This window comes from Bos taurus, chromosome X (assembly GCF_002263795.3).
Source record: "Bos taurus isolate L1 Dominette 01449 registration number 42190680 breed Hereford chromosome X, ARS-UCD2.0, whole genome shotgun sequence".
Taxonomy (NCBI): Eukaryota; Metazoa; Chordata; class Mammalia; order Artiodactyla; family Bovidae; genus Bos; species Bos taurus.
The window spans coordinates 106,622,198-106,694,286 of NC_037357.1; positions in this window are offsets into that span (position 1 = coordinate 106,622,198).

Below are 72,089 nucleotides of genomic sequence, written 5' to 3' on the forward strand. Positions count from 1 at the left end.
CGACTGATGCTGAAGCTGAAGCTCCAATTTGGCCACCTTATGTGAAGAGCCAACTCATTGGAAAAGATCCTGATGCTGAGAAAGATTGCAGACAAAAGGAGAAGGGGGGAACAGAAGATGAGATGGTTAGGTATAATCACTGACTCAATGGACATGAATTTGAGCAAACTTCAGGAGATAGTGGAGGACAGATGAACCTGGTGTGTTACAGTCTATTGGGTCTCAAAACATTGGATATGACTTAGAGATTGAACAACAAATAGTCCCTCAATAAAACTGAAACTCACTGATTTTACATATTGTGTGTGTTTTCAGTCAACAATTTACTGCTCCAAACAAAACACTTTAGCTTGTCCTCTCTTGCTTTTAGAAATACCCCATTAGCTGATGAAAAATCAAGTGTTTTCCCTACCATAATATAAACTTTATTTTCCTTCTGTTAGGTAGTTAGAATAGGAAAAAGGAGTCCAGAACGGCAGTGGCTAAAAGACAAGGAAGGGAAAAGCCCGCGAAAATAGAACAAAGGAAGGTCCGAGGAGCTGACTGAGTACCTTAGGTAGAACAAACAGCACTCCTGGCTAGCCCAATTTACATAGGGCAGGCCCAGAGGGAGGAGAAAAAACATAAAAAGAGGGGCCAAAGGGCTGGGGGCCACTCTCCCACTCTCGCGCTCTCACTCTCTTCCCTCTCTCTTCAATGCCCTCACGTTCCGAAGATGTATTTCCCTTTATTTTCTAAATAAAACTGAGCTGTACCACTGGTCTATCCGAGAGCTGGTCTGTCACTTCAAATTTTTGTTGTGACGAGACAGAACCGAGGAAATTACACACTCCCCCGACACTTCAACCATCTAAAGCAAATATCAGTATGCCCTTTTCTAATTAAGTAGAAAAGGAAATCATGTAAGTTCTTGTGACCTTTTCTGCTTAGTAAGTATTAGTTTTATCATATTTTGCAAAGAGGTATTTTCTTTCTTCCTGAAACTCCAATTTCTTTTCTATCCTCCTTTTATCCAATGAATATTATTAAATTTGTAGAATTCAAATAGATGAAATAGCCACATAAGGTATAGTTCTATATCTATCCTTTTCTTTTCCTTCTGGAGGATGCTGTTTCACTTTCTTCAAATACATACAACATACTGTTTTGGACTTCTCCTGGACCTCAACCACACACTTCCATAAACACTGTTACCTTTTTTTTTTTTTTTAATAAGAGCAACACTCTTTTTTTGTTCAGACTGAAATCTTAGAAATCAGATTTACTTATTACCTAAGCAATTATTTTCATCTACATTCTCACTGTGAATTATAATAATGGAAATTTATAACAAAGGGGGCAGCATTTGTCACCCCAAAATATGTCTCTTTGTCATAAGAATTATTTTATGTTGATTGTTTTTAAGAAACAGCAGGCATAGGGAAAGCTCTGGAACTGAATAGAAGTTATCCTTTTTAAAGGACATTTACATTTATAAGGGAAATCTCCATTTGTAAGGGTGTCTCCTTCTCTGTACCAGGAAGAGAAGAGGGAGTACAAATCTCTATAAACACTTATCAATGGAGAAGGCTACAGATTAAGTCTGCAAAAACACCTTACCCTTGTTTACTGTGGCAAATAGATGGGGAAACAGTGGAAACAGTGGCTGACTTTCTTTTTTGGGGGTCCAAAATCACTGCAGATGGTGACTGCAGCCATGAAATTAAAAGATGCTTACTCCTTGAAAGAAAAGTTATGAGCAACCTAGACAGCATATTAAAAAGCAGAGACATGGCTTTGTGAACAAAGGTCCATCTAGTCAAGGCTATGGTTTTTCCAGTGGTCATGTATGGATGTGAGAGTTGGACTATAAAGAAAGCTGAGTGCAGAAGAATTGATGTTTTGAACTGTGGTGTTGGAGAAGACTTTTGAGAGTCCCTTGGACTGCAAGGAGATCCAACCAGTCCAGCCTAAAGGAGATCAGTCCTGGGTGTTCACTGGAAGGACTGATGCTGAAGCTGAAACTCCAATACTTTGGCCACCTGATGCGAAGAGCTGACTCACTGGAAAAGACCCTGATGCTGGGAAAGATTGAGGGCAGGAGGAGAAGGGGACAACAGAGGATGAGATGGTTGGATGGCATCACCGACTCAAAGGACATGGGTTTGGGTAGACTCCTGCAGTTGGTGATGGATAGGGAGACCTGGCATGCTGTGGTTCCTTGGGTCACAAAGAGTCGGACACGACTGAGCAACTGAACTGAACTGAACTGTGCTTTTGTTACTAATGTCCCATAACTTCCCACCTCCCCCTCTCCCCAGCTTTTTTTTTCTTTAGCTAGAGATGTTATTGAAGGTGGTTTTATTTAAACAGCTTAGCCCGTATGGGAGAATTACTCCATTTTCCTGTGTATCTCCCATGTATACAGGAGGTATAAGTGAAAGTGAAAGTGTTAGTTGCTCAGTTGTGTTAGTCGATCAGTTATGTTTGACTCTTGTGATCCCATGGACTGTAGCCCACCCACCAGGCTCCTCTGTCCATGGAATTCTCCAGGCAAGAATACTAGAGTGGGTTGCCATGCCCTTCTCCAGAGGATCTTCCCAACCCAGGGATCAAACCCAGGTCTCCTGCATTGCAGGCAGATTCTTTACCATGTGAACCACCAGGGAAGCCCATACAAGATGTATATATGTTAATTAAGTTTGTTTGTCCTTCTCCTGTTAATGTTTTATTATTTGGGAGGCAGATCTCAGCCAAGAAGTAATGAAGAGTAAAGGGAAAATTATTTTTCTTTCCTCACAAAAATTACACAGTAAAATTCTGAAGCAGGATGCATATAAATCTAGTAAAACAAACCAAAGAAGAAACAAACCAGAGATTATGATGTTTCTATATTGCATTCTATAGTAATCCAGGAGTCAAAGCATTCAAACAGATCCCTATAAAGATATTTAATAAATGCTGTGAAATAAAAATCACATTTTATGGCAAGACAAGAAAAATTTAAACATAAAAATTTTTCTCTGCCCTTTGGACTTGTCAACTACAAATTGGCACTTGCCATCTACCTTTACAAGGATTAAGTCATGAGCTGCTGTACCTGTTAACCTTTAACACCCCCGAAAGGATTTCAGGGCAGAGACCAGGAATGTGGCACTCTGTGCTCTGGGAAAAACTGGCAGAACAATCTTCAGAGAGTTAAGATATTTTCAAAAGAAGATTTGATGAACCCAATTCTTGTATCTTCTCTTATCTAGGAAAGCACTAAAATCCTTTATGGTGATAGTTACTCTTCATGACTTGCAGAAACCTTCTGGAAACCTTGATTGCATGTATTCCCCCTTCACTAATATCACATATATACTGACCTTCCCCCTACCTCTTTGGAGCAGTTTCTCAGCACTATCTAAAATGCTGTCTCCCAGGGTACAGTCATCATTTTACCCCCAATAAAACTTAACTCGTGATTCTCATGTTGTAAATTTCTTTTTCAGTCAAGAACCTCCTCTCTCCCCTCTACTGTGCATTGTGTTATGCATTATGTGTTGACCAAACTTCTCTCATTGGCAGAAATACTTGCTCAATTATAAAAAGCAATATTCTCCTAGTATCAGCAAGACAACTCCTTACAGGATGACATTCATTCCTCTGTGATCTTGTAGGGGCCACAGTGTGGCTTAGATCTGGATTATGTAATCTGTCATTTAATGTACAACCCTGTCTCCAAAAACAAAAGTATATAACTGTGCCTGGAGTTCTGACAAGTGGAACAGTTCTCAGAGCTTTCTGAGATGCTGTTCCTGCGTTATAATCCTCAATTTGGCTAGAAAAAAGTATCCATTTCTTTCTTACATCGATCTATTAATTTTTCACCAACATAACTCACCTTCACATTATTGTTAATTTTGTCCACATCATGTCAACAATCCTTTATTAATTTTCCTGGGTGTGCTAACCAAAGGACATCATCTAGCATGTAGCCTGCCTCTCAATTCTGCCCTGTCACGGCCCTTTCTCTCCACCTTACTAGCAAAATAACCTTGCAGCCACTTTTGTCCTCTTAACATCAGCCAAAGGTTTTAGATTTTTGCCAGATAGGAATCATTAAAAAAAGAAATGACAGGACCCAGAGTCACCTCGTGCTAAAATCAAGACTTAATACCTAAGCTAATTGCAATCACAAACTTCCCCAGGAATGTGATCCTAAGTGGACAGTCGGGAATTTCCCAATCAGCACCAATGAGGTAACCCAATTAATAAGACCCCTTTTCCCCAGTAGAAGATGAGCTAATAAGAAATAATTTTGTTCTTGTTGTTTATGACTTGCCTTTAAATACCTCTCCCTTTCGGCAGCCCTTTGGAGTTTCCTGCCACTGGCTAGAGGAGATGCTGCCCAATTCATGAATTGTTCAATAAATTCAGTTCAGTTCAGTCACTCAGTCACGTCCAACTCTTTGCGACCCCATGGACTGCAACATGCCAGGCTTCCCTATCCATCACCAACTCCCAGAGCTTACTCAAACTCAAGTCCATCAAGTCAGTGATGTCATCCAACCATCTCATCCTCTGTTCATAAATCTTTTAAATTTATTCAGTTCAATATGTGAGTTTTTCCCCAAACATTTTTGGTGGCAGCATCAGGATCCTAAGTGAACTTCTGATGGCATTCAGGAATGACGAGAAACAGGCATGGTACCTGAGAACCCCTTCTGAATTCCCTGTTTTTCTTGCTGTTTCTGAGGGCTATAGGTAAGTTTCTCTTGATTCTAAGCTCTGCTCTCTTTGCATTGAGCCCCCAATCTAAATTAGCTTTCATTCCAGGGCTTGGTGAGTCAGCTTGAGCTGACCCAGGGTTCCACCTGGAAGCCAAGTGCCTTGACCTTCATTCAGTCTGCAGTTAATTAACCGCTTTCCCCACTGGAATCTCTTTCCCCACTTCCAGTCTGTAGTTCCTATTTACTGGTGTCTGCTGGTTTTATCCACGTTAGGAATTGCTGGTAGCATGTACAGCCTTCTACTGTCCAGAACGTGGTAACATTTCCTTAATTACTGCTGGTGTATTAAGGTGCACATACTTGTTTTTCTTGCTTTGTGTAGATAAAGGCTACCTAAAAGAGATTCCTTGGTGGCTCAAATGGTAAATGTATCTGCCTGCAATGTGGGAGACATAGGTTCTATCCCTGGGTTGGGAAGATCCCCTGGAGGAGGGCATGGCAACCCACTCCAATATTCTTGCCTGGAGAATCCCTAGGGACAGAGGAGCCTGGTGGGCTACAGTCCATGGAGTTACAAAGAGTCAGGCACAACTGAGTGACTAAGCAAAAGAGATGGGATCTTTCATTTCTAAAGAGTCAAGTGCACTACCTAGGGCATGCTTGCTTATTTTATATCTAAGAAGTACAGTCTCAGAAGCTGTAAATATCTACAAAAATAACAAAATATGACTGACAACAACCTAGAATTACAATGACCATGATGGAGAATGTTCCAATTAGACAAGTTCATTTCACAAGTATATTGGGAAATAAGGGTACTAAAAGTAAACAAACATGATGAGATATCTATTTTAACTGGCCTGCAGGAACCTCCAGAAGGCTTCAAAATTCCAAAAATCTTCACTGAAAGTTTCATTGCCAAAGGCTATTCAAAAAAATTAAAGGTAAAGACTTTGTTGTTGTTGTTTTAGTCGCTAAGTCACGTCCAACTCTTTGAGACCCCATGGACTGTAGCCCACCAGGCTCCTCTGTCTATGGGATCTTCCAGGCAAGAATACTGGAGTGGGTTGCATTTTCCTCCTCCAAGGGATCTTTCCTACCCAGGGATCAAACCTGAGTGTCCTGCATTGGCAGGGTATTCTTTACCACTGAGCCACAAAGGAAGCCTGAAGATAAAGGTATCTAAAACAAAAGACTGTGTGAGATGGACCCAGTCCCTACTAGTCCCCTCTTCTCTTTTATTTGAGTACTTGTTCTAGTCATCCTCTGTTTTAATCATCTTTCCATTCTGAAGAGACTACAAAACTATAAACAAGAATCTTCCTGGAACTGAACAGAACCCTGCATCCCCCCTCATCCCACCCAAGTACAAAACCAAGCAGTTAATAATTAGGAAAACAGAATCATGGACCCAGTGTCTGATGCACACTACTGAGCTGTTTTACAGATACTATATAACCTTCACCAGAGGAAAAAAAACAAATTGCATGATGACAAGACTGTAGCTATGACATAAGATGCTTCATCTTGAGCTATACTGAATCTATGGCTAGGATGATTCTAAGAACTGGCCTCAAGAGAACGGGATTAACATAATCACACATAATAATCTGTATCTTTATGGGCATCAAAATAATTGCCTGTGTTTGCAAGTAGATAACTAAAATTGTCAGCAAAGAGATGCTACAGACTCATGTTAACATATTCCACTGTAAGAATACAGTGCCCCATGTCAGCATGAGGAAGTTATAGAGGCTAGACCTTCATCCCTAATCCCATAGAAATGGAATGATGTCTGACAAGTGGGGATTTGGAAGCAGCTCTTGACAGGAAACCATTCTCAGCAGGAAGACCCTTTTTGTCATTTAGCAAAGCAATATTTTAACTTTCAAACTGGCACCCCATGCTCTCCTCATCTCCATTTCTAGCACACCTTTCAAATGTTTTAATCACACAATACCTTGCCTAACTTGTCGGTTCTTTCCATAGATCAAAGAAGTAGAAATGAAGAATAGTAATTAACAGATGACGGGATCTTTTCCCTAGACTTCCCCTTCAGTAATCTTGCAAACAAACTGTATGAAAAAGGTAACATCTAAAGAAAGATCGTGAGGTGTTGACAAGCCTGCACACAGTGGGGGATGGAGACATCTCTGACCCTTGCCCTCAATGATTAACTGAGATTACTCTTCCAATTCCCTTTTAAAAGTTTCATGGCCAAGCAGAATTTTCGGAGGTGGTTTTGGGGGATTCTGAGTTTACCATCTTCCCAGATTGCTGGCATTCTGATGAGAGGCACTGTTCCTTTCTACTATTTGTGAGTATAGATTCTGTAAGTTACAGGCAGTGGGACCCCCATTTGATAACATGGCAATTAATGGCCTTACCAACACCCCTGTATCTACCTCTCAAGGAGGGTCCGTGTATAGGCCCTTCCTCAAGTTTAGCAATGGTTAAATTATAATCAACAAAAACCCTGTATCTGCAGAGGGAATCCTGGGAAACAGGCAGAAACCAGAGAAAGGTGAGAATTTTTACCAGAGTCAGCTCTCCCTCATCTCTGTCTGTAGTGCCTATTTAGAGAAGAAAATAAAATTTCACAACATCTCCTCCTTTTCAAATCCAGAGCTGTTGCTTACTGATCCTTTCTTTCACAAGGATGCCTAGTGTCTTCTTGCTTTACATCCTTAGTACCTGGCTTGGCTTTCTGCTTGCCAGGGAGATGCATGCAGGCTGCGATTCCTCCTTTGGGTTATCTTCAGCAATGACTGTAGATCTTGGGAAGGTAACAGCTTTTGCACCTGCCTTGGGGACGCCATTTAAGTACAAGAAGTTTTTTAATATTGCCAGAAATATTCATTGCTTATCTAGGCTGAAACCTAACAGTATTCAAAAGGATTTAATAACTTTATAACCAGAAATTTAGCCAAACTGGAAGCTGATATTCATGGTCTGATAGCAAAAGACAATTTTTAGGCCAACTCCTCTAAGCTAAATGCAACCAGAGGGAAGCATTTCAACACAGGCGGATGGATGCATTAGTACTTTAACCTCCAGGCTACAACCCAATTTTTTGATGAATTGAGAGCAACTGTCTGGCACCCCACTCCAGTACTCTTGCCTGGAAAATCCCATGGATGGAGGAGTATAGCAGGCTGCAGTCCATGGGGTCGCTAAGAGTCGTGTCACTTTCCCTTTTCCCTTTCATGCATTGGATAAGGAAATGGCAACCCACTCCAGTGTTCTTGCCTGGAGAATCCCAGGGACGGAGGAGCCTGGTGGGCTGCCATCTGTGGGGTCGCACAGAGTCGGACACTGAAGCGACTTAGAAGCAGCAGCAGCAGCCCTTCTCTTACCAATTTTTGCAAAATTGAAAATATAGCTCTAGAGGACTGCAGGAAAAAGAAAAGGAGGGAGTGGATTTTTAAAAATACTAACTGCTACAGAAGCACCCTTGTCCCAAAATCTAGTTCTAGTTTAGGCAAAATTTGTAAATGAAAACTGTAAGATCTCTGTTTATGTTTGTCGATATGCTTATGTATATCTGTATATGTGTGTGTGTGTGCGTGCTGTAGATATATTTCCCTATCCCTGAATGGTACTGGTAAAATTAATGTGTAAAAGAGCTCTATTTAACTGATTTGAAGAAACAAGCATTTTTATAGACTTATTTTTCAAACTAACCCAAATACTTTTCAAGTTTACATGATCTGGGATAATCTTCAGCTATTTTAAATTTGTTGGTTTCATTAAAATAAGTCTGTCTTTAGAATTACCAACACTGAATATCATGCAAGTATATAACTTTTTATTTGACCTGGGATTATTAGTCAAACGAGTTCATATTACCACTTACAGACTTTGTTGGTCTGAAAAAATACTCTAGGATGATGACTGAATTTGTCTAATGTCTCATGAAGTTTTTGTTAGTGGACTAAACATAATTGTTGAAAATAATTAAATGGATGTGAGTTAAAGTTTCTACGTGAACTTTTAAAACAGCTTTCAAGTATCTTTTTGGAAACTTGAATATTGAAATTTTGCTAAGTTAAATTAAATGATGGATAGTCATTGAATGGGCTTCCTAGATGGCGGAGTGGTAAAGAATCCACCTACTAAGGCAGAAGATGCAAGAGATGTGGGTTTGATCTCTAGATCAGGTAGAACCCTGGAGAAGGAGATGGCAATCCACTCCAGTATTCTTGCCTGGGAAATCCCATAGTCAGAGGAGCCTGGGGAGCTAGTCCATGAGGTTGCAAAGAGTTGGACATGACTTATCAGTTAAACAACAACAAAGTCATTGAATAGGTACATCATTTCCAAATGAGATAAAATACTGAAACATTAATCACTGAACATAGGTTTATCTACTTTTTGCTTCCTTTTACAGATGAATTAAAGATATTTGGGTATATTAACAAGTATATTTATGCCTCACTAAGGCATGTTTCTAAAAATTATAAAAAAATACTTGTAAATCTGCCAATCCGTAGAATGCTAATGTAAAAGACAGTTCATAATTGGTTTCCTCTTAGTTTTTGTAAATAATCCAGATCTTCTCCAATATTTTGAATCATCAGGTTTCTCACTTTCATCAATAAAATGGATATGAAATGGCATCTTATTTTAGTACTGATCTGTGATTCCTTGTTTACACTCGTGACTGACCACTTTTACACAAATTTCCTCCTATGTGCTTCTTCCTCTGTGAAGTACCTGTTCATGTCTTTAGAAACTCCATTGGGTTATTTATCCTTTTCTTCATATAAGAAAAATTTACACTGAAAAAGTCAAAGACACTTCAAAGAAAGAGGAAAGCTCTTAAGGTCAAATAAAAATCTCAATTTCAGAGAATAAATAGCTTCTTCACCTTCAGTAGTTGATGGCCAAGTGATGGTATACTGGTCTGTGATTTACAGATTAATTCCAAACTAATTTAGAATGAGTTTTTTCCCCAAAGAATTTATTCTTTTTGGACATTCCTGGAAGAAATATTGAGTATTACAACCACTTTGGAAGACAGGTGACAATATCTTGCAAAGATGAATATTCATATATTCTAGGGACTAGCAATTTCTCTGCTAATCATATATCCCAAGGAAACTTCTGCACCCATACACCACCACCATCATGAGGTATAAACAGGAATGCCCACTGAAGCTCTCATAGTTGTAAAAATCTGAAAATACCTATCAGTAGGAAAATGGATAAATAGTAACACAGAAATCATTGGATAACAGCTGCATGCAATAAGGATGAATGTCAGCAGTATAATTTTGAATAAAAAAACTAATGCCATAAATGTCATGTTGCAAGATAATAGTTTGGTATAATAACTGATTTATCTGTCATTTCTGACAATTCCTTTTATTTGAACTGCACCATCCTTCCTCATTAAAACAAGACTAGGAGGCTGAGACATTCCATGTTCCTTGCCCCAGAGGAATGGCAACAGAGCCAAATGCTGAGGCAAGATTAAAATTGTTTCACTACTATCAATTAGGTTTTGAATATCAAAACAAATCTCTACAAGTTTCAAAAACTACATTTACTCTTAAACAATAGTTCGGAAAAAGAAGAAGAAACTTATCTAAAATATTATCAACCACAACAGAAATTTAACACCTAATGGTGACTAGCTAAAACCATCCTTTTTAAAGCAAGGAACAGAAAACCACATCCTTGATCACTACTATATTTCAATATCCTATTTTCAGTTCTGGGGAATGTAGAGAGAAAAAAGAAGCATAAGCATGGAAAGGAAGAAAGAAAATTGACTTTTCTGCATAAGATCCGACAGGCAGTACGCTGAGATGAAGCCTCCATCAGCCTGAAATCCTGAGTGACTTTACTGAGACAGCATCCCTGCCAATTCATATCGAACATTACGTGTGAATGAGAAATAAACTTTTGCTACTTTGAGTCCGAGATTTCAGGGGTTGTTTGTTTCTAATTTCTCCAAATTGATCAGGTGTTTTCAGTTCAACCTTTGCTGCTTTACAGCTAAGCTGGACAGAGGTACATTGGTTGTCTATAATCTTATATGACTGAAATAGTTTGCAGCATATATCTGAACATGAATAGAAAGCATGAGAAGACAAATTTTCCTGGACACTAAACAAAGTTAACTTAGTCTGCATAAGACAGAGAGTCAGAGAAGAGTACAGTAGTGTTAGACCATGTGGATCTCTTAGTTGGGAGGCAAGGGTTGAGATTTTCCTTCTTCCTTAGCAGGAGAGAGATGGTATGGTTAGAAAAGAGAGACTGGCTTAAAAGATTCAGAAAGTAGACAGCACTCAGAGGAGAAATGGCAACAGAAAGGATTTGGACTGATGCGTACCACACCCAGAATCTTCCTCATGGGATAGCATCTGTGAGTTTCCCAATAAGGGGCTGTAGAAGGACTGAGAGGTGGCAATGGTCTGTAACGGATCTTGTGACAGAGACAAAGAGGACACAGAGTTGGTGGATGAACTTATAGAGCCTAGAGACCATGGCAGGACTGCCAGGGACCAAAGATGAGTCAAGTCCCACCCCTACCTCCATCCCTGGAGGAAATCTACATGTAGATCTTCTGGCAATCCACATGTGGGAGTTTTTTTTTTTTTTAATGCCACTACTTTATATAAACCTTTGAATGCATTTGTCACCCCAAAAGAAAGGAAGGCAATGCAAAAACCTTTAGTTGTTCAAGTTAAATTTGACTGGACTAAGAATATTCTATCATGGTCATTACTGAATTGAATTTTTTGCCTTCAGGGTGAATGGGTACTCAAAATGAAGGCTGGGCATTTGGGAGTTGAATTTCTCAACATGGTCAATTTGAGATGCCTAATAAACCTCAAAGTAGATGAAGCTGGATATCAGTACAGAGGTTTAGGGTAGATACACACATTTGGGAGTTTTCAGATATATATAGGCATTTAAAGTTAGGGACCTGGGAGTTAGATCATATAGAGGGTAAACAGAGAAAGTAGAAATCTGAGAGGTGAACTCTGAGTCATCCCAACATTTAGAAATTAAGATGAGGTTGTTTTTCCAATGAGTGAGACAAAAACAGCAGCAAATGAAGTAGTGGAATAAAACACAACAGTGTGGTGTCCTGGCTACCAAATAAAGTTTCAAGGAGGCGGTGATGAGCAATGTCAAATACTACAAGAGGAAAGATGGCGACTGAATAACGGTCATTGGATTTGGCAATGTGGACATAATAGATGACCTTGCAAGTGTAGTTTTGTGAGTGCAGGAAATGAGAGAACTGTCTCCTTTGGTCTTGTTAGGATAAGATAATTGGTCTCTTTATGTGTTTTTTCTTTGGAAGTTTTGTTGATGACTTGGCAGAGAATATGTTCCTTGATGAGGAGGTTACTCATTCAAATATGTCTGCAAACACTGCATACTGCATCTCACTTGAGAGAGTACTGAAAAAAAATGAGAAAATTAAAAGACCTAAGAAATAAAGAGACCTGTTTATCTCTGTTTCACCTAGAAATTTCTAAAGTTACATCCCATAAAATTCATACATATGCGTGCATGTGTATAAGGCCCACAGTCTCTTAGCTGAAAACCTTTTGGTCAGATATAACTTAAAAATCAAAATATTTCAGATTTCAGAAAAACAAATAGACAGTGCATATTTTAGGTAATTCTGCCAACAAGGAATCAAACACATCGACTGTTTTGCTTTGTGGCAAATTATGCTCTGAGATAGAGATTATCTTTACTGACATTTTATTTAACACAAATTCACTATGGGAATCACAATAATTTCACAAGCCAACAGCATGTATGATAAAGTCTGTTAATGAGTCAATAAAGAAATAAAACTCCACAAAGGGAACCCTCCTACACTGTTGCTGGGAATGTAAATTGGTGCAGGTACTAAGGAAAACAGTATAGAGATTACTCAAAAAGTTAAAAATAGAGTTGTTATATGATCCAGCAATCCCACTCCTGGGTATATACCCAGACAAAACTACAATTTGAAAAGATACATACACCCTTATGTTCATAGCATCACAATTCACAAACAACCTAGATGTCCATCAATGATGGATGGATAAAGATGTGGCACATATATATAATGGGATATTATTCAGCCATAAAAATAATGAAATAATGCCATTTACGGTACATGTATGGACCCAGAGATGATCATATTAAATCAGTCAGAAAAAGACAAATATCATATGATATCACTTATATGTGTAAACTAAAATACGGCACAAATCAACACATCTACAAAACAAAAATAGACTCACAGATACAGAGAATAGCCTTGTGGTTGCTAAGGGGGAGAGGGGCAGGGAAGAAAGGATTGGGAGTTTGGGGTCAGCAGATGTGAACTACTATTCGCATGGATAAATAAGGTCCTGCTGTATAGCACAGTGGACTATGTTCAATATCCTGTGACAAATCATAATGGAAAAGACTATGAAAAATAAATAGTCCTCTAGTCCAATGACAGATTAATCACACATTGTCCCAGGAAAGGAGAGATGAAGGGAATAAAGTTCCAGTTTAGTTGGAGGTGTACATCTATGAGTCGGTACTTGAGAGAGACAGCTTTACCAACCAAGAGCTGACTTCCAGCAGCTAGGTGAAAACCGAAAAAAACCCTATTATTAGAGCATGTTGCTGGGAAATGGTGGCCCTGGTGTTGGCTGTTGGCAGGCAAGATGATTCTTTCCAGGGGCCACTGCATGGCTTTCACCACTGTCACTCAAAGACTCATCTTTACCATCACAGAAGCTAATGTCCCAACACTTGCAGAGAACTAGATTAGCAAAGGGTAGCTTTGCCCAGACTGAAACTCTCTATCCTCACAAACACTGATACTTATAGTCTAAATACCCAATCACTACTGTTGCTTCTTCTTGTTTCTACTAATAAGCAAAGGAGATAAAAGCAAAAATAAAGGAGATAAAAGCAAAAATAAACAAATGGGACCTGATTAAACTCCAAAGCTTTTGCACAGCAAAGGAAACCATCAGCAAAATGAAAAGACAATCTACCTAATGGGAGAAAATACTTGCAAATGATACGATCAATAAGGGGTTAACATCCGACATATATAAACAGCTCATCCAGTTCAACATGAAAAAAACAAACAACCTGATTAAAAACAGAAAGAAGAACTGAATAGACATTTTCCACAGAGGAAATACAGATGGCCAACAGGCACATGAAAAGATGCATGACATCATTAATCATCAGGCAAATGCAAATCAAAACCACAATGAAATATTGCCTCACACTTGTCAGAATCGCTATCATCAGAAAGCAAATAACAAATGTTGGAGAGAAAAGAAACTCTTATACTGTTGGTGGGAATATAAATTGGTGCTTTCACTGTGGAAAACAGTATGGAGGTTTCTCAAAAAGCTCAAAATAGAACTACCGTATTACTCAACAATTCTACTCCTGGGTATATATGCAAAACAAACAAACAAACACTATTGTGAAAAGATCCCTGCACCCCAGTGTTCACAGCAGCATTATTTACAATTGTCACAATACAGAAGCAACCTAAGAGTCCGTGTACAGATGAAGGGATAAGGAATGAAAAAGGAATGACAATTTGCCATTTGCAGAAACACGGATGAACTTGAATGGCATTACACTAAGTGAAATAAGTCAGAGAAAGACAAATACTGTATGACATCGCTTATATGTGGAATCTAAAAAACTGATGACTATAACAGAAAAGAAGCAAACTCCTACACATAGAACAAACTAGTGGTTACCAGTGGGGAGAGGAAGGGGGAGAGACAATATAGAGGTAGGGGATGAAAAGGTACAAATTATTAGATATAAATAGGCTATAATGATACATTGTACAGTGCAGGGAATATAGCCAATATACCCAATATTATAAATGGACTATAACCTTTAAATTTTGTGAATCACTATGTTGCATACCTCTAACTTACATAATATTGTATAGCAGCTATACTTCAACTGAAAAAAAGAAAATCTGACATCTGAAAATCTGACAGTTTCCTCAAAAGAAGAAGGTACAGAAATACCATATTAAAAAGTAAAATGATGCCAAATCACTTTGAGAAATGTTTTCACCAACCACATGCTGTATAGGTTAATTACGTGTTTCAAAGCTATGAATTGAATTATATCTGGAGGTGGGTATTGACTGATGAGTGAAAGCCTCTGAAAGGGCATTTGTATGGTTCCATTGTCACTGTTCTATATTGTTCTCTCCTCTCTCTGAGGCTGCAGCACATTTTGTCATTCTTTGAAGATGTGGCAGCTTCATGAAAACAATCTACTGAACTGTCTGAATCGCATCTTGTCTTTGCTAGAGAATATAAGAAAAGGAACAGACAGCTAAGAACCATTTGCAAGAGACATGCACTATATAAATTAGGTTGATAAAGTGATTAGCAGCTTGGGGGAAGAATAGCACACTTGTCAGCCTCCTTGGTTCTGCAGAATGCCAGTGGTATCCAGAATTGGTGCTGAGCAGGAAGATGAGGGGAGTGGGTGGAGGAAGAGAGAGATGGTTACTCTCCCTGAAGCCCTTAGGATACAGAAAAGGACTTTGGCTTGGCAAGAAATCCTCCCAATTAATTCTTTTTTAAATCCTTAGTCTCTTTTAGTCTTTAAACTCTTCATAGGTACATTCATACATTTTTCTTTGAGAAAAATGTTAGTTTGCTTCAACTTTTCTTGCTTATATTACAAGATGAACATTTTCATCCATGGGATTAAAGAACACAATTTTTAACACCTCTAAAATGTTTTTCATAATTATGTATACAAGTTATTTAATCAATCCTAATTATTAAAAAGTGTAGGTTGTTCCCAAATATTGTACTCTTAAAAAATACTGCCATCTTGAACTCCTTGCATGTACATATTAGTGAACATTTATTTCCTAAGAACGAATATCTTTGAGGCTTAAGGGTTCAAGATTACAAAACATTTTAGGGCTTTTGATTTAAATAGTAAAGTTACCATTCGTAAAATTGTTATAATTTGTTTCAGGCTGCCACTGTATGATTGGGTGCTTTCATCTCACCCTCAGCAACAGTATTTTTATTTGATTAAATAAAGGTGTAAAGAATATCTTGTTGAGTAGTAATTTATATTTTTTGGCTATTTGAATTACTTTACATTTACCAGAAACTCCATTTCTTTTCTTTTTTTTTTAAATTGAGGTATAACTGACATATAACATTATATATTGGTTTCAGGTATAACAACATAATGATTATGTTATCTTAGCAACTTTCAAATATGCAATACATTATTATGAACTATAGTTACCATACTGTATGTTACATCTTGAGGACTTATTTATAACTGCAAATTTGTACCGTTTTTACTTCCTTCACCCATTTTACCCACCCCCACCCCTCTTTGGCAACCACCCTAACTGATCCTTAACATTATTCTAGGAGATCACCTTCAAGGTTGTATTTTAGTAGGTGTTTACTAGAAAATTTCTATCATTCATTTTGGGTTTGCTTGAGAGTCAAGAATTTTAAACACAGAGGCTAGATCAAAAACCTTCAGACAACAGCTGTTGACAGCTTGTTTCCCCAGCTAATTGAGCTGTGTTGTGGGAAAACCTTGGTTTCTTGGAGCAGGAGATGTGGTTTAAAAACTCAGTCCCCAGTGTACTAGACCTGGTTAACTGGGACAAAATATCAGCTCTTGCTGAGACAGGCTTCTTGTCTATAAAGTGAGAGTGTTTCCCATACCTATCTCACAAAACTATGGAGAAATCCACAAAATAATATGAAAGAAAAGCATATGTACAAGGTAAAGCACCAGATACTCATTAAAATTTATTTTAAAATTTGCTGTAAAGCAGGACAAAGATTTGACCAGGACACAGACCTAAGGTTTCCAGAAAAAATGAGGAATTGTATTTAGACAGTAATAGTGTTTATTTGGTGCTTCTGTGGTGACTTAGTGTTAAAGTATCCCCTGCAATACAGGAACAGCAGAAGATGCGTGTTCAGTCCCTGGTTTGGGAAGATCCTCTGGAGGAGGAAACAGTAATCCATTCCAGTATTCTAATCTGGGAAATCCCATGCACAGAGTCTGGCGGACTACATCATGGGGTCACAAAGAGCTGGACACAACTGAGCAGCTAAGCAGGAGCACAGGTGCTTCTTTTGTAACTTTTATATCACCATTTCCTGTCCTCAAAGACAAATTAGTAACCTTATCCATGTACTATATTCATTCTCTTTGCTCACATTCTTTAATTCATACTCTTCTAGGTATTTCCTCCACCCTTGTGAAAACAGTACCTGACTTCTGTAACTCATTGTCTAGACATCTGAATGACTTTCTTTGGTTCTTGATTTTGTAATACAGTCAGTACAATGTAACTGATAGGATCTCAAAAAAAAAAAACAGTCTATTAATTATGATATGTTTTAACGTTAATACTTCTTATCTAGGGATGCATGTCCTCCCTGAGAATGCAACAGATACAAGATTCTAAATACTAGCCAGTGCTCATTCTGGCCAGGCCCAGCTCACCAGGGCTGGTGACACTGTTTCTACTTACATCATAGAACTTAGTTACATCTGTCATATATTTTGGAGAAGGCAATGGCACCCCACTCCAGTACTCTTGCCTGGAAAATCCCATGGATGGAGGAGCCTGGTAGGCTGCAGTCCATGGGGTCGCTAAGAGTCGGACACGACTGAGCGACTTCACTTTCACTTTTCACTTTCATGCACTGGAGAAGGAAATGGCAACCCACTCCAGTGTTCTTGCCTGGAGAATCCCAGGGATGGGAGAGCCTGATGGGCTGCCATCTATGGGGTCGCACAGAGTCGGACACAACTGAAGCGACTTAGCAGCAGCAGCAGCAGCAGTCATATATGTATGTGCTCATATTTAGGTAGTTTTGGCCAAGCTCTGAAGTTGTGGAAGCTCAACAGTGTGTCTTATTCTTTCTTTTTCTCCATTACACTAATTCAGCTTTCTTAAGGAAGGATGCGCCTGGAAATTTCCTAGAGAAATGGCCCCAAGACTAGATAGACCTATAAGGTATAGGAGTTGGAGTCATCTTACCAGGAGAAGTGAGAGAGCCCAGAGTACACCCGGAAGGTGACAGAGAGAGCCACCAGGATGTTAGAGGGGATGCAGGCCCTTCTCTGCATCTGACCATGAGGAAGAGCAGGAAGACAGCGTGTCTCATGACTGGCAATGTTATCCTTGATCCATTACTTCAGGTGGTGCCTGTCAGTCCCTTTACTGTGAAGGTACCTTTTCCCTTTTTATTAATATGTATCTTGCATGGAGATACTTTGAGACTAGGCAAACAACCCATTTCTGGTTGTACTTTTGTCCTCTAATTTTAGCATCCTATGATAGATAATTCCCTGGTGTTTGTCTACTTGAGATTTTTAATTTCCATCATTTGATTTATTAACTGAAAATCTACATGAAAGAGCTACCCCTCTCCCCTGTTTACCAGACATGGTTTGTTTTTTAAAAGGGTGAAAAATTGAACTGCATCAAAATATTAGTATTTTAGAAACTGGTCTTTCTATATCAAGTGTTTTGTAATAACTCACTCTCTTTGATTTCAACACAGTGACAGTATGTGTGTGTGTGTTGGGGGGAGATGTGGCGTACACATCTGCCTTACAAAGGCCCATTTGTTCCCTTGGTCATGACTGACAGAAGAAATTCATGTCACAGGTTTGACATATCCAAGGGGAGTACAACACAGCGATGCAACACAGTTGGGTGACATTACACAACACAGTGAGAGAAACAAGCCCAGTGTATCTTATCCCAACACAGTAAGCAAGTAAAACTAAAAAAAAAAAAAAAAAAAAGAAACAGCTTTTTTGGAAAAAAAAAAAAAATAATACAATAAATAAAATAAATCTATAAAATAGTAAATAAAAAACAAAATAACATGGAATAAAGTAAACTATGGGTTTTAAAAAAGTATTCTCTAATATCACTTTAATTTCATCTCCAAAGTAATGATTGACATTTAATCTAGGCTTTTCTTCCAAAAGTACCCATATTCCCAAAGTATGAATTCATTTCACAGAATCATACTCTAATTGTCTAGGCCAGGGAGTCTTAAATGACCTCCAAATTTCAAATGAATTACCTTTGCTTCATTAAAAAGAATAGCATTATGGGACTTGATATTTACCCTTGGTTTGTTTAAAAAAAAAACCAAAACTACACATTTTCTTTTGGTACAAATTACCTTAATATAAAGAAATTGCAATCTGAGCCAGAGAATTTTATCACCTATCCAAAAGGGCAGCAAAATTATATGATAATCTTTTCCTTGCCAAGATAACTGAGTACATTAAAAAATTCAGCTACTGTGTTATTTTTCCAAAGGCATTAGTCCTTCTCAAAGTATTTCTCCAGATGTTAAAACAACTAAGTGACTTGATCCATTCAGATAATTCTACTATCAAATGTGAAAACAAACCCAGCAAGTCTGATTAATGGCATCAATTTTTTCAAAGTGCTTTGAACTTGCTCTAATAGGTAAATACTTGGCTGCAGATACTGTAGACTGGCTACTCAAAAGCTTTTTATAATTCCTCTCCCTTGCCTTCCTCTACTAAAGAGACTGGTAAGCTCACTAAGTCACTGGTTCAGACACCCTTGTAGCCAAGGTAGCCAGATGAGACATAGTTCTAGTGGTTAGCAAGACGTATGTAAAGGCCTTCAGAAAAGGGAGGAAAGGAGGACTTTTCTGGTGGTCCAGTGGATGAGAGTCCAACTGCCAATGCAGGAGACCTGGGTTCGATCCCTTGGTCGGGAAGATCCCCTCGAGAAGGAAATGGCAATCCACTCCAGTATTCCTGCCTGGAAAATCCCATGGATGGAGGAGCCTGGCAGGCTACAGTCCATGGGGTCACAGAGTTGAACACGACTGAGTGACTTCACTTTCCTTCCTGTCCTTTTATATGTTTAAACCACTGTTTCCAGACTTTTTTTTAAAAAGAGAATTATATTCTTAGAGATACATATGTATAATGAATTTCCCAGAAATAGGATAAAAAATAAATAGATTCCACAGGAAATCTGGCTGTTCATAATAATGCTTTTAGACTTTGGGTTATGAGGGAAAAAGCCCCAATAATTCTTAATACAGAAAAATTATGCTGATGCTTTTTGGTTCTGATTTAGTTCCTCCAGGAAGGAAAAAAAAAAAAAAAAGTCAATACATCTAAATGCAAATTACAGAAATCACATTTCCCCTCAAATGTATCCCATAGGAGATAATACCCACTCTCAAGTATTTAAATTACCAGAAAACTTTTTCCATTCCCTCTTGGTACTTTCACCTAGGAGAAACTTGACTGGATGGATGGAAGAGAATTAAATTCCCTTACAAGCAGACAAAACCACAATTTAAATGCACTGAAAGATATGAAAGGAGGAGGGTGGCCAAGATCAAAGAATAGGAAGACCCTGAGCTAACTTCTTGCCAAGGGTGTACCATAATTATACCTCTTTTCACAATTGTTAATGAGAAAGATCAGAAACCTAAAAGATCTTCTACAACTAAAGATACAAAGAAGAAACCACAATGAGATGGGTAAGAGGGGTGGAGACATGATATAGTCAAGACCCATATTTCTGGGTGGGCAAACCACAAACAGGAGGATAATTACAAATGCGTAGGTTCTCCCCAAGAAGGAAGGGGTCTGAGCCCTATCTGGGCTCCCCAGTCCGGGGATCCTGAACCAGGAAGATGAGCCTCCAGAATGTTTGGCTTCGAAGGCCAGTGGGGCTTACTTTTGGGTGAGCCAGAGGGTTGTGGGAAATAGAAACTCCACTCTTAAATGGCACACACAGAATCTGCTCCAGGATTCAGAGCAGAAACAGTCATTTGAAAGGAGTCTGGGTCACACCCAACTGCAGACCCTCCTGGAGAGAAGGAGGTGATTGGAGCTCACTACTTAGGGACACAGACACAGGGGGCAGCCATTTGGGGAAGCTTGCAATACCACAAGGACACTGGCAAGTTTCATTTTGGAAATGTCTCTCTAGCTTATTAGTACTGGCACCAGATGCATCCACCAGCCTTTGGCACTGATACTGGGACACGTCAGGCCAAGCAACTAACTGGGGGGACAGAGCCCACCCACCAGCAGGTTGGCTGCATTAAGAACCCCCTGAGCCCTCAGGCACCTGAGGACACAGCCTTGTCAACCAGAGGACCCAGGACTCAGTCCCACATATCAGTGCACCAGCACCAACCTTAGGACCCCCCAGAGCCTTGGCCACGCCCACCTGACCGCAGACACACTGACTCTGGGACACCCAGGGCCCTTTGGTTAGAGACCACAGGACCTGGCTGCACCCACTGATGGGCCAGCAGTAGTCCCAGAACTGACCTCACCCACTAGTATGCAGGCACCAGCCCCAAGATCACCACAACCTCACAGCTGACTGTGTCGGGACCTAGCCCACTCATCAGCAAACCGGCACCAGCCCAGGGATTCCCTGAACTCTAGCCATGCTTATCTCCAGCTCCTGACCAGGTCATTCAGGAGCCCTAGTCTTGCAATCACTTAGCCTGGTGATTTGAAATGCTTTCCCAATGTAAACTGGTACGTAATAGGGCTCAATATGAAGTACAATCATACCTATTCTTGAACATTCACGTTTTGATCTATATTTCATCATCTCTATGCTTTTTATTTATAAGAGTCTGGTAGTTCATATCTGCACATAAACCAATTTTAATTTGACCAACTCAAACCAGGTTAAATCAGGAATTAAATAAATGCCTGTTTACTACTGATTTCAGTCAAGATTTTTGGTCTGAAAAAGCTAAAACCAACTTTGAGTCACTGAAGCAGGGAAAGAAGTTTTAGAAAGCATAGACTCAGCAAGAAGGATAAAGAATCAGGTTCAGAAACGGTAGGAACTGGTTGGAATAGGTAAGATCATATCACAGCAATAATAATCTTAAAATGCTGAGGCTGGTACAGACTGTGTTGCTACTAAGTACCCACTGTTACTACCTCAGGAGTCACCAGGCGCTTATAAATGGATTTCACCACTTCTGAGTACTCTCATATCCCCTGCCTCTACTTCCCAAACAAGAAAGGTATTCAGACACTGATTTTTTTTAAGTTTAAATAACTGTCCAATTAGTGATTCAATTAATTTTCAAATTTTTCCAACAAATACGATTCAAATTCAGATTGTTAAAGGCAAATATTTGTATATATATTATATTGTGCATATAAAATGTTTATTGCATATATTTGAGGAATGAAAGCAATCACAGGAAATAAGGATTGATTTCATAATCCTTTAATAACTTAGTAACATTTTATCAAGTAAATATTTCAGATTCTACAAAAAACATTTTGGCTACTTTAATATTATAGGGAAACTGAAAATGACCTTTGACTCAGACAACTGATTTAGAGAGGAACAGTATCTACCAGACGAATTTCTTAGATGTCTTCCTTTATTCTGTTTTAATTTTAACACTTTTAATTTAAATAAAATATTTTCTTATAGTTGACTAAACAATAATACCCCCAAGTGGGCAAGAGAGGAACACAGACTGTTGGCATTCTTGCTAGCAACAAGAACCAGTTCAAACTCTGTACACATTTGAAATGGAAATAAAATGGACTACATTGGTTAAAAATACACCAGTGGATGTTTTTGTAAGTATGTAGTTCGGAGAAGGAAATGGCAACCCACTCCAGTGTTCTTGCCTGGAGAATCCCAGGGACAGCAGAGCCTGGTGGGCTGCCATCTCTGGAGTCGTACAGAGTCGGACACGACTGAAGCGACTTAGCAGCAGCAGCAGCAGCAATAGGGGTAAGGCACTTCCATAATTACTGGAGGAAATGCAAATTTGAGAAAACTCTCAAAACTTCAAATGCACATATCTTTGGAATCAGCAATTTCACATTTAGGAATTTATTCTGAAGATATACTTGCATGCATTCATGGGAAATGGTACGTGTACAAGATTATTCCTACAGCATAGCTTGTAACAGCAATCTGGTTATGAAAGTGAAAGTGAAAGTTGCTCAATCGTGCCCTACTCTTTGCAACCCCATGGACTATACAGTCCATCCAATTCTCTGGGCCAGAATACTGGAGTGGGTAGCCAATTCTCTTCTCCAGGGGATCTTCCCAACCGAGGGATTGAACCAAGGTCTCCCATATTGCAAGCAGATTCTTTATCAGCTGAGCCATCAAGGAAGCCCAGGAATACTGGAGTGGGTAGCCTGTCCATTCTCTAGGGGATTTCCCTGACCCAGGAATCGAACAGGGGTCTCCTGTATTGCAGGCAGACTCTACCAGCTGAGCTACCAGGGAAGCCCAATCTGGTAATAAAAGTTCATAAATAAGGGACTGACTGTAAATGACGGCACATTAACAGAAGAAAATATTACTGAATAGAATGAACAAAGTCTGCGAAACTTTGTTTCTCAGAAACCATAACTTACTGCAACTGACTCAATTTCATTCCTTTTTATGGCCGCATTCAGTTCAGTTCAGTCACTCAGTCATGTCAGACTCTTTGCGACCTCATGGACTGCAGCACACCAGGCCTCCCTGTCCATCACCAACTCCCAGAGTTTACCCAGACTCATGTCCATTGAGTTGATGATGCCATCCAATCATCTCATCCTCTGTCATCCGCTTCTCCTCCTGTCCTCAATCTTTCCCAGCATCAGGGTCTTTTCAGATGAGTCAGTTCTTCGCATCAGGTGGCCAAAGTATTGGAATTTCAGCTTCAACATTAGTCCTTCCAATGAACACTCAGGACTGATCTCCCTTAGGATGGACTGGTTGGCTCTCCTTGCAGTCCAAGGGACCCTCAAAAGTCTTTTCCAACACCACAGTTCAAAAGCATCAATTCTTTGGTGCTCAGCTTTCTTTATAGTGCAACTCTCACATCTATACATGACTACTGCAAAAACTATAGCTTTGACTAGATGGACCTTGCTGACAAAGCCATGTCTCTGCTTTTTAATATGCTTTCTAGGTTGGTCATAACTTTTTTTCCAAGGAGTAAGTGTCTTTTAATTTCATGGCTGCAGTCACCATCTGCAGTGATTTGGAGCCCCCCAAAAATAATACTCCATTTTATATATGTACCACATGTTCTTTATCCATTCATCTGTCAATGGATGGCTACGCTGCTTCCATGTCCTGGCTATTGCAAATAGTGGTGCAGTGAACACTGGGATACATGTATTCCTGGCTTAGGAAGATCCCCTGGAGGACAGCGTGGCAACCCACTCCAGTATTCTTGCCTGGAGAATAGCAAGGACAGAGGAGCCTGGAGGGCTACAGTCCATGGGGTTGCAAAGAGTTGGACATGACTGAGTGACTCAGCACTGCACAGCACAGTGGGAATCTGCTGTATAGCATCTGTGATGACCTTGATGGGGGAACGGGGATGTGGGAGAGAGGCTCAAGAGGGAGTGGATGTACGTATGCATATGGTTGATTCACAGTGTTGTACAGCAGAAACTAAGACAACATTGTAAAGCAATTCTATTTCAAATAAAAAAAAGTTTCAAAAAAAAATAAATAAAGGAGACAATCTCCAATTTGGTTTAGATGAAAAAGGAAATATTCATAAAATAGATGGGTAATATATGGATATACTATATATGAGTCTATAAAGATACACATGTGTATCATATTGTGTGTGATATTTATTTTTATTTATTTACCCACCCACCCACCCTTCCATCCATTCATCCCCTGGTATAAGTCTAAGAATTTACAGCATTCTGCCTTTGATGACAGAGGATAATTTTAGAGTCATGTGACTAGGAACAGGGTAGAAGTAAAAACCTTGGTTATAAACTTATTTTTTAAGTTATAAGTAATTTGTAATCTGTTACCTATCTCACAAGAGAAATTAAAACATATATAAATTAGTGGAAAACTTCAAGTCTGACACGATGGAACAAGTTACTATTAATATCTCTTCACAAAATGCATACTCTACTGGAAGAGCTTAACATCAGTGCTTGCCTCGTGGCTGCAAACAATCCCCTTGGTTCTCTAATAGGTCCTATTTTCTATCCACTGGATATCGGCATTGTTGTCCACTGTTGCACTTAAATCTCGCTGACATCATCAACATCAGTATTAACATCAGCAATAGCTGGCAACAAAGCAAACATCTGGGAGTTTGTTTGGAGCAGCCCAGCTCAGGAAAAGAAGGCAGAGGAATTCCTTGTACAGGTCGAACTTTCTATCAAAGGGGGATGCAATATAATGAGGAATGAATGACACCTGGGGCAACATCGTTAGTCAGAGGAGTTATCAGATGGCCTCCCCAGATCCTCATGATCAGCTCTGACAGAAAAACACATATTGTGGAGGAAACACTGGTAAAAATGCTGCATGACCCTTGTCTCAATGTATTCAGGATATAACATGAAGCTAGAAAATATGAATGTTAACTCAGAAGTCATTGCAAGTGATGTGGGAGAAGACTCCACTTAGGTTATTAAGTAGATGGCAAAATGACCCATGTGACAATGACACAGAAAGGACTAACTTTAGGGGAGAAGACTGATGAAGGGATTACTTTAAAATATGTCTATCTCTTTTTTTATAAACTAATATGTCAAACTTCATAAAATGATTTACTTGTCCTAAATATACACTTTGTTGAATTACACTTTTTTTTTCTTGCTTTTCTGACCTGTTATCATAATAACATACATTCCATACCAATCCCATGGTCCACTGAATGAATATTGAAATTCTCTGCAAAGGAATGCTCATCAAAAATATTTGAAATATGAAATTCTGAAATCAAGTAATACCAAATGAAGTCCCTTTTTTTTTTGCCTGTGAATGAGTGACTTAGTTACTACCTTATCTCAGTTCAGTTCAGTTCAGTTGCTCAGTCACGTCCAATACTTAGCGACCCCATGGACTGCAGCATGCCAGGCTTCCCTGTCCATCATGAACTCCTGGAACTTACTCAAACTCATGTGTGAGTCAGTGATACTATCCAACCATCTCATCCTCTGTAGTCTTCTCCTCCTGCCCTCAATCTTTCCTAGCATCAGGGTCTTTTCCAATGAGTCAGTTCTTTGCATCAGGTGTCCCAAGTATTGGAGTTTCAGCTTCAGTATCTGTTCTTCCAAGGGATATTCAGGACTGATTGCCTTTAGGATGGACTGGTTTGAGCCCCTTTCAGCCCAAGGGACTCTCAAGAGTCTTCTCCAACACCACAGTTCAAAAGCATCCATTCTTTGGCGCTCAGCTTTCTTTATAGTCCAACTTTCACATCCATACATGACTACTGGAAAAACCAGAGCTTTGACTAGATGGACCTTTGTTGGCAAAGTAATGCCTCTGCTTTTTAATATGCTGTCTATGTTGGTCATAAACTTCCTTCCAAGGAGTAAGTATCTCTTAATTTCATGGCTGCAGTCACCATCTGCAGTGATTTTGGAGCCCCCAAAAAATAAGGCCTGTCACTGTTTCCACTGTTTCCCCTTCTATTTGCCATGAAGTGATGGGACCAGATGCCATGATCTTAGTTTTCTGAATATTGAGTTTTAAGCCAATTTTTCACTCTCCTCTTTCACTTTCCACAAGAGGCTCCTTACTTCTTCTTTGCTTTCTGCCATAAGGGTGGTATCATCTGCATATCTGAGGTTATTGATATTTCTCCTGGCAATCTTGATTCTAGCTTGTGCTTCATCCAGCCTGGCACTTTGCATGATGTACTCTTCATATAAGTTAAATAAACAGGTTGACAATATACAGCCTTGATGTACTCATTTCCTGATTTGGAAACCAGTCTGTTGTTCCACGTCTAGTTGTAACTGTTGCTTCTTGACCTTCATACAGATTTCTCAGGAGGCAGGTCAGGTGATCCGGTATTCCCACCTCTTTAAGAATTTTCCAGTTTGTTGTGATCCACACAGTTATAGGCTTTGGTGCAATCAATAAAGCAGAAGTAGATGTTTTTCTGGAACTCTTGCTTTTTCGAAGATCCAACGAATGTTGGCAATTTGACTACCTTATCTAAAATCTTGCAATACGGTTTTAGATTATTTAGTTTAAAAAAAGAAAAGAAATAAAACAAGAATAGAAAGAAAAATGGAGAACTTGAGATCAGAAAATCTATGGTGAATTAAAAATTATACTGACAAATAGAAAATATGGACAACAAAGTTTTAAGCATCTTGGGTCAAGAGCTTGTAACTATATTCACATAATAAAATTTGATCTTCAGCAAAAATAATCCGTTCACTATTGCAATGAGCTTACTATATCAGGGTTGTAGAAGTGGCATGTGCTATACCATGAAATCACATCTGAGTGACACCAAATATAATATCAAAAACTGACAATGGTTTCCCCTCTTTCTTCCTTTTCTCTTTTTTCCTTCTCTTCCTCCTTCATTTTTTCCCCCTTTTCTTCTTCCCTTTTACATTTCCACTCTGAAGTACAAGCTAGGCTAGTTTGTACACCATGATTTGTGCAAGTTGTTTTTGGCAAGCCTGAATTAACCACCAGTCCAATTCCAATTCATTTCAGTGGTGTTTTATCAAGCCTGGATATCCTGACACCCTCTAGGAATGTGTCTTGATGGACCAGTCCTCGATCAAACTTTGAATAGGAGAGGTATATACCTATGCAGCACATGAGTGCTCTAATGAGGCCATGTGTAGCATGCTATGGAATGATAAGAAAGGAGGCAATTGATTGCACATGGGGGAATCTGGGAGCCTTCCTCTAAAAGGTGATGTTTGATCTTGCAAGTAACAGTAAATAGGAATTTGCCAGACACACAAGATGGTGAGGCAGGGCATTTCATACAGAAGGGAACAAGAAGAAATACAGTCAGTCCAGTCAATAGCAACAGATTACTTGATTTTGAATTTTTTTTTTCTTTTAGGAAATATTTCTGGATGTGAATTTCTAAAGCTAGAGTCTAATGCTACTTTGGCCCTGCTGGTGTGAAGTGAGTTCATGTTGAGAGCACATTCAAATAATGCCAGCCTTGGCCTGAAAGGACATGAAAGTGCTGTTGATCATCTATCTTATAAAGTGGTCCACAGGGGGCTATTGATGCCAAGGTGGCCTAGACTCCCTCAAGGTGATCAAGGAAGGCCCTGAAAATGTTAGTGGATTATAATGACAAGATATTAGGGAAGCATCCTGAAAACAGGCATTCATAAATGGAATGTTCTAATTTGGGAGATTTCTCAAAAATCTGAAATGGCTTGCTCTCAGAATATCCAAAAGCTTATGCAGGACACTATTTGAGGCATTCAAATATTTCTCTGCACATCCAACAATATTGATGAAAACTATTTTAACCATTTCTGGAGTTTTCTTTGGGGATTAAGGAAGAGATACTGCTTGTATTTGTATTAGATGTTTTCTTTTCCTTAGATTATTGCCATCCCCATGGGAATATAATTCCCAGGGTGCATGTACTTGAGTTTATTTGCTGTATAAATCCATTTTTATATCCTTTTGGTTGTCTAAGCTGTATTTATCTATAAATACAGGTTGTGATTCTATTCACATAACAGGTGTAGAGGTATGTACATTGTAAAGAAAATGAATTTCTATATTTTATTTACATTATTGATCTGAAACTTGAAAACTGTAACTTAGAAATGACTTGATCCCAAATCACCTTCATGTGATGAGATTCAAATGCACTGAAGCTGTAGAATTTTATAGCTAAAGACATCTTAGAGATGATTTACTTCAGTTTCCTCATATTGAATATAGGAGACTTAAGTCAGATGAGTCCATTGCTTGCTCCTGATTCCTCAGTTAATGCAAATATCCTAGAATTAGAATATCAGTTTCCAGATTTCCAGCACTGCGTTCCTTCCTTTGCTTTACTGTGGATACTCCTATATGCCTACCTTTTCATTAAGTATAATCATAAAATTAGAGGCTTTGAGGGACCCTCAAGGATCACTTAGTGCCTTTGTTCTCTGAGTGGATAGAACTATTGTGTTCTGCCCAGATTTTAAGCTATTAATTTCTGGAGAAACCGACATATAGTAAATTAGAGTATTCTTCAAATGTCATCCTCAAATTCTCATCTTTCTCTTTAAATAAATGAAGTGAGTTTCATTCCTAAGTGGGATATTATTGTATCTTGGCACAAGCATTCTTTTGTATTACAGAAAAATGCAATGGAAAATGGCATATAATTTGTCAGCAACATATCCATTCTAAAATTTAAAAGAAGAAAGAAAACCCTCATTGCTATCTTTGAAAGAGCAGTCTCATTAAAAGATGCTTATGAATTGTCTCAGTTGCCAAGGATTCACTTAATCCTACTGAGTCATTATGTGGTACAAGTTTTCTTTTTTTTTCACCCTCCCTGGGATTTTTGCTGTGAAAATCAGCCTAGATATAATTCTGCAAAAAAAAAAAAAAAAACACCACCACCAACAAGAAAAGAAACTGGCTACTCAGTGAATTGGTGCCCTGATGTCGTCAGTTCCCAATATTCTGTAAGTCAGCTAACAAATATCAGGCTTCCCCAGTAGCTCAGCAGTAAAGAATCCGCCTCCCAATGCAGAAGACATGGGTTCGATCACTGGGTCGGGAAGATCCCTTGGAGGAGGAAATGGCAACCCACTCCAGTATTCTTGCCTGGGAAATCCCATGGACAGAGGAGCCTGGCGGGCTACAGTCCACAGGGTTGCAAAGAGTTGGACATGAATGAAGCACACAGCACGCATAACTGATAAAAGCACCAGAAGCAATTTTGCTCATAAAATCAGTCATTCACCAGGTAACCCCAAGGTCCACTGGAATTAAATTTGGTCTATTGTACATAGGCAGCACTGCTACATTATTCAAGGATCTACCAAGAGTTACTCCATATGGAATACTGTATAACAAATCACTTTTGCAAATTGGACCTTGCACTCTACTATCATGCTGTCTTGGGCCACCCTTCCTTACATCTTTGAGGGGTTTTACAAACAGAGTGCCTGGTCCCCATCCCTGCTCTGTCACATGCTAACTGGGCAACTTCGAATTCTCAGTTTCCTTATCTGTAAGATAGGAATAAGAATTCCTAGTTCATAAAGTTTTAATGAAGGTCAAATAAAATAATACTTGAAAAATACTTAAGAAAACTGTTCAGAGTATATGATGTGGAATTAGAAATGTTTCAGCACCGAATATTGATTTAGTTTGTTAGAACAAAACCATAAACTAATGATTTTGATAATATTTAATAAGAAAATGTTAGAGGAAATAATTGGTTTTGATACAAGTGCTTCTGGGAATGCAGAATACAGGGCCCTCTGTTAATACTTATTGAAAAGATAATAGAGAAGGGTGGCAAACATTTGCAAAACAATTATCATTAAAGCACAAGGTATAAACAGCATTAGACATGTGCCAATTCAATATACATGTTTTTATCTTGTCATTATAAAATTGACTTTTGGCCAAGTTTCTTGCAAATGGCAGAATCTCTCTTGTAACATTCTGTTTCCTTTTGCAGAGTTTTATTTTTATCCCTAGTATAATACAAGCTTTAACCTCAAGACTTTAATTACAAGGGGCTTCTCATACCTGTTTTCTATAGAAAATGTCATCTGTTGAGTATGTATGACAGAAAATTGAATTTACTCAACAAAATTGTAAAGTACAACTAGCCCTCTGATGTTTAGTTCAGTATCTATGTGTGTCCTTGGTAAATGTGGTAACACATCTACTACATAGGTGATGTAAATTTATTTGTCCATGAGAAAGCTTTCAAAGGTTAAATTTCTCCTTTGAGGGCCTGTTTGCAGAAAGACATCTATGATACTAACACATTCATCTCAACACAAAATAGAGATTCTTTTTTCTACCATGAATGGTAAGTATAAAGCCAACGTTGACTGTGGCCCAATTATACTGTCTTTACTTGCTCTTTCTCCTACCATTTGACACCTGCTCTACGGCTGACAGAATAACAAGAGCCGAGTCACCAGGGCTCAGAACTGAGTTAACATTCCTGCTGGAACCTGGGTTTTATCTTAATCCTTGTCCCTTCCTATAAATACTGAGTCTCCCACCCCACTTAGATTTGGGGGCCATATGTACTCTTGCTACTTCCTTACTAAGTGCTGGTGTCCTGAGCAGAAACCCAAGCTCACGGCTGGTGTCTGTCACCTGCTGAGAGTTCTCCGAGTTCCAATGTCTGCTAGGCTGTCTGCATCTCTAAACAAGATTTTCCCCAAGACTCCCTGGGCACTTGCTTATTGAAGAAATGACAACCAAACACCAGTTATTGTTAGATTGTGCCTTGATCACATCCCACAGTGAATAATAGTAAATGTAAAATCCTGCAGTTTGAATTAGGGATCTGGTGTGGCTTTTCCCTTTGAGTCTAAGGCTTATCCTAGGTAATGGCATCAAGACAGAGGCTGTCAGGTTAGTAACTGGTTAGCCCTGGGAACAGAAAGGTAAAGAGAATTTCAAGTGGAGAAGAAATTTCTACACTCTCTGTTTTTAACAATGTTGAACTTTATCTGAACCTTGTGCTCCTGGAAAACACTGATGGTTAAAGAAATCTCTCCCATTTATATTCAAGGAAATGGTTCACAACAGAGAAATACACATCCCCAAATGACTTAGAAAAGACTCACAACATTCCCTGACATTCCCTTTATTTCTCTAAGACAAGTACAGACTCAGACTTTCCAAATTCTCATTCTTCATCTCATAAAAGATTAACTAAACTGGGACTTCCTTGGTGGTTCAGTGGCTAAGACTCTGCACTCCCAATGCAGAGGGCCTGGGTTTGATCCCTGATCAGGGAACTAGATCCCATATGCTGCAGCTAAGACCCAGTGCAGCCAAATATATGAACATTAAAGAAAAAAAAAAAAAAAGGTGAGCTAAACTGATTTTTCCTACTAATTAGAACAAAATGGTTGTTAATGAGACTTGGGTTAAGCTTCTCTACTTTCCCAGATCCCTGAACTTTAACCCATCCTCAGCTTGAGCTAACATACAACCCCTTCCTGTGTACAGAATAGCTTCAAGGTAAAATATTCTCTGGTCCAATGCCCAATTTCCTTTTTCATGAAACTTCCCCACACCTCTTTATTTCTAGCCTTGTTTGTGTGTGTTCTAAGTTCCTTCAGTTGTGTCTGACTCTTTGCGACCTTATGGACTGTAGTCTGCCAGGCTCCTCTGTCCATGGAATTTCCCAGGCAAGAATACTGGAGTGGATTGCCATTTCCGATCCTGCAGGGGATCTTCCTACCCAGGGATCGAACTTGAGTCTCTTACATCTCCTGCACTGGCAGGCGGGTTCTTTATCAATAATGCCACCTGGGAAGCCCTTGGTTATTCATCATCATAAAAGAAAAACCCTGTGTGCCTAAGCCTTGAGAGGCTTTCAGAGCTCACGATGAATGCATTCTCCCTATTGCAATAGTCTATTCCTTCTTGCATGATCCCTTTCTTTATTCTACTGTATTCCAGATCAAGAAATTACCTTAGTATAGGTTTTTTTCATGAGACTCTTTATTGGTTTGCCTTTTGGAAGGGGAGGTGGGCATGAAGGGTGCATGGGGTGTGGTTGGAAAACCAAAGGAAGACAGAAGTAATGGAGGAAATTTGCAGGTTTGGTGTGTGTGTTTTCATAGACAATCCTCCACTTATGGGAATGAGAGGTGGAGAGACAGCAGAGTCAAAAGAAGGTATTCCAGAGATTGAGGTAGAAACTGGCTGTGGATCTCTTAGTTACAGATGGGGTTCTGCACTCAGATCTGTGACTGTCAGGGCAATCACACCCCTGGAGGTAGGGGCTGCCTGCAAACACATCCCCTTCTCATCATTCCTTCCCTGGAGAGCTCAAGTGTAAATCTTCTCCAGGCTGACTTGCTGGGCAAAAATATTTCCTATCAAATCAGCAGTAGCCAGAGGAGAGAAAAGGAAATGAATCTTAGAAGAAGCTGATGAAGGAAATTTCAGCAAAGGTCAGAGGTGTACCTAAGGACTGTTTTTTTTTTAAAAATTCCAGTGACTCTTGGAATTTAGAGTAGTATTATTTTGAAATTAAGTTTTATCTGTTCCTTTTCACCTGCTGGGGAGAATCTTATCTGAATAGATCATTTTCTATCAGCACTATAATCACATTCTATTCTCATCTTTCCTTTGACTATGTTCACATTGTAAAGACTTGACTTCGACAGTGCACTGACAGTGCCCCAGGCACTATACGTGTGTCCTACACAATCTTCACAGTAAATGAAGCATCAGGGAGACATGATTATTTCCTTTTACAGATGAGGAAACTGAGACTCAGAAAAGTTAATTGCAGGAGATTCTGGAGCTAGAAGGCAATACGGCAGAAACTTAACCTTCCAGGTAATTATACCTGACTCAAAATATCTTTCTCTTTCTGTTATACCATAATGCTTCACCATATATCTAAATATATTCTCATCTTCAGTTTACACGAAAGATCTAATTTTTGTTGTTTTTTTGCTCCTTCTCCATATCTACATAAATATTAGTAGTTTAAAGCCATGTGTTACTTAACCATTTTAGGAAGACTATTCACATACTGTCTTTCACTAGTATTTCTTACCAGCTCAGTGAAAGAGCGGAGAAGGCAATGGCACCCCACTCCAGTACTCTTGCCTGGCAAATCCCATGGATGGAGGGGCCTGGTGGGCTGAAGTCCATGGGGTCTCAAAGAGTCGGACACAACTGCGTGACTTCACTTTCACTTTTCACTTTCATGCATTGGAGAAGGAAATGGCAACCCACTCCAGTGTTCTTGCCTGGAGAATCCCAGGGACGGGGGAGCCTGGTGGGCTGCCGTCTATGGGGTCGCACAGAGTCGGACACGACTGAAGTGACTTAGCAGCAGCAGCAGTGAAATAGACCAAGTCATATTATTTTCTCCATTATAGATTATTTGAAATTCAAATTGAATAAGAAACTTTTCTAAAGTGAAAGAGCACCTAAAATGGCAGCATCTAGACCTGTATTACCTGGGAAGATGGTAAAACTATTGTCATTTTTTAAATTTATGCTTTAATTTTTTTTAACTTGAGGGTAACTGATTTACAATATTGTGGTTTCTGCCATACATCACATGAATCATCCACAGGTATACATATATCCCCTCCCTCCTGAACCCCACTCCCATCTCCCACCCCCATCCCACCACCCTAGGTCATCAAAGAACACTGAGTTGAGCTCCCTGTGTCACACAGCAAATTCCCTTTTGGTATCTATTTTACATATGGTAATGATGCCAAAGAATGCTCAAACTACCGCACAATTGCACTCATCTCACACGCTAGCAAAGTAATGCTCAAAATTCTCCAAGCCAGACTTCAGCAATACATGAACTGTGAACTAACAGATGTTCAAGCTGATTTTAGAAAAGGCAAAGGAACCAGAGATCAAATTGCCAACATCTACTGGATCATCGAAAAAGCAAGAGAATTCCAGAAAAACATCTATTTCTGTTTTGTTGACTATGCCAAAGCCTTTGACCGTGTGGGTCACAATAAACTGTGGAAAATTCTGAAAGAGATGGGAATACCAGACCACCTAACCTGCCTTTTGAGAAATCTGTATGCAGGTCAGGAAGCAACAGTAAGAACTGGACATGGAACAACAAACTGGTTCCAAATAGGAAAAGGAGTACCTCAAGGCTGTATATTGTCACCCTGTTTATTTAACGTATATGCACAGTACATCATGAGAAACATTGGGCTGGATAAGCACAAGCTGGAAGCAAGACTGCTGGGAGAAATATCAATAACCTCAGATATGCAGATGACACCACCCTTATGGCAGAAAGTGAAGAGGAACTAAAGAGCCTCTTGATGAAAGTGAAAGAGGAGAGTGAAAAAGCTGGCATAAAGCTCAACATTCAGAAAACTAAGATCATGGCATCCGGTCCCATCACTTCATGGCAAATAGATGAGAAACAGTGGCTGACTTTCTTTTTGGGGGCTCCAAAATCACTGCAGATGGTGATTGCAGCCATGAAATTAAAATATGCTTGCTTCTTGGAAGAAAAGTTATGATCAACCTAGACAGCATATTAAAAAGCAGAGACATTACTTTGCCAACAAAGGTCCGTCTAGTCAAGGCTATTGTTTTTCCAGTGGTCATGTATGGATGTGAGAGTTGGATTATAAAGAAAGCTGAGAGCCAAAGAATTGAGGCTTTTGAATTGTGGTATTGGAGAAGACTCTTGAGAGTCTCTTGGACTGCAAAGAGATCCAACCAGTCCATCCTATTGGAGATCAGTCCTGGGTGTTCATTGGAAGGACTGATGTTGAAGCTGAAACTCCAATACTTTGGCCACCTGATGTGAAGAGCTGACTCACTTGAAAAGACCCTGATGCTGGGAAAGATTGAGGGCAGGAGGAGAAGGGGACAACAGAGGATGAGATGGTTGGATGGCATCACCGACTCAATGCACATGAGTTTAACAAGCTCCAGGAGATGGTGATGGACAGGGAAACCTGGCGTGCTGCAGTCCATGGGGTCACAAAGAGTTGGACAGGACTGAGCAACTGAACAACTGGGAAGAGAGCCATTACCAGCAATAACTTTTTACATAAGAAAGGCTTTTCTACAAGGCAGGGCAAACATTTGTTTGCCAAATACTTGCTCTTCCCACCTTCCTATGAAGTGTCTTCTTCCCCTTTGAAGCCCTAGACCCCTACCCTCCTCTCCTAAGCTTGAAAAGAAGTGAAAATGAAAATCTCTCAGTCATGTCCAACTCTTTGGGACCCCACGGACTATACAGTCCATGGAATTCTCCAGGCCAGAATACTGGAGTGGGTAGCCTTTCCCTTCTCCAGGGGATCTTTCCAACCCAGTGATGGAACCCAGGTTTCCCACATTGCAGGCAGATTCTTTACCAGCTGAGCCACAAGGGAAGCCCCTCTCCTAAGTTTAGGATGGCATACAGGCCTCAATGACCTGATTGAGGTTTGAGTCTTCATGTCTTTGTGAGGCTCCTGCATGCATGCAATTAAGTTTGGTTTTCTCTCCTGTTTAACTATTTTGTGTCAATTTAATTATTAGACCACTCAACAAAACTGGAAGGGAAGAAGGAAAAAACAATCAGGTTGTAATCTCTCATCCCCACTCAAGCCAGAGAATCTAACTCCCCAAACAAAGGAAGCTCAAAGTCTTTGGACGTGAGGGAGGGGGAAGTGAGATTGTGTGTTCTTTTTTCTGTTAAGCTACTTGGGTTCTAATTTTAGTGTAAAACTTTGACCTGGGCTTCTTCCATAGTCTTGCTCTCTGATGCTTGTAAAGTGTTATTTTAAGACTTTTATCCAAAGTTTTGAGCTGTTTCCAGTGGAAGAATTCATCTAAATAATTTAGCCTACCATTACCAGAAACCAAAATTCAACAGATATAGTATTTCAGCATGCAACGAACAATCAAAAATGCCTGCTTTTCCATGGAATTTTAAGAACTCAGAAAAAATGTTCTAGACATTCAAAGATTTTGATTATAAGAGGTGGGCTCTTTATACTGAGGAAATAATTAGAAACAAAATTTCATGTCAACTCAGATAACCTCTCTACGAAACTACAAGAGAAAGAGAACAGTTTTATTATTAAATAAGCAATAAGTCAGATGGCACTGTGCATCAAAGAGATTAGCTCAAGTAATTTTAAAGGCAGAAATCTCACCATCTTATATAGCCCAGCAGATACAGGCATTACATAAATGTCCTTAGGGTAAATGATAACTAATCCCCAAGAAATAGGACATGTAGTGCCAGTTTATACATAAAATTTATCCTTACTTTACTTGGTGATTGAGGTGGCCATCTGTGTTAGCTGATTGCTGTTAGCCAAAGAAATAATATAACTCATATCTATATAACAGGTAAGCATTGTTATAACTTGGTATCAAATGCCTAGGTCAAACTCTCAGGGAGACTAGAAGATGGGGTGATATCATTCTTAATGTTTTTGTTTTGATGAAATGTCTGTAGGCCTTTAAAAAATATCTTTCTGGATTGTAAAATTGGCAGGAGGATTATTTAGCTTTTCAAAAGCCTTATATACATCTTGAAGAGCAGAAAAAAAAAATATATATATATATAAGTTTTCTAAAGGATATATTTTAAGAAAAGGCATTGGAAAGTTTCTTTCCTTTCTTATATCACAGAAAATTAATTTTTTCCTTATTTTGGGTGTGTCTACTGTAACATTTGAAAAAAGAATCTTTTTTCTGGTTTCTAAAGTATCTGCTTTGAGCACAGACAGGTAAGCCCCAAAACACTGAACAGTAGGTTTGGAAGAATCCATAATGTTGAAAGTGTTGGTCTTTCCTATCCTAGGAATATAACTCCTTGGAAGAGAAGACCACTGGGAAAGGAGCGTCACTGCTGTAGGTCCAAAAGGGGATGCCACTAGATGGAGCCAGAGTTCCCAATTTGAGATGAAATAGGATATCAGGTATGATTGATCCCGTTTGGTTCTTAGAACTCCAAGAGTGCAACATGCCAGCATCTACAGCCTGAGTAGAAATGGCCATAGGGCATGTGTAATTGTGGAGAAATTCTGAGACTGTCCCAAGTTGCTTGCATTCCCAAGCTTCTTGCAGTCTAGGATAGTTATCTGAGAATGTTGAAGGTTTTAAACCACAAAAGATTTCTGGTAAACCCAAAAGGATATGGAGATAGTCTGAGGAACACTCAGTGGATGTGAAGGGACTCAGTGTTTTAGATGAGGAAGATGATGTATGCTCCTTGTAGCTCTGGTATCAGACCGCAGACATCAGCATGTCTTCAGGGACTGATGACAAATTCAGTCCAGGTTTGATGCAGGATACGGGATGCTTGGGGCTGGTGCACTGGGATGACCCAGAGGAATGGTATGCGGAGGGAGGTGGGAGGGGGGTTCAGGATTGGGAACACGTGTACACCCGTGGTGGATTCATGTTGATGTATGGCAAAACCAATACAATATTGTAAAGTAATTAGCCTCTAATTAAAATAAATAAATTAAAAAAAAAAAGCATCTTGGCAGAGGCCATAGAGTACAGGAACTGATGGGGACAAAATATAAAACCTAATATGATGATATAAAGGATCCTATTGTAGGAGAGAAAAAAATTTTTTTTCCTTCTATTATAGGTTCTTGGCTGAGACTCCCCTATAATAAAGGACAGATTAATAGGAGAAAAACAAATATAAGTTTAATAAAGTGTATACCTTCTTTACATGGGAGATGCACAGGAAAACGATGCTGTTGCAGTGAAAAGGAAAAAAAGAGGAATGAGTTCCTCTCTTTCTCTTTCCTGAGAATGAAGAAGATAAAGAGAACAGTGAGCAGGCCTGAACATTCCTAGTTTTTTACTTTCAGTTCAGTTCAGTCGCTCAGTCGTGTCCGACTCTTTGCGACCCCATGAATCGCAGCATGCCAGGCCTCCCTGTCCATCACCAACTCCCGGAATTCACTCAGACTCACGTCCATCGAGTCAGTGATGCCATCCAGCCATCTCATCCTCTGTCGTCCCCTTCTCCTCCCACCCCCAATCCCTCCCAGCATCAGAGTCTTTTCCAATGAGTCAACTCTTCGCATGAGGTGGCCAAAGTACTGGAGTTTCAGCTTTAGCATCATTCCTTCCAAAGAACACCCAGGGCTGATCTCCTTCAGAATGGACTGGTTGGACCTCCTTGCTGTCCAAGGGACTCTCAAGAGTCTTCTCTAACACCACAGTTCAAAAGCATCAATTCTTCGGTGCTCAGCTTTCTGCTCCCAACTTTGCACGTCTGAAACTAAGTTTGATTTTCTGCCCCCTAACTCTGCAGGAGCTACAATTCTCATTCTTTTCTTTGACTCTATGATAAATACATCCCTTATCTGGTGTTTACCTTTGCAACAACCCTTTCCCTTGTAGTTACATATCAGAAAGAAGGCCAAAGAGCCACCCAACTGCCAGACTCAATTATTGCGTTACAGACGCCAGTTTATGATTGTATTTGAAACAATACAAGAGGAAGAAATCAAGATTCTGTCAACTTTGCTCCTCATCACCGACTCCTGACTGCAAGCCTTTGCCTTATGTAAGCCCCTAGATGGCTCATGGGTGGGGGGGGGGGGGGGGAGGGCAGGGGGCACCGTTCTTGGGGCATGAGCCTACTGTGTTCCCCTCTCTTCTGGCTGAGAATTAAAGTCACCTTTCTATTTCCTCCATACTCTGTCTCTGTATTCTTTGATTCAGCTTTGGTGGGCAGAGAAGGCCAAGATTTTGGCCAGCAATAGTTAGTATCTCCCTCAAATGGTTCAAGCTAGCACCTTAAATATCCTCTCCAGCAAAAGGTTTCAGGAAAAGCACAATGAACAAGGGTAAGGTTGTTCTGCAGATGGAAGTCATTTTCTTCTCCACTGATAAGAATTTCTAGGGATTTAGAGTGATCTCTTTCTGGTGCAGAGTGAGATATCTTTACAAATGGAGACTTTCTTTATAAATGTCAATGTTTCTTAGAAAAGTGATAACTTACACTTAGGTTTCACAACTTTTCCAGTGTCTGCTTTCTTGAAAATAATCAGCTTAAAATGTCCTTATACCAAAGAGACATATTGAGGGTGGCAAATTCTGCTCCACTATACCATCATCCACAGCGTAAGTATACCAGAGGAAAAAAGATGATGAGGGTTAAAATCCATAATTTCCTCTCTAAATACTATGGACAGAAAGTTGGAAGTAGCCGAGTTTATCATAAATGTTCAGGCTTATTTTCCTTCCTTTGCAAATTGGGAAATGGAAAATAAAGTGTGCCAAAATACAATCCAAATTATGTAAGTGTACACCAGACTTGATGATTTTAGTTATTTGTAGTACCCTAAGGGAGGCCTGGTTTGCATTTCCAAAGAATTTTTGTGCAATACACGCCTGCCTTAAGGACTAATACTGATGGATGGGAAGGGGTGTGAGTTAGCTTGAAGCCAAACTTGGACCTTCTGAGAGACAAGGAGACCCCCAGAAGTCTTTCCTGATTTGCAAACAATGGGTTGTAATGAGACTGAGTGGAAGAGCATTGCTTAATCCATCACATCCCCAGGGCTGACACAGCAACTCAGCATAAGGAAAAACACTAAGGATGGCTATGGGAAAATATCCAGAATGCCTCTATGTGACCTCTGTGTTGCTCCTACAAGTACTAAATGACTTCTCAGAAAGGAAAAGACAGTTCCAGCTTAAGGGATAAGTGTGTTACCTGAAAGTCTGGGTTTTCCAGGAAGAAGTAAGAGTCCACATCTGAGCTAAAAAGCCCAGTAGATCCCTGGGTGAAGAGTTAAAGGTTCTGGTCACTAATCCCTCACACCAATAAGCAACTCTCCAAAACCAGCTGGGTGCCCTATAGTTTAACTCAACTCTGACACTAAGTGGAGATAGTGTCAGAACCCACAGGTTAAGGGGTCAGTCTTAGAAAACTGCCCCCTACTCCTGCAGATGCTGTCCACAGATAGGGTTGGGAGTCCCCAGAGAAAGAGAAGCAGGCATGGCTTTCCTGACATAAGAGAAGTCACTTTTGGTCTAAGTCTTCTCTGGTGGCTCAGACAGTAAATAATCTGCCTGTAGTATAGGAGTACAGGAAGCTCCTCTGGAGAAGGAAATGGCTACCCACTCCAGTATTCTTGCATGGAGAATTCCATGGACAGTACAGTCCATGGGATCACAGAGTTGGAACGACTGAGGGACTCACACACTTTGGTCGAAGTCATTTTGTGATCTAAGCTTGGGCACAGCACTCACCCTTGAACAGGTCTTGCAATTAAAGATCTTAAGAGAAAAAAAGAATGTGGGAACAAAGGAAAAGCAATCAAAAATCAGAGTTCAGTGATAAAACAGAATTCTAGTTTCTCCTCAAGGGATGCACAGAACAATCTGATACATATCTCTGAATTCTGCAGGAAGGAAGGCCCCCATCCAGGTTGTTGTTGCTCAGTCACTAAGTTGTGTCGGACTCTTTGCAACCTCATGAATTGCAGCATACCAGGTTACCCTGTCCTTCATTATCTCCTGGAGTTTGTTCAAAATCATGTTCATTGAGTTGGTGATGTCATCCAACCATCTCGCCCTGTGTTGTCCCTTTCTCTTGCCTTCAGTCTTCCCCAGCATCAGGGTCTTTTCCAGAGCTGGCTCTTTGCATGAGGTGGCCAAAGTATTGGAGCTTCAAGTTTAGTACCACTCCTTTCAATGAATATTCAGGGTTGATTTCTTTTAGGATAGACTGGTTTGATTTCATTGCTGTCCAAGGGACTCTCAAGAGTCTTTTCCAGCACCACAGTTAGAAAGCACTAATTTTTTGGTGCTCAGCCTTCTTTATGGCCCAACTCTCACATCCGTACATGGCTACTGGAAAAACCACAGCTTTGACTACCTGGACCTTTGTCAGCAAAGTGATGTCTCTGGTTTTTAACACACTGTCTAGCTTTGTCATAGCTTTCCTTCCAAGGAGCAAGCGTCTTTTAATTTCATGGCTGCAGTCACTGTCCACACTGATTTTGGAGGATGTTAACTACATACTGAGAGTCTGGACTAGGAAGAACTTGAAGACTGATGATATTGACCCCTACTGACCCTTGTGACTTCAATCACCTAAAAGCTTGGGCTCTGTCAAACTTTGCCCCGGTTCTACGCTGAATTCTTCTCTGCTCAAGCCTCTGCATGAATATGTATGCACCACCCAAACCCTTTCATGAATATGCACATAACCTTACCTTAAAAATTCCCCAATTTTTCTGGTGGGGGAGGAGACTCTGCTTTGGGAAAGATCCACAGTATTCTCTTTACTTGCTGCAAGAAATAAATCCTTCCTTTTCCTGCTCTTTGACTGGGTTTTGTCTTTTGGATTGACACCCACTAAGTAGTGAACTAGTTTTCTGGTAATCACGCCAGTGCTAAGTCTAGGTTATCACCTGTGGTTCTGACTGACCGGCTATATACTGAAGGTTCCAATGACCCCCTTCTTGGGCTCCATTAACTTACTAGAGCAGGTCACAGAACTCAAAGAAACATTTGATTTACTATATCACTAGTTTATTATAAAAGGATGTAACTCAGGACAGCCAGATAGAAGTGATGCACAGGGCAAAGTATGGGGAAAGGGTGGGGAGATTCCATGCTACTCCATAAGCAGCACTCTCCAGCACCTCCATGTCTTCATCAACCCGGAAGCTCTCTGAACTCCATCCTTTGGGGGTTTTTATGGAGGCTTTATTGCACAGGCAGGATTAATTAAATCCTTAGCCATTGGTGATTGATCCAACCTCTGGTCCCTCTTCCCACAGCAGATGTCAGGGTGGTTAGACTAGAAGTTCCAGTCTGTGGAATTCTCCAGGCCGGAATACTGGAGTGGGTATAGCGTTTCCCTTCTCCAGGGGTCTTCCCAACCCAGGGAACGAACCCAGGTCTCCCGTGTTGAAGGCAAAATCTTTACCAGCTAAGCCACAAGTGAAGTAGTTCAAAGGCTACCTTATTAATGTAACAGAAGACACCTTTATTGCTTTCATCACTTAGGAAATTCTAAGGGTTTCAGGAGCTTGTACCAGACAGAGACAACAACCACACATGTATTTTTTATTATAAATCACAAGAGCACAGAAGTGGTAGAGCATTTTTCCACGATAGCTGAAGCTTTCATTTTATCAATACCATAGCATCCTACTCTCTGTATTCCCTTAAAAAAAGGCAAAACCAAAAATTATGTAATAACCTATAACCATTAAGAAAACATGGTCAGTGATATGGAAGGTGAGGTTTAGGAGGTCACTGAGGCCCTAAGAGACTTCAGGAATAGGATCAACATAATATTGAGACAACTTGAGTGTTGTCCTTATCTATGTGTCTTTTGAGTCAGACAGTTAACACCAAGAGAGACCACAACTCTTGCATAGAGGAGAGCATGATCAGAGATTTGAGTTTTCAAATCAGACTATTGTAAGTGCACTTTCCAAAGACAACACTCTATGCAGTTTTCTCAAGCCTGTTTAAGATTGAACACTACTATAGAAATAAAATCTTTCAACAGAAAAAAGAAAGACTGAACATTACTATTACCAGAATTAAAATTTCTTTGTTGAGGTGAGGGGGAGATGAAGCAAGTGCTGAAAGGTGCAGTCTTCTGGGAGAAACAAATGTTGACTTACAATGAAAGAAGTTTAGAATACTCCCTCTCAGTACAAGGAGTTGTAAATGGTATCCAGGATCTAGGTGACCTAGATGATTACAGTGGGCAGGGCTGTTATACTATCTCAGTCAGTCAGTTCAGTTGCTCAGTTGTGTCCAACTCTTTGTGACCTCATGGACTGCAGGATGCCAGGCCTCCCTGTCCATCACCAACTCCCAGAGTTCACTCAAACTCATGTCCATAGCATCGGCGATGCCATCCAACCATTTCATCCTCTGTCGTCCCTTTCTCCTCTTGCCTTCAATCTTTCCCAGCATCAGGGTCTTTTCCAATGAGTCAGCTCTTCGCATGAGGTGGCCAAAGTATTGGAGTTTCAGCTTCAGCATCATTCCTTCCAAAGAACACCCAGGGCTGGTCTCCTTCAGAATGGACTGGTTGGATCTCCTTGCAGTCCAAGGGACTCTCAAGAGTCTTCTCCAACACCACAGTTCAAGAGCATCAATTCTTCAATGCTCAGCTTTCTTTATAGTCCAACTCTCACATCCATACATGACTACTGGAAAAACCATAGCCTTGACTAGATGGACCTTTGTTGGCAAAGTAATGTCTCTGGTTTTTAATATGCTGTCTAGGTTGATCATAACTTTTTTCCCAAGGAGTAAGCATCTTTTAATTTCATGGCTATAGTCACCAACTGCAGTGATTTGGAGCCCAAAAAAAAGAAAGTCAGCCACTGTTTCCCCATCTATTTCCCATGAAGTGATGGGACCGGATGCCATGATCTTAGTTGTCTGAATTGTTGAGCTTTAAGCCAACTTTTTCACTCTCCTCTTTCACTTTCATCAAGAGGCTCTTTAGTTCCTCTTCACTTTCTGCCATAAGGGTGGTGTCATCTGCATATCTGAGATTATTGATATTTCTTCCAGCAATCTTGATTCCAGCTTGTGCTTATCCAGCCCAGCATTTCTCATGATGTACTGTGCATATAAGTTCAATAAATAGGGTGACAAAATCAGGGATACCAAAGGAACATTTCATGCAAAGATGAGCTCGATAAAGGACAGAAATGGTATGGACCTAACGGAAGCAGAAGATATTAAGAAGAGATGGCAAGAATACACAGAAGAACTGTACAAAAAAGATCTTCACGACCCAGATAATCACGATGGTGTGATCACTCACCTAGAGCCAGACATCCTGGAATGTGAAGTGAAGTGGGCTTTAGAAAGCATCACTACGAACAAAGCTAGTGGAGGTGATGGAATTCCAGGTGAGCTATTCCAAATCCTGAAATATGATGCTATGAAAGTGGTGCACTCAATATGCCAGCAAATTTGGAAAACTCAGCAGTGGCCACAGGACTGGAAAAGGTCAGTTTTCATTCCAATCCCAAAGAAAGGCAATTCCAAAGAATGCTCAAACTACCGCACAATTGCACTCATCTCACATGCTAGTAAAGTAATGCTCAAAATTCTCCAAGTCAGGCTTCAGCAATATGTGAACTGTGAACTTCCTGATGTTCAAGCTGGTTTTAGAAAAGGCAGAGGAACCAGAGATCAAATTGCCAACATCTGTTTGATCATGGAAAAAGCAAGAGAGATCCAGAAAAACATCTATCTTTGCTTTATTGACTATGCCAAAGCCTTTGACTGCGTGGATCACAATAAACTGTGGAAAATTCTTTAAGAGATGGGAATACCAGAACACCTGATCTGCCTCTTGAGAAATTTGTATGCAGGTCAGGAAGCAACAGTCAGAAGTGGACATGGAACAACAGACTGGTTCCAAATAGGAAAAGGAGTTCGTCAAGGCTGTATATTGTCACCCTGATTATTTAATTTATATGCACAGTACATCATGAGAAACGCTGGACTGGAAGAAACACAAGCTGGAATCAAGATTGCCGGGAGAAATATCAATAACCTCAGATATGCAGATGACACCACCTTTATGGCAGAAAGTGAAGAGGAACTCAAAAGCCTCTTGATGAAAGTGAAAGTGGAGAGTGAAAAAGTTGGCTTAAAGGTCAACATTCAGAAAACGAAGATCATGGCATCTGGTCCCACCACTTCATGGGAAATAGATGGGGAAACAGTGGAAACAGTGTCAGACTTTATTTTTCTGGGCTCCAAAATCACTACAGATGGTGACTGCAGCCATGAAATTAAAAGACACTTACTCCTTGGAAGGAAAGTTATGACCAACCTAGATAGCATATTCAAAAGCAGAGACATTTTGATGTTTAGCAAAACCAATACAATATTGTAAAGTTTAAAAATAATTAAAAAAAAAGGCAGAAACATTACTTTGCCAACAAAGGTTTATCTAGTCAAGGCTATGGTTTTTCCTGTGGTCATGTATGGATGTGAGAGTTGGACTGTGAAGAAGGCTGAGTGCCGAAGAATTGATGCCTTTTTTTTTTTTTTTTTTTTAATGGCATAGAACAGTAAACGCCTTTATTAGATGAGCTAAGACAGGAGAGAAGAGGGTTTATTTGCCTTTCCGGGCCTTGATCTTCCTCAGATAGAACTCGAGCTCTTTTCCCTCTAGCACATAGTCGTCTGCTCGGCCACACTGGCCTGGTCTTGAGGCGATGCATGCAAGAATTTGAACTGTGGTGTTGGAGAAGACTCTTGAGAGTCCCTTGGACTGCAAGGAGATCCAACCAGTCCATTCTGAAGGAGCTCAGCCCTGGGATTTCTTTGGAAGGAATGATGCTAAAGCTGAAACTCCAGTACTTTGGCCACCTCATATGAATAGTTGACTCATTGGAAAAGACTCTGATGCTGGGAGGGATTGGGGGCAGGAGGAGAAGGGGATGACAGAGGATGAGATGGCTGGATGGCATCACTGACTCGATGGACGTGAGTCTCAGTGAGCTCTGGGAGTTGGTGATGGACAGGGAGGCCTGGCGTGCTGTGATTCATGGGGTCACAAAGAGTCGGACACGACTGAGCGACTGATCTGATCTGATCTGATACAGCCTTGACGTACTCCTTTTCCTATTTGGAAGCAGTCTGTTGTTCTATGTCCAGTTCTAACTGTTGCTTCCTGACCTGCATACAGATTTCTCAGGAGGCAAGTCAGGTGGTCTGGTATTCCCATCTCTTTCAGAATTTTCCACAGTTTATTGCGATCCACACAGTCAAAGGCTTTGGCATAGTCAATAAAGCAGAAATAGATGCTTTTCTGGAACTCTCTTGCTTTTTCGATGATCCAGCGGATGTTGGCAATTTGATCTCTGTTTCCTCTGCCTTTTCTAAAACCATCTTGAACGTGGAAGTTCACGGATCACGTATTGTCAAAGCCTGGCTTGGAGAATTTTGAGCATCACTTTGCTAGCATGTGAGATGAGTGCAATTGTGTGGTAGTTTGAGCATTCTTTGGCATTGCCCTTCTTTGGGATTGGAATGAAACCAACCTTTTCCAGTCCTGTGGCCACTGCTGAGTTTTCCAAATTTGCTGGCATAATGAGTGCAGCAATTTCACAGCATCATCTTTTAGGATTCAAAATAGCTCACCTGGAATTCCATCACCTCCACTAGCTTTGTTTGTAATGATGCTTCCTAAGGCCCACTTGACTTCACATTCCAGGATGTCTCGTTCTAGTTGAGTTATACTATCCACAGGTTATTTAAAATCTTATACAAGAAAATGAGGAAGATACAAAAAAAATGGAAAGATATTCCATGCTCATGGATTGAAATAATTAATATCACTAAAGTGTTCATACTACCCAAAGTAATCTATAAATTCCCCACAATCCCTATCAAAATTCTAATGGCATTATTCTGAGAACTAGAATAATTCTAACATTTGTATGGCATCACAAAAGATCCTGAATAGCCAAAGTACTCTTGAGAAAGAACAAAGCTGGATGTTATCACGCTCCTAATTTCAAACTTTAATACAAAGTGACAGCAATTAAAAAGTACAGTATTGGCATAAAAACAGACATAGAGATCAGTGGAACAGACTTCAGAACCCAGAAATAAGTTCACACATATGTGGACAATTAATTTATGACAAAGGAGACAAGAACATATAATGGAGAAAGGACAGCCTCTTTAATTATAAGTAGTGTTAGGAAAATTCCACAAAGAAGAATGAAACTAGACCAGTACCTTACATCATACACAAAGAAATAACTTGAATGTAACATTTGAAACCATAAAATTTGGAGATGAAAACAGAGGCAGTGAATGTCGTGACGATGGTCTTAGCAATGTTTTTGTGGATCTGACTCCAAAGACAAGGGATATAAAAGCAAAAATAAAGAAGTGAGACTGTAAGTTAATATTCAACATATATAAAGAACTAATACAACTCAACAACAAAAAGACAAATAACCTGAGTAAAAAATGGGCCGAGGATCTAAGTAGACATTTTTCCAAAAAAAGACATCCCAATGGCCAACAGACACGTGAAAAGATGCTCAACATCACTACTAGGGAAATGCAAATCAAAGCCACAATGAGATAGTACCTCATTCCTGTTAGACTGGTAATCACCAAAAAAAGACAAGAAATAACAAGTGCTGGAAAGGATGTGGAAAAAGGAACTCTAGTACGTTGTTGGTGGGAATGTAAATTAGTATAGCCATTGTGCAAAACAGTATGGAGAATCTTCAAAAAGTTAAGACTAGCACTACCACTTGATCCAGCTATTTTACTTCTGGGTATGTACATGAAGAATAAGAAAATACTGATTCAAATAGATATAGATATATGCACCACTGCCCATGTTCATTGCAGTTTTATTTACAATAGCCAAGATTTGGAAACAGCCTAAACGTCCATCAATGTATGACTGGATAAAGAAGATGTGCTATATAGAGAGAGAATGGAATACTACTTGGCCATAAAAAAGAATGAAATCTTGCCATTTGTGACAACATGGATCGACATTATGGATATTGTGTTAAGTGACATAAGTCAAATGCAGAGAGATACCATATGATTCCATTCATATGTGGAATGTAAAAAAAAAAGACAAGATAAATGAATTGTTTTTTTTGTGTGTTAAGTGATATAACTCACTTATAGATACAGAGAACAAACTCATAGATACAGGGAACAGAGTAGTTACTAGTAGGGGAGGGAGCTGAGAAGTGGCAAAATGGATAAAGGGCGTCAAATGTATGGTGATGGATGGGAATTAGACCTTTGGTGTCCATCATCTTAATAGAGTATACAGATGTCTAATTACAATGTATACCTGAAAATTACATAATTTAATATACTCATTTTACTTAAAAGAATTCTATATACATATACAGATGAACACACACACATGTTTTACATGTATTATCTAAAATGCTAGTTCCAACACTAACTCAGGTTCAGATATCAACACACAGTTTCCTCAAGGAGGAAATTCAGACACAAGAGGCAGCTACTAAAAGTGCCTTTGTTCCCTGTTTTTCACTCAACAAACTAGACTTTGCAAAGTAACATATTAAATGCCAGAAATGGAATTTTGTTGGTGAAATCAGCACACTGTCTAGAATGATGTGTTTTCATAAACGGATTCGCATAGGTGAAATAAAAAGTAATTAAGGTTTATGGATTGGCTGAATCTAGGGTGGAAGATACTGTACACCTCTCCACAAAGAGTTTTGAAGAATCTAATGAGGTTGGTAGACTTTATGCTTTGGAATCGAGCCCAAGAACATTTCTCTTGCTACTCGTTTAAGAACATAAACTTGGCTGCATGTTAGATGTACTTGGAATGCTTTTTAAAAGCTGCAAATGCTCAAGCCACACCTCAGAACAATTAAATTAGAATCCTTGGGGGAGCAGTCTAGGCATTCAGGGTTTTTAAAGCATCCTAGGTGATTGCCATGTACACCCAAGTTTGAGAACCACAAGTCTGAGAGGATATACAGTGATGATTACTATAATGTTTATAGATCACAGCCTCTGTAATGGTTTTGGATCTGTCTAGGGTGACACTTTCATGCTAGGAGGTAGCTGAAGTACCTAGAGGAACAGAATTCTGGGCTTGATGGAACCTATATAATAGGCTGTATGAACTGTTTTATATCTGCTTGATACTGAAGGTTTGATTACTCTATGTCTGTTTATATGGCAGCATTTGTTCTAAGACTTAAGTTATCCTGATAGAAAAGTTTAAGAGGAAGCAATTATTCTTATCCAACTTTTGGGCAGCACTCTCTGTCAAAAATAAACTAAGGGTTGGGCAAAACCCAAATTGGTCTAAGTCAGATTGCAGTGGGTGCCGGGGATGTAATCTGTTACCTACCTAACCACAAGCTGTTTTGTTGCTATTCATATAGATAGTCACTATTTTAGGATACTAAATTCTGGACAAAGACTTAATTACCATATTCTTCAAAGGGTAGATACATTAGATAAATAATTTATCTCTAATCAGGAAAGCAATACTGTCCTAGGGTAGAGAAATATTTATTGGATATAGTCACCAACCACAGGAGGGCAAACACATCCCTATCTTTTTGCCTCTGTAACTGAACAAAATTTTGAACTTTATCTTTCATTTCAACTCAGTGGTAGAAAATTTTATCTTTCAAATTCAAGGTACATTCAATTAATTTCTTGTTTTCCCTTTCCTTCTATTTGTTCTGAAGTGATCTGTATTCCAGGGGGATTATAAAAAAGTTGGCATTTGGGATGGATGAATAGATGGATGGATAGATAGGTAGATAGATAATGTATAACTTAATATTAGAACTAAGAACCCATGCTGGCTTTGGCTGAGATTTATAATCTTAATCAATTTTAATGACTGACATCTATCAACTACCTCTGTGGCTCAAATGCCTGTATTCTCAAATGCCCATTTTACTTCAAGCTAATATGTGCATTCGTTTTCCTGTCATTTTGAGGGTTCAAAGTCTCCAGGCCACTCTTACTTGTTTTTATATCCCTCTGAAGGGAAGATACCATCTCAGATGCTCTCTGATCTACTACATTGAGGGACATGCACTTCCACTTTCTACTCTAGATTTCAGATGGTGGAGTGGCTTTGTGACTTCTCCAGGGGCCTTTCACTAACCCCTCTTTATGTTTGGGTCCCATTAACTCTGTCTAGATTTCTCATATGGACCAAACCCTGATACATATCCCTGGAATATTTAATCCACAATTTAACTCCCTTGATCAGCTCTGACAAATGCATGGGTTCTTTATCTGCCCATAGGCAGGAAACTGTTTTCACATCCTCATACAGTCTTTTGAGTTAAATGCATATAGCATAAACTCTAGGTCTGCTTACTTCAAGGTTGAGTTTCCTGGCATTCGAAAATGTCAGGTTTTCACAACTTGTGGGTTCTATGAGTTTATAAAATCTACTCAGAAACTTACTCAACTTCTTCAATTCCCAGAGGAGCTAACCTTTTCCTGACTCTTGGAATACTGGCAACCCAACTGGGTGGCATGCTGAAAATTGTTAAAAATAACAGAAAAAAGAAAAACCTTGGCTGTTGTCAAAATATTGCCACCTGCCATACCTGTATGGAGAAGGCAATGGCACCCCACTCCAGAACTCTTGCCTGGAAAATCCCATGAACCGAGGAGCCTGGTAGGCTGCAGTCCATGGGGTCGCAAAGAGTCGGATACAACTGAGCGACTTCACTTTCACTTTTCACTTTCACTTTTCACTTTCCTGCATTGGAGAAGGAAATGGCAACCCACTCCAGTGTTATTGTCTGGAGAATCCCAGGGACGGGGGAGCCTGGTGGGCTGCCGTCTATAGGGTCGCACAGAGTCGGACACGACTGAAGCAACTTAGCAGCAGCAGCCATACCTGTAACAAAGACTTGTACCTTTGAATGACTGGGATAGAAATTGGTAACAATTTATCAGAATATCTGTATTAGCTTGTGTTTAAAGTGACTTCTAATAAGAAAACCAAAGCTCTGATATATTAAGTGACATGTCTGAGATCACAGTGCTAATTAATAGCAACACTGGGAACAGAAATGTGCAGTGTTTTCCTGTTGCTGGAAGCTCTAAACTTGGACAGGAGAAACAGAAAGTGGTTTCTAGCTGTAAAAAATAAAAACAAAAAACAGATACTTCAATTAAATAGGAGACCAAAAGGAAACTCTCATGCCCTACAAGAACTATATAGTCTGACAGGTAGAAAGAAAAAGACATGCTTTTTCTTGACAAGGATTCAGCCAATGAAAAGCCCTGGATATTTGTTGACTGGCTCTCCCAACTTCCTTTCTCCTTCTATAAAAGCATCACCTTTCCTTGCCAGGTGGGCACTTGAACAAGGCTCACTACAGGTGCAGGCCTCAAATTGCAATTCTGTGCTGATCCTGAATAAATTCATCTTCACTGGAGAAAGATTTGGCAGTCTGTTTGCTTTAGGTCAATGCAGCTAGCTCAGTATCAATGATTCACAAACATGGCTTGCACTAGAATCAACCACAGAGCTTTGGCAAAATACATATGACTATTCTAGAGCAAGCATGCAGGTTTACCAGGCCTGGGTTAGGTTCTATGCCTCTGTATTTAAAAACAAACTCCACAGATAATTTCTATGCTTTGTAAAAGAAACAAAGCTGAAGAGCATGGGTAATACGCATCTAATCAGCCTCAAATATTACCTTCCCCAGACATTCCTTCCAGGAGCTTTTTGCTGGTCTCTTCCAGATCCTAAAGCTACATGTAAAAGAATGAAATTAGAACACTCTCCAACACCATACACAAAAAGAAACTCAAAATGGATCAAGGACCTAAATGTAAAACCAGATACTCTAAAACTTCCAGAGGAAAACATAGGCAAAACACTCTTTGACATAAATTGCAGCAATATATTTTTGGATCCATTTCTTCGTGTAATGGAAATAAAAATAAACAAATGGAACCTAATTAAACTTAAAAGCTTTTGCACAGCAAAGGAAACCAAAACAAAAAGACAATCTACAGACTAGGAGAAAATATTTGTAAATGATGCTGCCAACAAGGGATTAATTTCTAAAATATGCAAACAACTCATACAGGTTAATATCAAAAAACAAACAAACCAATCAAAAAATAGGCAGAAGACCTAAACAGACATATCTCCAAATAAGACATACAGATAGCCAACAGGCACATCAAATGATGCTATATATTTCTGATTATTGGAGAAATACAGATGAAAACTACAATGAGGTATCACTTCATACCAGTCAGAATGGCCATCATTAAAAAGTCTACATATAATAAATGCTGGACAGGGTATGGAGAAAAGGGAACCCGCCTACAACTGTTGGTGGGAATGTAAATTGGCATAGCCTCTATGGAGAATAGTAGGGTGGTTTCTTAGAAAAGTAAAAACAGAGTTGCCATATGATCCTGCAATCCCACTCCCAGGCATATCTCCAGAGGAAACTAATTCAAAAAGATACAGATACTTTAATGTCTACAGCAGCACTATTTATTTATTACAATTTAAATTTATTTATTTTAGCAGCACTATTTATAATAGCCAAGACATGGAAGCAACCTAAATGTCTACTGTCAGATGAATGGATTAAGCAGATACACACACACACACACACACACACACACACACACACGCATACATAATGGAATATTACTCAGCCAGAAAAATGAAATAATGCCACTTGCATCAACATGGATAAACCTAGAGATTATTATACCAAATGAAGTAAACCATACAAAGACAAATACCATATTATACGATGGTATATACGGTATATATACCACTTATACGTGGAATGTTAATAAATGATACAAATGAACTTTTTTCCAAAACAGAAGGAGACTCACAGATTTAGAAAACAAACTTATGGTTACCAAAGGGGATGTACGGGGTGAGGTGGGGGAAGGGGCAGGGAGATGCATTAGGAGTTCGGGATTAACATGTATATACTACCACACATAAAATAGGTAAACAAGGACCCACTGTATAACACAGAAAGTGAAAGTCGCTTAGTTGTGTCCAACTCTTTGCGACCCCATAGACTGTATAGTCCAAGAAATTCTCTGGGTCAGCTGGAGTGGGTAGCCTATCCCCTCTCCAGCCGATCTTTCTGACCCAGGAATTGAACCAGGGTCTCCTGCATTGCAGGCAGATCTTTACTAACTGAGCTATCAAGGAAGCCCCATATAGCACAGAGAACTTTACTTAAAATCTTGTAATAGCCTATAACGGAAAAGAATCTGAAAAAAAATACATGTATGTGAATATTAATATATATAAATATATATACATATACCCAAATCACTTTGCTGTACACCCAAAATTAACACAACACAGTACATTAACTACACTTCAATTTTAAAAAAGAAAAATAAAGATCAAATAGGAGGCAACTTAGGTAGACACCAGGTCTGATGTAGGCATAGCTTGAGGCAGTGGTTTTAACACTGTTGTGTGCTTCAGGATCATCTAAGATGCCTGTTAAAAATGCACTTGGCAGGTGCCACTTCCAAGTTGACTGAATTGTTTTATGGACACTTGTAATGGGTAATTAATAAACGAGTATATGCTAGAATCTGATCTGAAGACTGCTTTTATTATAACCTGGAAGTGAGGCTTTGGGGGCTAGTCAACTCTCACTCATTTCAAATCTTTCGGCTGCTCTTGTTGTGTATCTATCAAAAAGAATCAATAGATGTGTATGACCAAGTTGGTCAGGTTTAGGTAAGCACTTATTTACCCAAGTGTTCATTTCCAGTACTTGAAACAGCCTTCCTTTGGAGGCAGCACACAGCCTGTTTTCTGGTCCTGGTTTTGGAATACAGTCTGGCAGTGAGTAGGAAGTGAGCCTTACTCATCTGTTGGGGTTTTGGCAGGATAGCATGTAAAAACAATGCCCAAAGTATTTCTGAGCCTGCTCAGAGAAATACCAATACTTCCACATATATAAAATAAGCTGTGATGCATACTTACCAAGTGTTGAGTTTGAAGGCACTGAATTTGCTGATTGATAACTGCCTGTTTGGAGAACAGAACATACCTGCCAAGCACAATCTGCCACTCAATATTTTCCAGGGAACGCAGATGGCAGGAGTATTTGGACCTTTACAGCTCTGGTGACTGAGAGAATTTGTCTGTCGTTTAATTATTTTGCAGGTAAAACAGAGGACAGATGTAGCACACTAGGTCCATCCACAGGATGAGCCTGGGTATTGGCCCAAACCATCCTTCCTTGGCTCTTTGCATGAATCCCTGGGAACATGGAGAAAAGATTCCAGAAATCTGTGTTGGTGAGGTCTGCAGCCTGCACTGCCAGACAAGGCTGCTGAGAACCACTAGGAGAAACCCCCTGTCAGGATAATTATTAGGGCAGGCTGCCCACCAATAGATTGACATCTAGCCAAAGGAAAACATGAGAGGATGGGCCCGGGTGGGGAATGGGAGGCACAGTCAGAGAAATAAAGCAGAAAAAGAACTGGAAGATGAAACTGCAAAATTAAAGGTGATCCTGGCAAGACAATAAGGAAATTCTACTTTGGCCAGGAACAGCCTACCTCCTGATTCACTTTGCTGTCTGCTCGAGATCCAGAGAAGCCTAAAGATAATGGAGAAGTCCAAACCACAAAAGAAGTGAAAGCTAAAAAGTGTGAAAAGGAAACAAAACAAAACAAAAAATACTTTCTAATGGAAAAAAATGTCATCCCCTTTGTGATAGGTTTTATTCACAGAAGTGACAGCGACGTAACTGTCTTGTTTACATACTTACCCCTCACTGCACTCTGCAACCCTTGAATGGAGGCAGCATGTGGTATTTATTGTGGACTTTCTGGGGCAAGGCATGTTTACAAATGGTAGGCGTTTGTTGAATGAATGAACACAGTGAAATGTTTCTGCTTAAGTGGAAGGGTGGAGGACAGCAGGAGATGAGATATGAATTCTATGGCGCATGTAATAACACTCATATTTTAGAAATCGCGTCCCTTTGTTCCCTTATTGTTTCTTTCCTCTGTCCCTTATCATTTATTTCCTTCCCTTTCCACATTTCTTTCTGTCCCTGCTCGTTGATTTCTTTCCTTCCTTTCCTTCCCTCCTTCTCTCCCTTCTGAAATCGAGGGAACTGAGGCTAAAAAGGGCTAGTTGACGTTTCCAATTTCCTCCATGAAGGTGACGATAGAGCTGGGGCAAAGATAATTCCTCTCATCACCCAAGCCAGGACTCTTGTCTCCACATCACACATGCTCCCTCTAGTTTAGATTTATGTACAATTGAAGAGAGCCAAGCTGTCACCATGACACTGAATGAAGCTCCTAATTACTCTCTCTGCATTGCTCTGAAATTATGACATCTACAGAAATTAGTGGCACTTCACTCTCTGCTGTATTTCAGGCATAGGAAATGCTTGGCTGTGATGGCCATTAAGAGGACAGACATGAGTGATAGGAAACAAATTTTGTTAATAAGTATGTGTCAAAAAGTACAATACGTGTAGATGATCTACACAATAAATGTTTTCAAAAATTGACTGCTCTGAATTTCAATTACTATCATGAGCTTTGTCACACTTCAGCCGTATCCTCACAACACCCAAATTAAATGAAAATGTGAAAAATCTGCCAGTTCATATTTGTTTGAGTATACCATTCCATAAATGTGCATGTTGTTTTTCTAGCTAAATCCATCTGTTATTTTGGTATTGTGTAGACATATCCACAATTCTAATTTTATTTTTGTATTGCCTCTGAATATTTCAGGGGGCAGAAGTCTTGAATTCTCTTAGCCTCTCAGTAACCTGGAACCAATAGTAACTTAGCCATAGTTTTACTCACTAATATTAAAACTAGTAATAGATACCCTTCAACTATTTCATGGAGGATTAAGAGAACACATTAAATGACATTCAATGCATAGAGGAAGTTTTCAAAGGACCAGCAAAAAACATCATTCATTCTGTTTTTTAAGGGGAGTGAAATGGTGATGGTTGCCGAGAGCATAGGAAGTACTATGAGGAATCAACCAACTTTACTTGCCCTCATGCATATTTTTACTTTTGCCCAGAACTAATGAGCCCTGATTCTGCTCGGCAGAATCACTGCACCTGAAGTTCTACTGAGATTCTGCTCTAGCGTTGATTTTTTTTTCTCTTGCCTTTGCATCTTCTATTTAAATTTACTTTCTCATCTATGCTTTGCTTATTAGAAATTCTGCTTCAGGGGAACGGCTTTCATTTTTTATTTTTTACCTTTAGCAATGATTATTACTTGATGCAGTTTAATTTCAAGGATTGGAAGGGAAGAAGGCATGGACAGGTAGGCTTAATTTGGGGCCATTAGCTCATGAATCAGTTAAGTCCTTGGTGAGTAATAACCAAGAAAGCCATGACTAATAAACAAGAAACATAATACTGCTTTTGTTTGTGTGTATATGACATAGAATTATCTTAAGTTTTATTGGCTGTTTAAAAATATGAGAGAGACTTCCCTGGTGGTCCAGTGGTTAAGAATCTACCTTCCTATGCGGGGGATGTGGATTCGAATCCTGGTCAGGGAAAGAAGATCACACATGCTGCAGGGAAGCTAAGCCTGTGTGCTGCAAACTACTGAGCCTGTGTGCCACAACTAAAGGGAAGCCCATGAGCTGCAATGAAGACCCAGTGCAGCCAAAAATAAATAAATAAATACATTAAAAAATTATAAATGAGGTTAACTTTTTCTAAGTACTGGAACTTTAGAATAAGTTTTATCAAAGAAAATATCTGCCCAATATCCTTCAATTTTCTCCCTCATCTGATAGGAAGTGCTAAAACTGCTAACTGCCCCCCTCCCCCAAAAAAGAGAGATAAAACAAAATGAGTATTATAGAAAAAGTAGGTAGTTGAAGACAATTTACTGACATCATCTGCCTTACAAATTGTTATTACCTGAAATAAAGAGAAGAAAGCAAAGCTGAATCTTGAGCACTGGAAGAGATAAAAATCCACAAACCACTGTGCAACATGGCAAAGTTGAATGAGACATTGGTGAGAGGGTGGATGGAATCAGCTTGTAAGGTTTTGTTGGGTTTTGCCAGGGTTGAACATAAAGTTGTCCCAAGGGAAGCTAATGTGCCATAAATCCCTGTATCTGATTGGATTTGGAAAATTACCCCTGAGCATACATGGAGGTTTCCTTTGACTAAACAGATTTTCTGCTGCTGCTGCTGCTGCTGCTGCTAAGTCGCTTCAGTCGTGTCCGACTCTGTGCGACCCCAGAGACGGCAGCCCACCAGGCTCCGCCGTCCCTGGGATTCTCCAGGCAAGAACACTGGAGTGGGTTGCCATTACCTTCTCCAAGGCATGGAAGTGGAAAGTGAAAGTGAAGTCACTCAGTCGTGTCTGACTCTTCACGACCCCATGGACTGCAGCCTACCAGGCTCCTCTGTCCATGGGATTTTCCAGGCAAGAGTACTGGAGTGGGGTGCCATTGCCTTCTCCGAAACAGATTTAGGGCTTGTTAATACATTTCAGGGGGAAGGCAATGGCACCCCACTCCAGTGTTCTTGCCTGGAGAATCCCAGGGACGGCGGAGCCTGGTGGGCTGCCGTCTCTGGGGTCGCACAGAGTCGGACACGACTGAAGCAACTTAGCAGCAGCAGCAGCAATACATTTCAGTTAAGCCTTTTCTAATGGACATCTGGGATTGCTTCAGAGATTGAACTATGATTCCATAGATGGAAATCAACTTCTCTTTGAATGGTATACTTATCAGATTTAAATGAACTTTAGGTTAAACATTCTTCCTCTCCCAAAGTCTAAGAACTGCTGAAAATGTTTTTTCTTGTTGTTGTTGTTTTTTCTTTATCCAAAATGAGTTTGCAGCTTTTCTTTTTTAAATTAATTTTTATTGGAGTATAGTTGATTTATGTTGTCCTACTTCCTGCTGTACAGCAAAGTGATATATATATATATACACACACACACACACACACACACACACACACACACACACACATAGATATATCTCCACTCTTTTTTAGATTCTATTCCCATATCAGTTGTTACAGAGAATTGAGTAGAGTTTCCTGTGCTACCTAGTAGTTTCTTACTAGTTTTCTATTTTAGATACAGCAGTGTGTGTATGTCACATGCATTGTATGTGTATTTAACACTTTATTAACTTGTGACTTTTTGGGTTTCCTATGATATGAAACAATAAAACTCATCTTAACTCAATAACTTCCTGTTTTTTTTTTCTTTTTTGTTTTTTTTTTTTTTTTGGCTTTTATATAATCCTACAGTTTTAAATACTAAAGACTTTGAAGCAGCTTGTTAAACCCATAGACCATGGATTTAGATGGCTTTGATGCACACCCCATTCCTACTACTGACTGGAAAGGAACCATTAGGCCACCATCTTTTTCAGTTTTCTTATTTGGTAAATTGGGAGAGGGAAGTAGTATGTGGACTCTTCATTGACAGAGTTGTGAGAATTTTATCATGCAAATCTTCCTTGACTCAATGGAATAGGGGTTATGCTCCTATAAACCCATCAAAAGCGGAAAATATCTTAAGCGGAAAATGCATTGAATATGCCTTATCTACCAAACATCAGAGTTTACCCTAGCCTACCTTAAACATGCCCAGAACACTTATATTAGCCTATAGTTAGTCAAAATCATCTAACAGAAAGCCTATTTCATAAGAACATGCTACTAACTCATGTAATTTCTTGAATAATATACTGGAAGTAAAAAAGAAAATGGATGTATGGGTACAGAAAGATTATGAGTGCATTGGTGATTCACCTTCCTGATGGCATGGCTGACTGGGAGCTCTGGCTTGCTCCCACTGTCTGGCATCACAAGAAAGTATTGTTGGACACATTCCTAGTCTGAGAAATATATAAAAATTCAAATTTCAAAGTATAGTTTCTATCAAATGAGTATAGCTTTCGCACCATCATAAAGTCAAAAGATCCTAAGCTGAACCACCATAAACTGGGACTGTCTGTACTCCAGGTGTCAAGCTCATAGTAAGCAATAAAGGTCAACTATTATAATTATTATATAATTAGTATATAAAACTAATTTCTCTTCTCTCAGTGACTTGATCCTTATCATAAAATGCAAGTGGATATTTAGGACTGATGTCAGTGAGATGGCAGGATAGGAACTGTCAGACCTTGTTCCAACTGATTTACCAACAATATATAGTCCAGAAAGCCTTTATGAGAAATCCAGAGACCAGTGAAGATGACTGAGTACCCCAGGAAAGGGTAAAGCCAAGAATAGTCACATTGAAATGGGTAAGAAAAACTGTTGCATTTCACCCGCGATAGCCATTCTCCAAAGCCAGCATGGCTTGGGGTGACTGGAAGAAAACACTGAATTCAATGCTTCTTTGGAGGGTAAGAGAAGAGTGGAACGTATGGCCAGTGTTCCAGCCATTCAAGGGGCTGCCCGAGGGACTGGCTTCTGTCTCCCTTGACTAGGAGTGCTGATGGGGAGTTAGCTTACTTTTGAAGCCTGGGCACTGGTGAGAAGAAAGTAGAGCTTATTGCAGGACCAAAACACCCAGGGATCCACAACAGACAATGGAGAGAACGTGACATTACAAGACCCTAAAAAACAAACCGGAAAATGTGTATAGTTGGGAAATTGCATGAACAAGCAGAAGAGAAGACACAATGTCAGAAAATGCTGAGGAGGGCCCTAGAATCGATAGCCAAGTTGACTGGTGAAGGTTTTCTATACAAAGCCAGTTCATAAAGACTAGAAAAGTTGATGTTTTTTTGTTTCCAAAACCCAAATTCCAGAAAAAAACAACCAGGCATTTGAAGACACAGGGAAACATGGCTCAACTAAAATAAATAAATAAAATAAGTAAATCAATCTCCAGAAACTGACCCCAAGGAAACAGACATATATGAATTAATCAACAAATAATTCAAAATAATTGTATTTTGGAAGCGCAATGAACTTCTGTCAGAAACAAAAACACAGAAAATAACATGTTGGTGAGGATGTGGAGAAATCAGAGCCCTTGTATACTGCTGGTTGGAATGTAAAATGGTGTAGCGGGTATGGAAAACAACATGGAGGTTCCTGAAAAAACTAGCAACAGAATTCTCATGTGATCCAGGAATCCCACTTCTAGGTATGCAGGCAAAATAATTAGAAACTAGTTCTTAAATAGATATCTGCACACTTATATTCATTATAGCATATTCTCAATAGCCAAGAGGTGGATATCCATGAGAGACAGAAAAATGTGTCATATATACACAATGAAACAGTATTCTCCCTTAAAAATGTGAAGATTGGTCTTCTCAGGTGGCTCAGTAGTAAAGAATCTGCCCACTGATGCAGGGGACACGGGTTCATTCCTGATTCTGGAAGATCCCACATGCTGTGGAGCAACTAAGCCCACGTGCCACAACTACTGAGCCCAGGCTCTAGAGCCCGGGAGCCGCAACTACTGATGCCCATGCACTTTAGAGCCTGCGCTCCACAACAAGAGAAGCCAACGCAATGAGAAGTCTGCACACCACAACTAGAGAATAACCCCCACCCTCCAAAACTAGAGAAAGCCCACGTGTAGCAATGAAGATCCAGCAGTCAAACAAAAATAAGTACTTTTTTTTTTTTTAAGTGAAATCCCATTCTATGCCACAATATTGATGAACCTTGTAGATACTATGCTAAGATAAATAAGCCAGTCACAAGAGGACAATTACTGCATGATTCTACTTACATGTGATATCCAAATTAGTTAAATTCTTAAAAAATAGAATCACAGTTGCCAGGAGCTAAGGGTATGGGGAAAAATGGAGTTGTCTTTCATTAAAATCAAGACAATGTGCCCCAAATGGAGTTGTTAATCATAAGCCCCATGTTACCAAACCAAGACTTAACTGAATTGCTGTTTCAGTTCTCCCAAAAAAGGAATCTTAAACCAGTCACTCATGAATCACCTAATTAGTACTTGTTAGATAATGTGCCTAATAGACCCCTGCTACTGTCTAAAGGAAAGTGACCTTGGAATAATTAGCCCACTTTTTTTTTCCTGGTCTAGTATAACTTCCTTGATCCCACTCTTTTCTGCCTAAAAAGTCTTCCATTCTGTACAGCTTCTCAGAGCTCCTTCCTATCTGCTAGACTGAAGGCTGCCTGATTTGCAAATCATTGAATGAAACCAGTAAGATCTTTAAATTTTACTCTATTGAACTTCACTTTTTAATACTTTCGATGGGTGGTTTCAGTTTTACAAAATGAAAATTTTCTACAGATTTGTTGCACAACGTGCTTAGAGTTAACACTGCTGTACCTGTACTATACACTTAAAAATGACTAATATTTTAAATTTAGTTATGTGTCTTAATAAAAAATTTTCATATTAGAGTGAGCTCTAAAACATTTATACTTCATCTATTCCCTTTTATTCCTATGCCAGTAGAGTGTCACAATTTCTCTTATTGTCTCTTCTCCTTGAACTTACCACTACTTCCATTTCCTTTGTCATTTGAATTTTTCATTCACTGCCAAATGTTTGAGAATAATGGATTTCAAATTTCTTTAAGAAATATTTATAAGAAAAGTACACAACTCTGAAGATTCAATCAACAGATGCTGGTCTAAACCACAACTGTTTCTTCATGCTACACTAACCCAGAGTGATAATTAGCTCTGAGTAATCTATTGTTCGGAAGGAAAAAGAATTTTCTTTCTTCTTTTCTAGTTTCTTTTCTATAATAAAAGATTAATAGGAGAAAAACAAACAGAAATTTAAAAACACATATACCTGCTGTATACATGGGAAAGTGGCTTCCCTGATGGCTCAGCAGTAAAGAATCTGCCAGCAGTGCAGGAGACCAAGAGATGCAGGTTCAATCCCTGGGTCGAGAAGATCCCCTGGAGAAGGAAATGGCAACCCACTCCAGTATTCTTGCCTGAAAAATCCCATGGACTTACAGTACAAATCATTGCAAAGAGTCACACATGACTGAGTACACACATGGGAAAGATCCAAAAAACCTGAGTAACTTCCTGAAATGGCCCAAGCCACCACCTTAAATATCACTTTCAGCTAAAGGCAAAACATGGTGGGGGTGGGGGAACCAGTTATACGAGGTTATCAGGCAAAGTACATTAACCAGAGTATGTTTGTTTTGCAGATTCAAGTCACCACCTTCTGCATCAATAAGAGTGTCTAGAGGTTCTTTTCTTTTTTTGTCATTCTCCTCTTACTGGTACAGACAGGGAGAAAGACACTCTTGCAAATGGAGATTCGCTTTATAAATTTATCTTGCAAGAGGTTAATATCTACTCAGATGTCAGAGCTTCTCTTGTGTCTACTTCTCAAAAATAAGCAGCTCAAAATAATCCTCATGCCAAAGAGGCATATTTTGGGGTGGCATACTCTGCCAATAACCTCAGATTCGCAGATTACACTGCCCTTATGGCAGAAAGTGAAGAACTAAAGAGCCTCTTGATGAAAGTGAAAGAGGAGAGTGAAGAAGTTAGCCTAAAGCTCAACATTCAGAAAACTAAGATCATGGCATCTGGTCCCATCACTTCATGGCAAATAGATGGGGAAACAATGGAAACAGTGACAGACTTTATTTCTTTGGACTTCAAAATCACTGCAGATGGTGACTGCAGCCATAAAATTAAAAGACGCTTACTCCTTGGAAGAAAAACTATGACCAACCTAGACAGCATATTAAAAAGCAGAGATATTACTTTGCCAACAAAGGTCCATCTAGTCAAAGCTATGGTTTTTCCAGTGCTCATGTATGGATGTGAAAGTTGGACTATAACGAAAGCTGAATATCAAAGAATTGATGCTTTTGAACTGTGGCGTTGGAGAAGACTCTTGAGAGTCCCTTGAACTACAAGGAGATCCACCCAGTCCATCCTAAAGGCAATCAGTCCTGAATATTCATTGGAAGGACTGATGCCGAAGCTGAAACTCCAATACTTTGGCCACCTGATGTGAAGAACTGACTCATTTGAAAAGATCCTGATGCAGGCAAAGATTGAAAGCAGGAGGAGAAGGGGATGACAATGAATGAGATGGTTGGATGGCATCACTGACTCAATGGACATGAGTTTGGGTAGACTGTGGGAGTTGGTGATGGACAGGGAGGCCTGGTGTGCTGCAGTCCATGGGGTCACAAAGAGATGGACATGATCGGGCGACTAAAGTGACTGATACTCTGCTACCTTTCAGTATAAACCAATTCTAAAACTAGGGAGGGTATAGTAAAATGTACCTCCACAGTTAGTAAATGTAGGGGAAAAAAGTAAAGAAAACAACTAGACTATTAAGGTATGACCTAAATAAAATTCCTTATGATTATGTAGTGGAGGTGATGGATAGATTCATGGAATTAGGTCTGGTAGACAGAGTGCCTGAAGAACTATGGACGGAGGTTTGTTAACACTGTATAGGAGGCAATTATCAAAACCATCTCCAAGAAAAGGAAATGCAAGAAGGCAAAGTAATTGTCTGAGGAGGCCTTACAAATGGCTGAGAAAAGAAAAGTAAAAGGCAAAGGAGAAAGGGAAGATACACCCATGTGAATGCAGAGTTACAGAGAACAGCAAGGAGAGGTAAGAAAGCCTTCTTAAGTGAACACTGCAAAGAAATAGAGAAAAACAAAAGAATGGAAAAAACTAGCAATCTCTTCAAGAAAACTGGGAGATACCAAGGGAATATTTCATTCAAAGATGGGCACAATAAAGGACAGAAATGGAAAGGACCTAACAAAAGCAGAAGGGATTAAGAAGAGGTGGCAAGAATACACAGAAGAACTATAGAATAAAGGTCTTAATGACCCAGATAACCATGATGATGTGCTCACTTACTTAGAGCCAGACATCCTGGAATGTTAAGTTAAGTGGGCCTTAGGATGCATTACTACGAACAAAACTAGTGGGGTGTTGAAATTTCAGCTGAGCTATTTAAAATACTAAAAGATGATGCTGTTAAAGTGCTGCACTCAATATGCCAGCAAATTTGGAAAACTCAGCAGTGGCCACAGGACTGGAAAATGTCAGTTTTCATTCCAATGCCAAAGAATGTTTAAACTACCATACAATTGTGCTCATTGCACATGCTAGAAGGTAACGCTCAAAATCCTTCAAGCTATGCTCCAACAGTATCTGAATTGAGAACTTCAAGACGTACAATCTGGGTTTAGAAAAGGCAGGCAAACCAGAGATCAAATTGCCAATATCTACTGGATCATAGAAAAAAATAAGGGAATGTAAAAAACAAAAAAACAAAACTACTCCTGATTCATTGACTATGCTAAAGCCTTTGACTGTATGGATCACAGCAAACTGTGGAAAATTCTTCAAGAGACAGGAATATCAGATCACCTTACCCATCTCCTAAGAAACCTGTATGCAGGACAAGAAGGAACAGTTAGAACCAGACATGGAACAATGGACTGGTTCCAAATTGGGAAAGGAGTATGTCAAGGCTGTATACTGTTACCTGGCTTATTTAATTTCCACACAGAGTATATTATGTGAAATGTTGGGCTGGATGAAGCACAAGCTGAAATCAAGATTGCCAGGAGAAATACCAATAACCTCAGATATGCAGATGATACCACCCTAATGGCAGAAAGTGAAGAGGAACTAAAGAGCCTCTTGATGAAGATGAAAGAGGAGAGTGAAAAGGCTGGCTTAAAATGCAACATTCAAAAAACTAAGATCTTGGCATCTGGTCCCATCACTTCATGGGAAATAGATGGGGACAGTGACAGATTTTATTTTCTTGGGCTCCCAAATCACTGTGGATGGTGACTGCAGCCATGAAATTAAAAGATGCTTGCTCCTTGGAAGAAAAGCTATGACCAACCTAGACAGCATATTAAAAAGCAGAGACATTACTTTGCTGGCAAAGGTCCATACAGTCAAAGCTATGTTTTTTTCCATTTGTCATGTATGGATGCGAGAGTTGGACCTTATGGTCCAACCAACTCTTTCTTTATAGAAAGCTGAGCACCAAAGAATTGATGCTTTTGAACTGTGGTGTTGGAGAAGACTCTTGAGAGTCCCTTGGACTGCAAAGAGATCAAACCAGTGCATCCTAAAGGCAATCAGTCCTGATATTCATGGGAAGGACTGATGCTGAAGCTGAAACTCCAATAGTTTGGCCACCTGATGCAAAGAGTCAACTTATGGGAAAAGACCCTAATGCTGGGAAAAACTGAGGTCAAGAGGAGAAGGGGGTGACAGAGGATGAGATGGTTAGATAGCACCACAGACTCAATGGACGTGAGTTTGAACAAACTATGGGAAATAGCGAAGGACAGGGAATGCTGTCCTACTGCGGGTCATGGGGTTGCAAAGAGTCAGACCTGACTTAGCGACTGATCAACAACATAGTAAAGGCAAAGCTGTATCACACAAAACAAAAACCAAACCAAACCATGAACTGAATGTCCACACCATAACATGATTTTCTCATCTGGATGGTTTACCTTTTTGCCAATTGTCTTGTTGAAACCTGTCTTATAGATTTTCCTTATCCTCTGTGAAAAGTGGCTAAAATAACAAAGAATGTAAATCTGACCTTTTTTTTGTAAAGTGGAATTTCCCATTTCCATTTATAAGTTATTGCTTTGCTGGGATTATCAGTGTATTTAGCATATCACTTTACAATGACTTGTTAAAGAAAGACCAGGCACAGGTCAATATCTGAGGTCGCTTTGCAATTGATTTCATTTTTTATGTTTTTATTCTTGAGTTTCCTCTCCACACCAAACACTATATTAGAAGCATAAGATTAAAACAAGACAAAACAAAAAAAATATAGTCCACAGCTTTATCTTAAAGTTCCTTGTCAGGGATTATCTTTAAAACTCCACTTGAATAAATGTAGGCACAAAGGGACTTGATCCACTTTGGTAACCAATGTTCCTCTAGTAGCCAGTGGTGAAGCCAGGCCTCTGAGACAAGGGGCACCATGGTGTTCTCTCTGCCAGGCTCTGTTCTCCGTGGTGGTCTCCTTCATCTTCTGTAATCCATCTTCCACAAGTTCTTCAGCCCAGCTCTCACAGCTCTTGTCTTCACAGCTTCACCATTAGAGAGGGGCCGAGCAGAGCCCACATCCCAGAGAAGGCCCTGACTCCCTGGCACATAGCCCGCCCCTGTCACTGTGTCTAGGAAGATGCTCACTTGTGACTGGCAGCCTCCACCAGGTTCCTTTGTTGCAGTGAGAGCACAAATGACTAAGCTGTGTGTCTGCTCTGAACGTTATTAAGTATTTTGTGAGATCAAAAATAAATTTGGAAGAGAATCGCCTCCCCCTGGCCTAGGTTAGTTGAGTAAGACAAAAAGGTATGGATGGATTCAAATAATATCCTGTGAGGCTATTTCTCACAATTATTATTCACCCACCTATTATTACCTTTCAAAGATAAAGTTTAAAGCAGCCCTGTTTGGAGTAAATAACTGCTTTTCCATCTGGACATAATCATCTGTATATTCTTGGTTTAAAATTGCTATTGGCATCCCGCAGTTTTCCCAAACCCACGGCTACATTTTGCTTGTGATGTTTTATGTCTGGGCATCTCTTTGGGTCAATTCTGTTAACTGACTTCTCCACAGGAAGAAAACCATGTCCCACCCTGGCATGTGGGAGGGTTTTATCTCATGTTATAGAATGTTTTATATGGTATTCATTTAAATTTTCCTTCATGTGATGGACTGCGGATCTCTCTCTTCTTGTATAATGCCAGTTTGGTGCTAAAGGGAAATGTGAAGCTTTACAAGTATCTTTTCTTTTTTTTTAATATAAATTTATTCATTTTAATTGGAGGCTAATAACTTTACAATATTGTTATAGGCATCTTTTCAAAAGAAATATTATCCATGAACTCTAAAGCAATAAAAAAAAATTCCATGGAAGATGTAGTAGAATGAGGAACAAATCTAGATGGTGGGAAGAAAAAAACCCTAGAAATACCATTTTGGTTTGCTTGACCAAAGGGGGATAATCTGAAAGGGTAAGCAGCAGTGTGCTGAGGCATTTGGATGACGATACCACACATGGAAAGAGTGACTCTCCACATGGCAGGTGTCTGAACAGATCATAAAGGGCTGAGTTGGAGGTGAGAGATTGACTTTTGCATCATAGGAACATCCTCAAGGAGCTTGTGCTGAGGAAACGAGGGCATATAGGCTGAATCTGCAAATGCCTCACAGTTTTCATGTCTCGCTCTCTAAGTATAATCTCCTGTGGCTAGTGAATCCCCATTTTCTCCCTGGTAATCACAAATGGTTTTAGCAGTGAGGTTCTGGTATTTTATTCTTGATTTGTTACAAATGGTCGTTAAAAGATGAATCATTTGTGAGTGCAGTGAGGAGAATAAAACTCAAGACTTCAGTGCCTGGTTTACTGATCACTGCACACCAAGCACAGCAGCCCCTGATGGCAGCAAGTGTCTGTGGGTCTTTACAGGGAAGCAGAGAAAACCCATTGCCTTCTCGGTCTAGTAGATGTGATGCTATCCAGCTGCCAACTACCAGGCTGCTGGTGCCTGGCTAGGGTGGAAACTGCTTGTTCCTAAGAAGCAGTTGATGAATAATAAGTCATAAGAACATCCCTGCAAATAACCTATCAATAAGTATGACCAGCAGATAAGGCTTCCTGTTGCTTTACTTACAATGAAATTTAATACTCTGTTTCTGGGGAATAAAATTGAACCAGGGCCCATCAGTTCTGGCAACTAATGCTTTTACTTGTGTCATCAAGCCTTTTTTTTTTTTTTCCTGAAAAGGGTGTAGAACTTTAGTGGAGTATCCCAAGCACCCCTGTGTTGTTAGATGATGGTTAACATTTTTCAACAATAAAGCATTTGTACATTAAGGTATGTACTTAAAAAAAAAGATATAATGCTATCGCACACTTAATGGACTACAGTATAGTATAAGCATAATTTTTATATGCACTAGGAAATAAAAAGAAGTTAATTTGTGCAACTCACTTTGTGATGTTTGCATTACTGCAGTGATCTGGAAGCAAACCTGTGATATCTCCAAGGTATGCCTATACTCTTGGATTAGTCAGTAGTGATGACCTCTCTTCCTTTTCTTATATTGCCAATGTGTGGCTGCTGCTGCTGCTTTTTTAAAATCAGCTGCTCCAGGTAAACAAATCTTGGCTCTCTTTCTCTAGATGTGCTTGTCTCTTCAGATTAGGGGGTAGCAAGATGGCCTGTGACCTTAGTTCTTTGATGGGTCCAAGAAAAGGCATTCCAGTCTGTCCAGCTCCTTCTGATTATAAGTACAGGGATGATGACTTTCAAGCTCTTCATGTGTTTGTGCTAAAACTAGAAATGCAAACATTTTTATGTATAGATTAGGCTATTTGCATCCATAAAGTCAGATATATAAAATATAATGTATTCTAGTTTATTCACAAAATTAAAATTCAAAGTTAAAATATTTTTAGGAAGAACATTTTATATCCAAGGAGAACATACATGGCAGAGCTGAGATAAAACTAAGCTTGCACTAAATTTATGCTAGTATAATTGCATCTGAGTGAATTTGGTTCCCAGCAAACATTTATATACCCCAGACTGTGTGTGAAATGATGCTGGGCTCCACCAGTACAGGAAGCACAAGGATAAAACTATCAAACTCAGGGAGCTGACATTCAGCCGGAGATAGACCAGTGAATAAAGAATGTGACATGTTATAAAAAAAAAATGAGCATGGTGTTATGGGAAGAATGAGGTAATCCTCAACATCAAAGTACAATTTTAGAATTAGTTTTCATATAGTCATTTAGATTTCTGTCTTCCGCACTCCAAAATGCACTGAGTAATGGGGCTTGCCCCCTAGAGACCACGAGACTTTGCAGGGTGCCAGGGACATATGTTAAAAGGAGTTCTGCACACAAATTGCATTAGCATCAGTGTTAATCCCCATTTCCCTAATCGGCTTATGGAAAGACATCTCCAATATTGACATTTCTCTACTTTATCTTCTTTTCTAAAAACCATATGATCTGGTTTTGACAGGAATACACATATTTAATTCTCAAGAAAACTATATATATTTGAGGTTTCAGAGTGTTAAATGATTTTTTAAAAAGCAGTATTTTTGCATTCTTGAAGAACAAAATGTGATACACAGTCTCAGAAAACAGAGAGACTTCTACAAAGAATAAGAGAATCACCTGACTGCCATCGGGACAGGCATTGCCTAGCAACCGTCTGTGATTTGCATTGATTAAGTCAGCAGGTTCCATGGTCCCAAGGAAAAAGACCTCTGTATTATTCTTTAAAATACTTTTAATTTGCGGTCAAAGTTTATACTCAATTATCTCCTTTTGCTTTTATACTGTCCTCCAGATCTAAGCGTGGGATGGTATGTGTGTCTTTGCATTTTGACAACACATATAGTCCACTTGTTTATAAAAAATGCTACAACTCTGAGATAGCTCTCAGGCCACTTAATAAAACTGTCATTTTCACCTATTATTATTTTTATTTTCCTTTTCTCACATCCTCACCTCACAGACAACATGTGCCTCATTTACAAACCACACCAGAAATACTGATTTTTCTTGGTAACTTAACAGCAGTGCCTCTCGATTTTTATACTCTCTACAAGGCTAAGGAAGATTAGAGCTTTAAAGACCATACTGAAGTGCTTTCATAATTGAAACTGGAGTCACAACATCTTAGTTTTCATCTTTCAGGGACCATCCTTTGTTTTGTTTTGTTTTGTTTTTGCTAGATCATAGATATGGACCAGAGATATGCACCCAAGTGGATGACTGACAAGAGTTCTTTTCAGAGACTAGCCGTGGGGTTCCGGACTCAATGTTCATGCCAAAGCCTAGTGAGCAGTGTTCCTTTCCTGCCCTCCTTTCTTATGGCCCTCTCATGAAAGCTGTGGAGAATTTGAGAGGACCAAAACTTATACTTCTCAGCACACTGTATTTCCCTCTGTACGTTCACAATCTGAAGTGGCCTTTAAAATGTCTATGTACCTCTGGCTTTTCCCTTTCTAAACACTCCAACATGAAACCTGAATGGCTCCCAAGGTGAGCCCTTGGCTTTGCCTTACAAGCGCTGGCCAGCCAGCCAGTGTAGTTAAAACAGGGCCTGATGATGGCCTCTGTGAGAGGCTATGTTCAAGGCTATCAGCTCTGAGTTCAGTCTCTCCATCCATTAGCACACCAGACACAGTTAAAGAACAGAAAACAAATCTTAACCTGTCAAGTTTCAAAGAGACGTATCTCTCTCTTCCTTTATTAAAGGGACTGGCTTAGTAACTCTGAAAATAAAAACCCTGTAGTTCTAGTGCTTTATGCCTTGTCACATCACCATGTATAAAATGCATTAACCATATGATCTGTTCTTCCACTAAGGAATGAGGGCCAGTTTCCAGGCAGGGTGGCAGAAACCCTTCATTTTCCCTGGTGGAGTTCAGAATGGACCAAACTCTGCAGTGAACTCACTCCTTTTCCATGGAGATCAGAGTTGCCAATATCTGCATCTACATATGCTCTCTCGATCTTCCAGGACATACCTGAAGTTGATTTGAAGGAAGCTTAGGAATCAACATTAGCTTAAAGCCTTAGAATGTGTGGTCTCTACCTGAGCAATTTTGTTATTAAACAGTTTTTGGAAGAGAGAACACATGAAAAAAACCAGAAGCTGAATCTATCAAATGTTCACTGGGTTGTTCAAATATTTTCCTGTGAGAATAAACTAATGAATTCATGGATCATTGGTATATAAACTGCTCAAAAATCCCTTTGGTCTTCTGGAGGCTACAAAAATGAGACCACAATGATCCACTTATTTTTTTCATTTAGCATCCACTGATTATCCAAAACATAATACCCAATGCCCTAGATATCAGAAATACAAATACTATAAACACCTTCTTTTATATATATAAAAAGGATATGCATGCCTATGTATATGCATAAGAAATGCATAGTCAATCAAAAACTGGCATATATTTGTCACATCAAGTTGTAGATGTCAGCTTTCTATGCAAATTAATTCCCCAGGATGATTTAATTTCAAGTGCTTTTATTCATAAAATTATGTGTTTGGCTTTTCCCCACCCCATTCCACATTCTTAAGCTTATGTTATTTAAATCTGAAGAAGAAAAATAAGTAAAGACACCACGTTCAGTAAGAAACACACATCAGGGAAACTTAAGGGCTTGATATATTACCACAAGTGAGCTATAAAATGGAGCGTTTAAGCAATTCCACACCTATCAAGCTCTGAAACATGCAACAAAAAGAGGCTATGGTGTTTTCTTGGTTTAATTATTTTTTTTTCTAATTTTATTTTATTTTTATTTTTTTTTATGTATTGCTTTTATTTTTTTATTTTTTTTATTTTTAATTAATTTTATTTTATTTTTAAACTTTACATAATTGTATTAGTTTTGCCAAATATCAAAATGAATCTGCCACAGGTATACATGTGTTATATTAAAGGATTTCTTTCACTCTCCACCTGATTTTGCATCAACAGACCCAACCAAAAATGCAAGAGAAACCTCTTTGTTCCGAAGCATATCCTCCATGGCCACTGTTTCTACTGTGACTGTTGGAACTTGTTGTTAGTGAGGTAGGAGATGGACGAGCCCCAGGCTAAGCAGCTGGAGTTTGTCTCCTATGGATAGATATTCCAAGATAAAGATAATGGCAGGACCTAGGAGGAGCTGAGTCCAGTTTGGATAAAAGATAAAGAGACCATGTATTTCTTATCCTTGAGGTCAGAGAGACCTCCCTGACTACATATGCACAGAAAGGCTCCTTGGGGATCAAAAAGGGAGGGACACCACCCTGTAATAGGTGGTGTCAACCTCCCTATAGGCCTCTGCGCTGGACTCCATCTTGGCATGTTGGAAAGGGACCTTGCACAGGTCAGGTGTGGAAAAAGAAGTGAGATCATTGGCCAAAGGTAAAGAAAGACCTGGAAGAACTGCCCTAAATAAGTGCTTTGAATTCCTTCTCTGGTGTGCACCTCCTCATAGGGAGGACACCTACACTCTTTCTCTCCCGGTATGTGTCGCTCTGTCTTAAAAAAAAACAAACTGTTTCTCTGTGTGCTCTCCCACTTTTTGTGTTGTGTCTTTAATAATAAACTCTGTACTTGTTTTGACAGTTTTTGCTTCTTTGAGAAATTTACTTTACAATGGGAGCAAGAGCCAGGGCCACTTTGCTTCTAGCCTCTAGCCCCTGGTGGACTGGTGGCTAGGATTCCTGGTTTTCACCCAGGCTACTCAGGCTCATTTCCTGGGCAGGGAACCAAGATCCCACTTGAAGCCACCACTCCCTGCTGTCTACTTGTGATAGCT